This window comes from Barbus barbus (genome assembly GCF_936440315.1).
Source record: "Barbus barbus genome assembly, chromosome: 4".
Taxonomy (NCBI): Eukaryota; Metazoa; Chordata; class Actinopteri; order Cypriniformes; family Cyprinidae; genus Barbus; species Barbus barbus.
This window is the reverse complement of record NC_136732.1, coordinates 39,932,912-40,005,000: the sequence shown is the minus strand read 5'-3', so window position 1 is coordinate 40,005,000 and position 72,089 is coordinate 39,932,912. Positions and strand designations below refer to the sequence as shown.

Here is a 72,089-nt window from a genome sequence, read left to right as displayed (position 1 = left end):
AGCCCAAAATAATGAGTGGTATAGATGGGAAACCTTTACTGCTAGAGAAACGGGGAAAGAAAATTGCTTGCTGTACTCCAAATCTCCATTAAACAAAGTGATAGCCATACCAAATCCATATGATTATCAAAAATGTGCAGAATTTGGGAGAAACTTTTGTCATTTAACCGATTTTACCAGACCATATGGTTTAGCTGAATGTTTAGGGTTGTTGGGAAATTCCAAATTAACAGATTATTTTGTTAGACCACTCTGGGGATCTTGGTGTCAGTATTCAGATGTCAGCCAAAATATGAAAATTGAAAAACAGAAAGTAGAGATTCCTAAATGGTATAGCATAGATTATAAACAAGAATATGAGTGTTTCCATAAACCAAAAGGACCACAAGATGTGGGCAAGTTCAAAGGAAAATGTGCTGTTAGTTGGTATATAGATAAGAAAAATTCTTGGAAATCAGGAATTCCTTCTAGGGCTCCAGAACTTTTAGCACATGGAATAAATAAAGGAAGTAAAATAGTGACAGAAAAATGTGAAACTATTGCTTTACCTTCTATAGAAATGTATGAAGACCAATCATTAATAATAGGATATTTATTTTGGATCTGTGGAGGTGAGCTATTATTGCCTTCTTTACCAATTGGATGGAAAGGTATATGCGTAAGAGTACGATTACTTCAAGAAATTAACATGGCCCAATGGGGAACAGAACAAAGCACAAACAAAGAAGACAACAGAATTAGAAGAGGTTATGAGCCAGACCCCAATGTATATTTAGACTCAATTGGACAACCGCGAGGCATACCCAATGAATTTAAGGCAAGAGATAAAATAATTCCTACACGAACCATAAAACCATACAGCCTATTCTCAGCCCCCAGCACTGGGCCACCCTGAAAAAAAAAAAAAAACATGGACATCACCTTGAAAATGTGGCCTGAAACAAGGTTGGGGGAGTGCCATTGAGCCACTGAGGTTTCAGGCAGCAGCGGAGAGAGAGGCACTGATAGAGGTTAGGGATCAAACCAAACGCCCTGTGATAAAGACTGAGGCCCAATCCTTCTCAGAGGAGCTGGGATCAAACCGTTTCAGGTTTATTCCCTTTCATGAATAAACACCAGCAGCTCAAGCAGGGTTATTGTCCTTGATGGCAAGTCCTTTAATTCCACTGCAAGCTCTTTGCCATTCAAGTCTGAGTGTCCTTTATAGTGCAGGGCATCACATTGTTCTGTCAGCACATCATGTGAGAGTCTTTTAAAGGGCCGAGGTCCACTTTTCATACAAATCATTTGATGAATCTTTAAGTGATGCCCTGAAGAATCTGGAGGTCACATTTTTTCAGTGTTGATGTTGACCTCAGCCCTTCAGGAAAGATTGTCCTCATTGGAAAAAGTGGAAAAGAAGTTTGGAGTCCCTCCCAGTGACTGTAGCTGAAGCAGAGAGGCGCTTCTCAAAGCTGAAGCTCATCGGATCCTACCTGAGGTCCAACATGTCACCAGAACACCTCAGTGGCCTTGCTGTCATCTGTATTAACCATGCAATTGCTGGTTAGATTTGTTATTAGGTGCTCTCACCCAGGGCGCAATAAAAGCTAGAACCACCACTGATTTCATGAAACAAATTGTATTCTGTTGTATATAGTTTTGCTTCTAAATAGTGAACATATTTTAATATGCCTCAACCCATTCAGAAGTACCAGTACTTACATAGAAACCTATACATAGTAGCCATAAAGACAAGCTCATTTTAAAGTAAAACGTCAGAAGTACTTAGGCTTTTGCATCTGAACACAATTATATAACTTCAATTAATGTAACAGTATGGCATTACACAGTACATACATTAGTACAACAGTTAACAATACAAAAGTCAGTAAATTCAGTAAAGTGTAATTGTTATCTGCAGTCAGTACGGTTGTTTTCTCCGTGGCTGTGAAGTGTGCTGAAGTGCAGTCATCTCTGCAGGGCTCTCAAACTCCACTCCTGGAGCTACAACAGTTCAAACTTGGCATCTCGTGTAGAGCTGATGAATGAATGAATTTCTCATGTACAAACTGAGGAGGTTGTGGGTCAGTTTGGAGGACACATGAAAAGGTTTGTTTTTAGTAAACTCCACCAAACTCACACTAAAACATCAGAGTCATGTAAAACCCAGTAAACCTTGAGATTGTCGTTTGTGTCATTAGAATAAAATATTTGGATATAATAATAAAAGTAACTAAATTGAACAATAATGTCTTTTTTCTATTTTTAATTTAACATTTTCATTGCATTGACAGTTTTAATAAACATGGACTTTCATTAAAAAGGCTTATTTCTGCTATTGCAGGCTCATTCTGTAAATGTAAGCTATACATTTAAATTACAAACAAGCACAAACTGGGTGCTTAATCCTAATTTGCAACATCAGGTGATAATGTTGGCCCATCTATGCAAATATGACTTTCTGTATAGAGACAAAAGAATGAGGTTAATCACGTCAGTTTATAGTGATTGTCTCATCAAACGCAAAACAACGTTTTTGCAAACAGTGTTACATCACATCTAAATGAATTCTAATTTTATTCTGACTAGGAGTAATTGTCCTCTAAAACCATCAGGAATCCAGTGAGAAGTTTGCTGGTACAACACTCCAAATATTATACATTATTATATCCATATATTTCATTCTAATGTCACAAATAATAGGCTATTCTTAAGGTTTTTATAGGAATCTTTTACAGTGTGGGTTTGGTGAGGTGTACTAAACACAAACATGTCGTGTTGTTGCAATCAGTGAGTGCTGTTGGAAATGTTCTTCTAGAATGAGCATTTTATCAAGCTCCTGTGTGTAGGTTCAGTTATTTCAATTTAATGGCAAAGAAAATAACTTATTCATTTCCATTAAAGTGAAATTACTGAACCTGCACATAGACGCCTAATAAAAATGCCGATTCTAGAAGAACATTTCAAACAGCATTTAAAGTGTAACCACTGTTTATGCAACAATATCTGAGGTTGTGTCTGCCTTGTTTTCATCGAGTACAGCTTGCCTGCTGTTTTAAGTTCAAGGCTGTAGGATTCATTTTAGTTCATTAAGGCGATTTTGTGTTCTTGTATGTTCGTGTGATAATGTTGCTGTTGCTGATCTGTGAGGGGAATGGATGAGAAACAATAAGTTTTGCTGCTGCAATTTTTATGTATATATTTTTTTTCTTTGACATTTATCTTTATAGATCAAATTTGCTATAGTTACTTCACATGGTTAAAATTAAGAACAGATAATGCTAAATACTTCATATAAAAATGAGCCACATATAACAGTTTAAATGAATATGAAGAGATTTATATGGAAATATTACAATTCTTCTTTGTGGTACTCTTTCTGTTTAAAGAAGATTTTATGATTTCTGTGAGTTTCTGCACATATGAAACTATAACATGTTCACTACATTATTGCTCTGAATGTAGTTATTACAAAATAAGACTATATTTAAATATTGTGTTCTTGTGTAGTTACTTACCTGTAATTGTTTTCGGAAAATCTGCTCCTCCCACAACAATCACGTCATCAGTGAAGCTCCTCCCACAACAATCACGTCATCAGTGAAGCTCCTCCCACAACAATCACACATTCAGCAGTTCAGCAATAAATGCAGGAATATTCCCATCAGTTCAGAAGTGAAGACGAGCAAAGCATCAGGAAGAGCTGAAATCTGCAGAGACTGAGTTTATTAAAGAGGACAGAGAGAAGATGAGAGATCCCTGCAGAATCCAACACACTGAAGATACTCAACAACTAACAGGTTGGTCTTTATCCTTCATTAACGAAGCCATCTGATAAGTTTTAATAAGTTTGTTTTACAATTTGAGTAAATTACTTTAATTTCAATGTTAGAAATTGTTCAAATGCTAATACTTTTGTTCTAATATAAACAATTGTGTATTTGTGTATGACTGTTAAATAAAGTCATTTTCATAATTTAATTTTCTCAGGATTTATTTATACACATGATCAAGGCAAGATTAGGCTGAGTTTTGGGGTTTCTGGTTAAAGGCTGGTGTTGATGTGGTTTGCTTATGGCTGAGAATCTGTATAAAACCTGTTATGGCCACTTCAGGACCAGTTATAAGTAACTTACTGAGACTTGGCCCAGTTATGACCCATGTGTGGCTCCTGTCTTTAATTCAGATTAGGGCCACTCCAGGGCCGCCGTTGCAGTATGTGGGCCAAGGGAAAAGTGGTTGTGTGGACCGGAGCTGGGCAGAAAACAATTGATATGTGGGTGTGTCGTTTAAATTTGACTGGACAAATACATAAATATATCCTATATCAAAATATCCTTCTAAACACTGTCGCTTATGTCTTATGTCCTCACATAGATGGTTGATGCTTATCAAATACCATGTGAGACTAATTTTTAATTACTTTTCGTTTATTTGAGCAGATCGGCTTTTTGTAAAGAAAAACAAAAAAGTGATCACCTTATAGAAGCACAAGTATATGTTCCCCGTATTATTTCCCTCCTCTCGCCGCTTCACACTCCAGTCCAGCGGGTGGCACTAAAACACAAACGTTTGGAGGAAGAAGTAGTTTAGTTTCACCACACTCTCTGTTGTTTTGCTGGGATGCTGTTTTAATGCAAACTGTAAGAAATGTTGTTTCTTTAAATATAAAAATACAGTTTTTGGATCAGGTCAGTAAATATCTGTAATATTCTCATCCTCAGAGTCAAGACTGAGTTTTGAAGCAGGAATATCTGGAGGAGTATCATCTGAACTGAGATCTGCTGTGAAGATGGTGTTTGTTAAAGAAGAGAGTGAGGAGAACACCAGTGAACCAGAAACATGGAGAATAAAACACGAGGAACCAGAAACCTGGAGAATAAAACACGAGGAACCAGAAACCTGGAGAATAAAACACGAGGAACCAGAAACCTGGAGAATAAAACAGGAGGAACCAGAAACCAGGAAAATAAAACAAGAGGAACCAGAAACCAAACATGAGGAACCAGAAACATGTAGAATAAAACACGAGGAACCAGAAACCTGGAGAATAAAACACGAGGAACCAGAAACCTGGAGAATAAAACACGAGGAACCAGAAACCTGGAGAATAAAACACGAGGAACCAGAAACCTGGAGAATAAAACACAAGGAACCAGAAACATGTAGAATAAAACACGAGGAACCAGAAACCCGGAGAATAAAACAGGAGGAACCAGAAACCCGGAGAATAAAACACGAGGAACCAGAAACCCGGAGAATAAAACAGGAGGAACCAGAAACCCGGAGAATAAAACACGAGGAACCAGAAACCCGGAGAATAAAACACGAGGAACCAGAAACATGGAGAATAAAACACGAGGAACCAGAAACCTGGAGAATAAAACACGAGGAACCAGAAACCTGGAGAATAAAACACGAGGAACCAGAAACCTGGAGAATAAAACAGCAGGAACAAGGAGGTTGGTGTTTATTCTTCATTCATATTTAATGACTGTTTGTGGTACATTAGGCTTACAAAGCTTTAACTCTCTGGGGTCTGAGGGGTTTTGGGGCCCTGGAGGAATTTTGACATGCATTTGTGGGTTTTTTTCAGTATTTATAAAAAAATAATAATAATATATATATATATATATATATATATATATATATATATATATATATATATATATATGAATGACCAATAAAGCACCACCATAGTCTTAAGTTCAGTTAAAATGACTAATATGCATTCATACATGGTTACCAAGTTTTAATTCTAATCACTAAAGTAAAGTTATATCATTAAATAATACGTGATTGCTATTTTTGTGTATGTAGTAAGAAAAGTTACATATCACCAAACTTTTCTTCACTTTGCATCTGAATTGCACACTTAAAATTAAAATCATCAATTAAAATCACTGAAGTTGTCTGTCAGTTCAATAAAATGCTATAGAAGAATAATCGTACATTAAATAAGTTGAATATATAAATTTTCTACATGAAAATTTGATTTTGCATGTTACTGATGTTACTAAAAGTAAATTTGCTATGCTTCCCAACTCAAGCTTAGTGCTTTACTGTCAAATGTGTATTACCAAGAATGTAATATTATTAGTAACTGCACTTATTAATGCAAAACAGTAGTAATTTATGATTAAATTATCTTTATTTTTGATACCCCACACACCAGCCCCCCAGCGCTACCAAACCTGCTTCTGGCACCACCATTTGTAAAAGTTAGTGGCGCTGCTCTCAAATGTTAGTCTGGAGCCCTGCACTGTTATATCAGGGTTCACTTATATGTTCACATTTAACCATTTTTACTTTGATTTCAGAGTTGATTGAAGAAAAAGAGAAGAATGAAGAATCAAGTGAAGTTAAGGAGAAAAATGATGTCAAAACTGAAGAAAAATCTTTGAGTTGCCCTCAAAGCAAACTGAAAGATTTAAAGAAAAGAAGAGCCAAGAAATCTTTCACCTGCACTCAGTGTGGAAAGAGTTTGACACGCAAAACAAGTCTTGAGCGTCACATGAGAATTCATACTGGAGAGAAACCTTTCACTTGTGATCAGTGCGGAAAGAGTTTCACACAGTCAGCAAAACTTAGTGATCACATGAACATCCACACTGGAGGGAAGCAGCACGCATGTGATCAGTGCGGTAAAATATTTTTATGGGCTTCAGTTCTTAAGGAACACTTGAAAATTCATGCAAAGGAGAACCCAAATTCATGTAAATTGTGTGGTAACAATTTTGTGCGTCTACAAAATTTGAAAGTAGGTCAGAAAATACACACCGCTGTGGAAGAGTACATGTGCTTTCAATGTGAAAAGACTTTTACTTCAGCGACGTGTACAAAACTGAATGAAAGGATCCACACTGGAGAGAAACCTTATAAGTGTTTACACTGTGACAAGAGATTCAATAGATCAGAAGACCTGAAAACACATAAGACGATCCATATTGGAGAGAAACGTTATAAGTGTTCACACTGTGACAAGAGATTCAGTCAGTCAGGAGACCTGAAAAGACACAATAGAATCCACACTGGAGTGAAATCTTATAAGTGTTTACATTGTGACAAGAGATTCAATCAGTCAGGAGAACTGAACAGACACAATAGAATCCACACTGGAGAGAAACCTTATAAGTGTTCACACTGTGACAAGAGATTCAGTCGTTCAGCACATATGAAAACACATGAGACGATCCACACTGGAGTGAAACCTTATACGTGTTCTCGCTGTGACAAGAGATTCAATAGATCAGAAGACCTGAAAACACATAAGAAGATCCATATTGGAGAGAAACGTTATAAGTGTTCACACTGTGATAAGAGATTCAAAAAGTCCGGAGAATTGAAAACACATGAGAGGATCCACACTGGTGAGAAACCCTATAAGTGTTCACACTGTGACAAGAGATTCAGTCATTTAGCAAATCTGAAAAGACATGAGAGGATTCACACTGGAGAGAAACCTTATAAGTGTTCACACTGTGACAAGAGATTCAGTGATTCAACACATCTGAAAACACATGAGATGATCCACACTGGAGAACAACCTTTTAAATGTTCACACTGTGACAAGAGATTCAATCATTCATCACATCTGAAAAAACATGAGAGGATCCACACTGGAGAGAAACCTTATAAGTGTTCACACTGTGACAAGAGATTCAATCAGTCAGGAATCCTGAAAACACATGAGAGGATCCACACTGGAGAGAAACCACGTGGGAAGCGTTTCATTCAATCTTCTGCTCTACACAGTCATACAAAGAAACAATCACAGTGAGGCCCCGTACACACAGAGACGTATTTAGCTGTACATGTAAAAACAATGGTGGACTATATGCTTGTGTTCTTTCTGCAGAAGCTACTGAGCCTATTAGCTTTACTAATTGCATTAGCTTTTCTTGTTATGTTGGGTTTGTATACAGTGTGCAAGGTTTATGCACATGCTCCAAATCTTATCTGTTTTTAGTGTATCTTTGTGGCAGAATTACAGCGCCACCTACTGGTCTGTCATGAATGCTACATCATTTTGATTCTGTTTCAGTGGTTTTGTATATATGCACACATTTCTTGAGACAACGCTGTGTTTACGGAAGAACAAGACAATAAAAGATGGGATAGGGACTTTGTGTGGATGAGCCCTAAGCAGATCATCTTCAGATCCGATGCGGTCTCCTCATCAAATACGACACAATAATGCATCAAACTGTAAAATTATAATCTATATAAATCTGTTCTAACCAGAAATTACAAGTGACATGACAAAGAAACATCATCTAAAGTTTTCACAGTGAATAACGTTCATCTTCAAAACCAGCAGATTCAACTGTGATTCAGATCAACTCAAAGAGTTCCTCCCCAAAGAACAACGTTAAAAAGTTTTATTCTTGTATATCAGTTTGTTTCATGATAAAAATGATATAATTCTGTTTTCTTCTGAGTTTCATATTATGTTCAGTTGTCTTATAATGCATATGTATCACTTGTAGTTTTCTTAATTGTAGACACTTTACACAAACTGTTCTTGTTCAACACTTTTAAAGAGATTGATTTTTAATTTGTTCTTCACTGTTGTTTTTAAAATGAGTTATTCTTCCATGTAAGATGTATTTAGGAAATGCAAATTCAAAATATACTGTCATTTAGCTTTAGCGTGAGAATTCTGAATAAAATATACATTCTGAAAAAGTATTTGTTGTTGGACATTAAATGTGACACGTAGAATTTTAATCCTACATATAGGTGTATTTTTATGATAGCAGTAACTGTAAATCAGATGTAAGCTGGCTAATACAGCCATACTAGCTCAAATGAGTTAAATGTGTGTTCCTCTTATCAGTTAAAATGTAGTCTGATTTCTATTTGTAATAGATGTTCTGAGAAAGAATTGTTAACGTGAGTGGCGTTTCTCTTGCGTGAGTTTCAGTAAAAGCAAGTAAGCATATAGAGTGTGTGTTCTGTCATTCCCCTTCCCCAATTTCCCTCCCATCAAGATATATTACAGTGGCGACGAGGATTCAAATTACAACCAAATATGGTGAATGACATTGCAAATGAGAAAAAGGTTAGTGTGTTTTTCTCTGTTATCAGAGCAGATACATATGTACTGTTAAAGAATCTCGTCACACCTACGAAGCCCAGCGCAATGTCATATAACGAGCTGAAAGCAGCTTTGCTAGCGCATTACAGACTGCAACCACTAGTGATCGCGGATCGGTTTAAGTTTCAGAAACACAATCAAAAGGAAGGCGAATCCGTGGTGGATTACATTGTGGCATTGAGGCAGCTATCAGTGAGCTGTGAATTTGGACAGTATTTGAGTGATGCGCTCAGAGACAGATTTGTGAGTGGACTAACTTCAGAGTCGATGCAATGCAAATTGCTGAGTCAAAAGGATCTGACATGCCACCAGGCTTGTGAAATTGCCTCATCCATGGAGCTGGCCTCAAGAAACACGCTGGAAATTTTGGGTAAGACAAAGGATTTACAGTGAATGAAGCAAAACTTTTTCAAAGGAGAGGAAAAGGAAAGTTTAAAGGGAGAGATGATTTTGAAAAAGCAAAATACCAGAAGAGAGAACAGAGACAAAAAGAAAGCAATAAATGTTACAGATGTGCTGGGAAACATTCTGCCAGGGACTGCAGGTTCAAGAATGAGAAGTGTCATGTGTGTAACAAAATCAGACACATTTCTAGAGCCTGTAGAAATAAAAGAGCAGCTGGACAGACAGTATGTGGAAGCAGAAAGTTGTAATGAAAGAAACGTGGAGGAATCTGGAGTTATTTGGTGTATATACAATATACACAGCCTCAAATGGAAAAAAAGGAATTGTGGTGAATGTGAAATTGGATGGGAAGTGCATGGACGTGCAGCTGGACACGGGGGCAACTGTGTCGCTGATGTCAGAACCGTCATTCAAGAAGTTCCTTTCACACTTACCATTAAGTAAAACCAGCATGCAGCTAATTACTTATTCAGATGAGATAATTCCATTGCTTGGATCCATAGATGTGCCAGTGCAGTATGAAATGTGACACTGCCGTTGGTCATTGTCAAAGGGGAAAGACCAGCCATGCTGGACCGGAACTGGCTGGAGAAAATTCAGTTAGATTGGCCAAACATTTTCCCTGTGGAGAAAGCTGAAGTGGCCTCTGACCCAGCAGTAAAAGCAGTGTTGAGACGACACGCAGAGGTCTTTTCTGACAAATCGAGTGCAATTAAAGATTTTAAAGCAACTATCTGAGTCCGTCCTGATGCAACACCAATCTTTCAGAAAGCTAGACCTGTTCCTTATGCTTTACGAGAAGCAGTGGAAAAGGAACTGGATAGACTGGAAAAAATAGGCATAATATCCAAAATTGACAGAAGTGACAGGGCAGCGCCAATTGTAGTCGTGCCTAAAAGTGACAAGTCCATCCGCATCTATGGTGACTATAAAATCACTATAAACCAGAATCTGGAAGAGGAAACATATCCACTACCCAACACAGAGGATTTGTTCACTAAGCTGGCAGGCAGAATATTGTTTAGCAAACTGGACTTGGCGCATGCCTATCAGCAATTAAAACTGAACCAGCACTCAGAGAAATACCTCACACCATTAATACTCACCGTGGCTTGTACAAGAACCATCGTCCGAGTTATGGAGTGGCCAGTGCGCCTTCTATTTTACAGGCTGTCATGGATGAATTCCTTCAAGGGCTAGATCATTTCACCTGTTTCCTTGATGACATTCTTGTCACTGTCAGCTCAAAAGAGGAGCATATCAGGAGACTGGACAAAGTGCTTACCAGACTGGAGAGTTATGTAGAGTAAAAAGTGTCAGTTCATGCAAACCAGCGTTGAGTATTTGGCGTACCGCATCGACAAAGAGGGACTTCACCCTACTGACGAAAAGGTAGCAGCGATTGTTAACACCCCCAAAACCAAATAATGTCACGGAGCTACAGTCTTTTGTTGATTGTGGCCTGTAGAATGTTGGTCCACTCCTCTTCAATGGCTGTGCGAAGTTGCTGGATATTGGCAGGAACTGGAACACGCTGTCATATACGCCGATCCAGAGCATCCCAAACATGCTCATTGGGTGAAATGTCTGGTGAGTATGCTGGCCATGCAAGAACTGGGATGTTTTCAGCTTCCAGGAATTGTGTACAGATCCTTGCAAGATGGGGTCGTGCATTATCATGCTGCAACATGAGGTGATGGTCGTGAATGAATGGCACAACAATGAGCCTCAGGATCTCGTCACGGTATCTCTGTGCATTCAAAATGCTATCAATAAAATGCACCTGTGTTTGTTGTCCATAACACAGGCCTTTTGTGTACATAGAAAAAGTCTTCGATCTTTGAGTTCAGCTCATGAAAAATGGAGGCAAAAACAAAAGTGATGCATTTATAATTTTGTTCAGTGTATATTTACGGACGGAAATTCACACTCATAACTGACCACAAGCCTCTGCTGGCGATACTCGGACCAAAGGCAGCAATACCAACTTTGGCAGCTCTTTGAATGCAGCGATGGGCATTAGTTCTGATGGCATATAATTATGACACTGAGTATCGAAAATCAGCTGACCACATAAATGCTGACGCAATGTCCAGACTGCCAACTGTGGTTAAAGATTGCACTGGGGAAGAAGGAAGTGTGTTCTATTTTTCCCAAGTGGATGAACTTCAGGTGTCTGCAAGGGACATAGCCCAAGCAACACAGAAAGACTCTACACTATGCAAAGTGTGGAATTATACAGTGAATGGCTGACCCAACTATGTGTCGGAGGAGAATCTGAAACCGTACTTTACACGTAGACATGAGCTGCTGGAGGACCAAGGCTGTGTGTTGTGGGGAATGCGTGTTATAATTTCACCCAAATACTGATCAAGACTTTTAGACGAGCTACACCATGAGCACTCGGGGATCTGCTGCATGAAGGCCCCTGCTCATAGCTACCTGTGGTGGCCCGGATTAGATGGCTGCATTGAAGAGAGAGTGCGCACCTGTAGCTGCTGTCTGGCAGTTCAGAAGTCACCTGCCGGGGCACCTCTTCATCCGTGGAGATGGCCTGAAAGGTCATGGCGGAGGATCCACATTGATTTTGCATTTACACAGCTATTCTAAATGGTTAGAGGTAGTGCCCATGTCATCAATCACCTCCTCACTAACCACTGATGCACTTCGAGGATTGTTTGCAGCTTATGGAATACCAGAGGAGGTGGATAATGGGACACAGCTCGTGTCTGCCGAGTTCACTGATTTCCTGAAGGGAAATGTAATAAAACATACGATTCCCTGCCTATCACCCAGCCTCAAACGGCGCTGCAGAGAGATCTGTTCAGATACTTAAACACTCACTCCTTAAAAGCGTCTGTGAAAAACAGGGTAAGCAGATGCTTTAATTCAAGCACAAATTGGCAAATTTCTTGGTAATGTCCTGTAATACACCTCATTCAGTAACAGGAAAAACACCATCAGAGCTGTTCCTTAAGCGTCACATCCAAACACGTTTTTCACTGTTGAAGCCTGATCTAGCCAAGTCTGTTCATGGAAAACAGCAGGAACAAAAGAAACTGTATGGGAGATGAGTCTTAAGATCCTTTGTGGAGGAGGAACCAGTGCAAGTCCGAAATTTTAGAGGAGGGCAGGAGAAATGGTTGTGTGCTTCAGTGATCGAGCGGAAGGGTCCTGTAAGTTATCTCGTGCAGGAGGGTCAGAGAAGGCGCACTGTGCAATTGGACCATATGTTGACAAGAAATGCTGCAGAAGGATCCCCCATTTATGGTGTGCTAGGGAACCCAAATTCACATGTAACTGAGGACAACAGTGGACCATTGAATTTTCCTTCTGTCAATGACTGTTCCATGCCAATCACTGAACCTAAGAGCCCTGAAAACACAGAGAACTTGACAGCGCAAGATACAGGAAGTGCAACACCTGAAGCCGGTTTAGCTGGCTACCCAGGTAAGTTTCAGTTTAGTTTGCACCAATCCTGGGTTTTAGGTACCAGTGGCTTGGCTTTTAGCTGCGTTCATTGCCATAATAACTTACACTGCACAGCCAACCTGCTCCGGGGCAGATTATGTTCTGGGTTAGAGATCTCAGACTGAAATTGGACCAATCAGGTGTGAGCAAAGTGACACATGTCTGACACAAAAAAAGTCACTCCCCCATTTTCTCTTCCTACAAATTAAAGGTCACTATGAAGTACCTTAAAAAAAAAAAAAAAAATTGTCTGGCTTTAATGATAATTAGAATTTACATATGATTCATATAATTATAATGATTTTTATTATTATTACTCCATTACACACAAGCACTTTTAGTTTAACAATTATTATAAAGCATTTATTTTAAACAAATATTAATATATACTGATCATATGTAATATAAATGAGTGATAGAATCAATAGATAACCATTTAAAAATGGCTACATGTGACCTTACATGTTTGAGTCTCTATCACTATATATGATCAACTATATAAACTAACTTCACAAGTTTCACTTGTGACTGCACTGATAGAGCAAGATAATTTCCTTTATTTGTCCTCTTTCATGGACAAGTACTTCAGTGGAAATGTGTTTAAATTCATCATATTCCTCATTTAATCTCTCAACCTTTAACAAAAGAGTTTTGAATCTAGCTTATAGGTATAAATGCCCTGTTTTTTTTTTTTTATCTGGTTTTATCTAAACAATTTTTAACAACAGGGGATTGTAAATCACACAATTTTAGTTAAAGTCAATGACCGGGAGATTTGAAGTTTCATTGAAAATCATTTGAAAAACAGTTCTAGTGTTAAGTAAACAGACAGCTTTTTATGCATAATAGGACAGTTTTTTTATGCATAAATAATTATTAGGTTACTTTGACCATCGCCCACTATAGATCAACTAACAATCTATAAACGTGAGAATCAAGATATTTTGTGATAGTTAATGCGTTTGGGAATGTTTCGAATAAAAAGGAAAAAATAAAACATAAGTGCTATTGTGGCTGCTGTGTCACATGACGACCACCCCCCCCCCACACACACACTTGTGCCCCCTCAAAAATAATTAGTGCATGACGCCCCTGGTACCGACAAAGCCAGATTGGAGTGGTTTGGTTTTGTCAACTCAAAACGTATCCTATAATTCTGAATTTGTTCATCTACCATCATGGTACAGGCCCCAGGTGTGCACACATCTCTGGAGGGATTTTGTCCCACTCCTCTTTGCAGATCCTCTCCAAGTCAACTGGTTAGGCCACTCCAGGACCTTAATGTGCTTCTTCTTGAGCCACTCCTTTGTTGCCTTGGCCGTGTGTTTTGGGTCATTGTCATGCTGGAATACCCATCCAAGACCCATATTCAATGCCCTGGCCGCAGTTGTCCTGTCCCCTTAGCAGCAAAACACCCACACAGCATTATGTTTCCACTTACATGTTTGACGGTAGGGATGGTGTTCTTGGGCTCATATGCAACATTCCTCCTCCTCCAAACACATCAAGTTGAGTTGATGCCAAAGAGCTGGATTTTGGTCTCCAAAACCACAACACTTTCACCCAGTTCTCCCCTGAATCATTGGCAAACTTCAGACGGGCCTGGACATGTGCTTTCTTGAGCAGGGGGACCTCAGTTTTCCTGTATACAGTTTAACTTATGATCTCTGATATTGTTTTGAATTACACAATTGTGTGAAAAACATTTGCCTGCTTGTAAGCTAAGAGAGGGTTATATTTTGAAGTTTCTTGATCGGATGACTTGTAATCTTACACCTTAAACCTTTCAACAAAAATATCATTCCATCTCTTCATCCAGTCAACCCAACAGGAAGTGATATACAAAAGGCAAGAAGGGAATCAAATAAAACCAAAAACTCTTAGAAAGAATCAATCTTGCTCACGTAAACAATTCAGTTTATAAATCAAAATAAATATTATAAAATAACCAGAATATACAAATTAAACTAATCAAAAGTCATACTGAAATAAGCGAGTGTCACAAGTACAAAGTACACAAGTGTCATCTAGTGTAAACAAACTCAGAAAGGCTTATTTCAGTAGAAAGGACAAATTGACCTAAAAGTTGTGACAATTGACTTAACTTATACTTTTTTATTATTAGTAATTTAAGTCAACTTATCACTTTTTAGTGTATGTACAGAAATGAGCCTATAAAACGCTGCAAAAACTGTAAAATGTGTTTGATGCTTGTGTAAATATGTAAAATACTGCATAATTATTTTTTTGAAAAATTATTTAACATTACAAAAATTAACATGTAAATCCAAATTCACAAAATATAATAGCAATCTTAAACTGTTTTAGAGGAGAAAAATAAATAATCACTTAGTAAAAACAAAATAAAAATAAATAAAACAAATAATAATAATAAAAAAAAAACATAGAAAGAACCAAATAGATCAAATTTTACCTTTGGACATATTTAAAGATTGCAGCGGGGGGGATATACCAGAAATACATTTCTCCATGAAATCCAACAATATGTAATTCTTTTAGTTATTCATTTGCATTAGTCTTTTTCAAAGCTTCCATTACTGATAAAAATATACATTTTGGTATAATTTCTGTTTATGAATGCAAAATGTAAAAGTTAACGACAATCATTTTACTTTTGTGTGAATAAGTACAAATAACGTCTTTTATAGATAGCATATAATTAACAATTCTTTGCAGAAATACAAAGGCACTATCAGACCAAAATCTAAGAAACAAATCACAATTATAAAACAAATGACTAGTCTTCCTCGTGCGTGTTACAGAAACTACAAGTGTTGTCAATGTCCATGAATGTAGACAGAGCTACTTTACATAGGAACATTTTTGTGAAGTATTTTGAAATGCACCTCTTTAACTTTATTCAAAATATGTAAGGATTTGACCAGGTCGTTTTCCAATTAATACCAGATTTATTTATTTTTTCCCCTCTAGAGGAGATTTTATGTTTTGATTGCAAAATAAGTCTATGTTTATTACAAGACGAAGAAAATAGTTCAATACAATCACCTTTTAATTCTGGAAATATCCTTTCATGCCTCACCTCAGAAGACTGAGTGAAGGCGCACTACAGATGAAGCCGTCGGCACGAGGCGAGCTCAACAAACGTAAAACGTCAGAACAGCTATTAAACAACCAAACATCAAACACAAACATGGGTTACTGTCTGTCAAACAGCCGCCTAATTCAGTCTCAGGTGTGGTGTAAAATATCTCATTACCATTGAGAAACTGAAAACATAATACTTCATTGCTTTTAGATATTAAAACCAAAATTATAAAATTACTAAATACAATTAACAAATGCCGTTTAGTACATTTAAAAAGTATAACAATGTATTAATAAAGAGGTAACCTTTTAATAATTATTCAAAGCGAATACAAATATTAGTCTAGAAGTAGGAATGGAGATACTACTCTTACAATACCTGAAACTGAATAAATGAACCAAATGTAAATAACCTTTAATGCAAATTAAAACTACTAAAGTCGTTCATAGAGTTTTTCATTTTATTTTACAGTTTGATGATCAGTAATGACATTATATAAAACTCATAAGCACAATGATATGTTATATAAAGAAGCAAAAAGATAGACAAGAATACAACTTTGTGACATTGTTATTTGGAGAGGAACTATAATGTTTCTTTGTCTTGTCACTTGTAATGACAGATTGATCCAGATGATACTTTATTGCTTAATACATTATTGTGTGACATTAGGTGAAGACACAGCATCAGACGGGAAGGGCTGGATCTGAAGATGATCTACTTGCTGTGAATGTTTTTTTGTATGACTGCAAAGAGAAACTGAATGATTGAAACGCTTCCCACATGCAGTGCAGTGATACGGTTTCTCTCCAGTGTGGATCCTCTTGTGTGTTTTCAGGTTTCCCGACTGACTGAATCTCTTGTCACAGTATAAACACTTGTACGGCTTCTCTCCAGTATGAACTCTCACATGTGCCGTAAAGTGTTGTTTTAGAGCAAAACTCTTCCCGCATTGATCACATGTGTATGGTTTCTCTCCTGTGTGGACTACCTGGTGTTTTTTCAAGTCTTTTGACCGACTGAATCTCTTGTCACAGTGTGAACACTTGTATGGTTTCTCTCCAGTGTGGATGTTCATGTGGTCCTTAAGGTTTGCTGATTGCGTGAAACTCTTCCCGCATTGATCACAAGTGAACGGTTTCTCTCCAGTGTGAACTCTTATGTGAACTTTAAGTTTATATTTGTATGTGAAACTCTTTCCACACTGAGTGCAGCTGAAAGATTTCTTGGCTCTTCCTTTCTTTAAATCTTTCTGTTTGGTTTGAGAGCAACTCAAATGTTGTTCTCCAGTTTCGACATGATTTTTCTGATCAATTTCACTCAATTCTTCATTCTCTTCGTTTTCTTCAATCGACTCTAAAATAAAAGTAAAAATTATTGATTTTCAGTAACTCTCAGTAACCCCGATGAACCTAGATGTTAAAAAAAAAAAAAAGACAATTCCTATACAAAATTTTGGTCATTACTACAATTTACATTGTATATAGTTTATTTTTATTTTTATAAACCTCTGTAACTTTCCATGAAGGTAGTACATTGGTCTTCAAATGATCATTTTTAAAACATTATAAACACAAATCCCATGTTTCTTTAGGGAAAAATAGTAAATATGTTTGATCAGCTACACTATTATCTAACAGAAATATTGATGAATGAAGCAGCAAGAATAAACACCAACCTGTTAGTTGTTGAGTATCTTCAGTGTGTTTGATTCTGCAAGGCTCTGGTTCTCTCATCTTCTCTCTGTCCTCTTTAATAAACCCAGTCTCTGCAGATTTCAGCTCTTCCTGATGCTCGTCTTCACTTATTCCTGCATTTATTGCCGAGTTGCTGAAAGTGTGATTGTTGTGGGAGGAGCTTCACTGAACATGAATTTCTGTGTGGAAGAAGCAGATTTAGCTAAATCAATACATCAGTTAACTTAGTTATTTTTAAGCAATCTACACATTTAAGCATTTATGGAAGTGAAGCAGATGTCCTCAAATTCTACCTTTGAAGAGATCAGAGTCTTACAAAAACAAAGTTTTGACTCTTTGTAAATCATAATATCACTATACTAAAATGAACAGCATTGACACAAAAAGCGGTTTAAAATGCTCATTCAATAACACTTTCATGTGTTCATTCAATGCATTTCTGTGGGCTGTCTTTCTAGTGTCAACAGGAAATGTGTAGAAAGTGAACTGTAGCCTACCACAAAACAGAATTTGATTTAGTGATTTATTTTTAATTTTCCTGTGTCTATAGGCTATTATAAATCTCTTAATATAGACTTAACGTCCCACGTGACACAATATGAAATATTAAGCAGTATCCATAGTTATTTTTAACCATGTAAAGCCTGGTAAGTTTAGGGTCAATATTCATCGGTTATTATTTCCATAGAGTTAACAGTCTTACTAAGATATCAATACCACTATTAGTTTTATGCAGTTGTTTTATATTGACATGAAACATTAAATCAAAACCGTTCAGGCGCATTATCTGCATATAATAACGTGTTACATTTATATAGCGCTTTTCTGGGTACTCAAAATCAAACTAAAACTAAATGTAACGCAAAACAACTCATTTGAAAGAGTAGAGTACTGATATCAGTTCTTCCGAGACATTCAATAACAGCAGCAATCATTCAGACGATCATACAAACAGAGCTGTAGTCGATGGAAACAAGGCACAACGACCTCAGATATTGTTGCATTCATGCAAACTGTGTTTCATGTTTCTGTAAATATACGTGAATTGCTCACCTCTCCTCATTAAACTCGACGCTGAGTCCGACAGCTTTGATGATGTATTTCGAGATTGGACGGTGCTCCACCACCAGATCCTTCTTCTTCTTAGTGTTTTAACGGTGGATGAACACAACTTTTAGGTGCATTACTGCCACCTACTTATTAGGAGTGTGCTTCAGGATCATAATCTACCCTTGAATTCTCCATCTCCTGTCCTTTAAAGACATATTACACGTTTAAAGTTTTTATCCCCTGATTTTCCCCCAAAATGTTCATCAATCAGTATCTTTCCTTCCTCGCCATTGGACATCACATTTAGACATTTAGCAGACGCTTTTATCCAAAGTGACTTACAAATGAGGACAATAGAGGCAATCAAAACAGCAACAACATACAAGTCTCAGTTAGCCTAATATAGAAAAAAAATCTTCTTCATTTTCCTCTTGATTACAATATTCACATTTTCCATTTTCATGTCTCCATATTCCCAGTGTGACCAAATCTAAGCCTTGAGATGATAGTTTCATCATGTCTATTTCTTCCTGTTATCAGTTCTTTGAATACTATCAAACCATCTCCCTGTTCTTTCTTCTTCACAATATTTCTGCCATCTATCGTTCACATGTTGTCTGATTAAACACTTCATTTCACTCTTACCATACTTTATCTGCACATCTATGTCTATCCTCCTTTGTTGCTTCCTTTGCATATTCATCCGCCAACTAATGTCCTTTTACTCCAACATGCGCTGGTATCCAACAGAAAGCTACATAAATTCCCATCATCTGGATCCTGTGTATTATTTGAAGAATCTCAATCATTACATCTGCTCTGCCCTCTGAATGACTTGTTTTAATTGTCATTAAAGATGAACTTGAGATAGTGCATATGAGTGTCCGCATTGGCTTATTTTCCTCCTCCCATTCCAATGCAATGGCATATGTTATTTGAGCATTTGACTTTAACTCATCCTTATTTTCCTCACTTAACAATGTCAAGTCTGTTGGGCTTATTGGAGTTTCACCAATTTCCATTTCTTTTATCACTCTTCCCATCCAAAGCTTGTGATTGCTTTCTTTTCTTTTTCCCCAGAAAGGTTTTAAAACTACCTTATCTGGGTGTTTTTGATTTTACCCAAATATATTGACCCAATATTTTAGTGACAGCTCAGTTCTTCTAAGACCTAAAGGCATTTCTCCCATCTCAATTTGCAAGGCTGCATCAATCTGTAGATCTCATCGCCCACGTGCATAATCTTTGTGCCTTGGACTGAACTTTGTCCACCTCCTCAGTATTAGCAGCAGATTGATACACTATACTCCCATAATCAATTACAGATCATATCAGACACGTATATACTTCTCAAAGCCATCCTCTCAGCCCCACATTATTTTCCCACTAAACATTCATTCATCGTTTTACATTTATCAACAATGTGTATTTTAAATGTTTTTCATCAAAACCATATACCCAATTCCACTACCAGCTGGTTCGATTTTTTTGGGAAATGAAAGGGATTCCCTACAGTGGCCGACAGAGATCAACCCGCTGCAACTTAAACACATTAAATAGACAAAGCACCAAGAGTCTGTGCTTTGAATTTGATATTTTAATAGCACTATCTTACCACATTAAGTGTTTATGGTTTTCTGCGGGAGGAAAACACTTAACGAGAAACTTTGCGCATTGTGTTTATATTCTGCTGTTCTGCCACGGATTTGCGGGACTTTTCTTTTTCTCCTACAGATGAATTGCAGGACCCTGTTCGTTATTGTACTAAATTAGTTTTAATCGTTTAACCACCACAGCGTATTGTCTCCATTGGCAACACACACGATTTGTGTTGAACGCAAGAGACGTCGCAGGTAGCGGAGAGTACAAGTGACATTGTAATTTAGTTTATTTTTTCTTGTCTTAACTACCTGGTTACTGTTGTAAAATGTTGAGCGACTGTTGTAAAATGTTGAGTGGATGTCTGAGAGTGCAAGTCTGCAGCCAGACCCTTCTCAGAATGTTCCCTGCAGGTTATTTTTAGTTGTCATAATCATGTAAACTAATTAAAACTTTGCAGATTTTTCTGATTATTCTAATGCTGAAATGTGTATTTTTTAATCATAAACAAACAATTTCTGCAGAATTTAATGTCTGAAATAAGCTTTTAATAAAGTGTAGACATCAAAGTAGTCAAATCGGATTATAATGATGATATAATTCCAATTGTATAGCTGAAATTAAGCCGAGGTTAAGTGTAGTCTGAAAAGCATACCATACTATTTTTATGTTTCTTTACAGCGCGCCTCTGGTCTGCACGCTCTTTTCTGTTCCATATAAAGCCGCACACTCGCATAATTTAAAAAATTAATAGTCATTTTGTTTTACTGACTGACTAACACTGGTTTATTGATCTCTTTATTGAATAATTACTTATAATTAATAAATATTCGAGAGTAAATATTGTGATTTCAGAGAGATTTGACAAGTAATTGAAGAGAACATGATATTAACTGACACGTTTTTTGTTTACGGACCAAAAGAGAGAAGCACATCATCGTTAACTCAGTGGTAAGAAAATAATGTTATATTAAAGTCAAATAAATCTTATTCATTTTTAATGTCTGGAAAAATAAAATTCACATTTTTAAAACCTAATATTTTGTTGAAGTCATTGTTATTTGGTGCTTAAGAAACAAAATATATTTACATTTACATTTATGCATTTAGCAGAGGCTTTTATCCAAAGCGACTTACATTGCATTCAAGTTACAGTTTTTACATTTTATCAGCTCTTGCTTTCCCTGGGAATCGAACCCATGACCTTGGCGTTGCTAGCGCCATGCTCTACTATTTGAGCTACAGGAAAACCTATATCTGGGTTATTATATCCCAGCCAACATTCTATCACGGGTCCCATGTGGGCCCCATATGGGCTGTAAATATGGGCCCTACATGGGTTTGTCCATGGGTTCCATGTGGGCCCCATCTGAAGTAGCCCATATGAATCTCATATGGGGCCTGACTGGGACTAATGTGGGGCCCAACTGGGCAACACATATAAGACCCATATTGGTCCCACTTATGACCCAGCTAACAATCCAAGGAGGGGCCAATATGGGGCCTAGATGGGTTTGTCCGCGGGTTCCACTTGGGCCCTATATGAATTAGCCCTCATAAATCTCATATAGAACCTGAATGGGGCCCAACTGGGCAACATACATAAGACCCATATTGATCTCGTTTTGAAACCCATATGGCATACACCCATATGGTACATGGTAGTTATAATAAAGAAATCTTATATTAACGGATAATTCAATCTCATTCTCAGAACGTTGTAATTGTTAGCTGAGATGCCCCCGGCCAGGTGGGGTAAAACGCCCCCAGGGGGTAATGGGTAATTACTGTAGTTATTCTGTTTTGAACATCGAAATTAATGTTTTACATCAAATAATTCCAACTAGTTGGTTGAATAAACATATTTTGACTTTAAAAATTACCTCAAGTAATTTAAAACAGGTAGCTAATTAGCTAGCCAGTTATCATCAGCTAACATTTTTATTTTTTGTTCCAAATAGACTATTATAATTTTGTAATTCATAATTATTGATTTAAATTTTAATAGCTAATAATGCCTGTACTTTGATTTTGCTGTAAATGTTTAAAGTAAATTGCTTTGTCAGACTGGGGAGCATTTTACACATTTTACTTTTGTTTAACTGAAAACTGGTGTTTTCCCCTTAAATTAAACTTATTATTATTTGTCATGAGTTGAATTTAACTTTTTAAAAAGACACTGCAGAGCATGACGTCATATCACGACCGACTTTGTAGACGCACTATTGGTTGTTGTTTTTTGTTGTTATTGTTTTATTTTTTGAAGCATTAAAAAAAAAAAAAAAAATTCCTGTATTATTTCCCTCCTCTCTCCGCTTCACTCCAGTCCAGCAGGTGGCGCTAAAACACATTCGTTTGCTTCCCAAACACCATAAAACCTCAGAGGAAGAAGATTAGTTTCACCGCGCTCTCTGTTGTTTTGTTGTGATGCTGACTTAACACAAACTGTTAGAAATGTTTCTATAAACAGAAAAATATGGTTTTTGAATTAGGACAATGAATAACTGTAATATTTTAGTCCTCAGAGTCGTGACTAAGTTTTGAAGCAAGCAGGAATATCTGGAGGAGTATCATCTGAACTGAGATCTGCTGTGAAGATGGTGTTTGTTAAAGAAGAGAGAGAGCAGAACATGATTGAACCAGAAACCTGGAGAATAAAACACGAGGAACCAGAAACATGGAGAATAAAACACGAGGAACCAGAAACCTGGAGAATAAAACACGAGGAACCAGAAACCTGGAGAATAAAACACGAGGAACCAGAAACATGGAGAATAAAACACGAGGAACCAGAAACCTGGAGAATAAAACACGAGGAACAAGGAGGTTGGTGATTATTCTTCATTTATCTTTAATGACTGTTTGTGGTACATCCACAGATCCTTTATATAAAAATAAGACCTAACTGTTATTAAAATGTCTTAAATCCATGTTTCAAAGTTTTTATGGAAATGTGACTGAACCGATCCCGGGGAGATTTAATTATTAGACTATACCTTATTTGTGCTTTTTGGAATCATGTTTAACTCAGAGCGTGCGAGACTTCATTTGTATTTAGTAGAAGCCACATTTGAAGTAAAGTTGCTATAGGACTGTGGTTTCAATCATGTGAATGTGTCAGTAGAGCATTATTTGTTTGTTTGGTACATTTCACTGTAAATTAGTAACAGTTTTGCAGCAGGTTTGCAAACAGACTTTTACTGTAAGATATATACCTTACAGCACTGCCACATCATGGAAGTAACCTTGTTTAATCTAATGTCTGATCTGTAATCAGTGATTTCTGATGTGTGATTATTCAAGTTCAGGCAGATTTTATTTGTCTCAAAATTGTTTGTTGTTGTTGTGTAAATCAAGCCAGTGACCAATCTAAACATTGTTTCTCCTAATAGCATGAATATAATCAGTTCTTTAAATTACAGAAGCGATCAAAGAACAAGCTGTCAATCACACAACACAATTTTATCTATGGCTTCAAAAGTGGGACAAAACAGCGCAAGCGCATAAACACAGCGTGCAAGCGAATAACACTACTGCGCGCACAGTGAGAAAGCTTGCATGTAAAATGTAAATCTGAAAAAATGGCAAATTCCAAACTCGAGCTCAAAAAATATGATTGTGTGCACAAATATATGTGATGTGAGGACAAATAACAAAACCGTGAGCAGAACCCTTCAGGCAGTGCCCATCCTAGACTTCTGGGGGCCCTACGTAAAACCGTCTGGAATCGCACTCACGGAGAGCGCTCGAGAAACAGTATCTCTTCCGCGGCTCGATACGCTTTCAGCTCATTGCTTTTAGTCTCGAGCAAGAGACTGTATGACATTCACGTTACATGATTTGGCTGATTTTTACATAGAGAGGGTGACAGCGCACTGCATTAAAAGAAATTATCATTTTTCATAACCGCTGGCCAAACTAAAAAAAAACGAAACTAAAATTAAACATCTTTGAGAGCAAGGGGGCCCCCTGGCGTATTCTGTGTATAGGGAGGATCGGCTCTGCCTTCAGGCACAGGAAGATTTGACAGTCAGGGGCACTGTTGCCAACTCTCGTGAGACAAATAAGCAACCGCAGCTTCAAAAACAAGCCCAATATTGTTTTTGATGATTTATTATTATCAATATTATTTATTATCAATAAATGAGCCTGCAACATTAAACTGAAACCACTCTTTTACCTGAAAAGCAAAAACAGAACAGGTCTTTCGAGTCTTCTTTGCAAGACTGCTACTGCTAGTTGTAGTAGGGAGACTTTCCTGTGAAGGACAAATTATGTTTATTTAATCACAGTTTAGTCATGGTAAAACAATTTAAACAATTCTGTACATTGTAATACACAGGAAATATATAGCTAGATTTACCTCAACTGTTGTTAACTTTGACATCTCATCTTGTAGTTTGTTTTGGACAGCAGTTTTGTTATCTTCATTGACGTAAGTCATCTTAAACCTGGGGTTGAGGGTTGTGGCAATGTCAAGGAGGTCCTGTGTTTTTTGGTCATTATATTTTTCCTCCAGATACCCCACAATCTTTGATTTGATTGTGCGAATAAGGTCAGAGTCATCTTCCTTAACAGCCAAAACAAAAGACTGGAAAGAGCATCTGTGAAGTCTGCTAGTGGGGTAAGAGTCTTGTCCACAGCCTCCAGGACCTCCAGGTCTTGCCATGTTGGCAAGAGGTGCCTAGCCTTGCGGTCAGAAGACAGGACATGGGTGATGGCAGCTTGCTGCTCAAGTATTCTCTTCACCATAGCCTGCCTAGATCCCCACCTTGTCGAACACTCCGTCTTGAGCTTGAGGTCTGGTAAACAGAGTTGTTTTTGAGCTCCCTCTTCCTCCTCCAACTGTAGCTGAAACACCCGACAAGCTTTTTGCACAAACCCATAGCACGTTCAATTCGTGGGTCCTTCATTGCATTCTCTAGAACAAAAAAATAAGTTAACAAGTCTGAAGTCTTAAACACACAATTATAAATGGTATACATTTGGTGATGTAAATAAGGAACCCACTAGTATTTAGGGATGCAACGATACCATTTTTCCGATCCGATCCAGAAAATTCTGGGTATCGACCGATTCCGATCTGATACCAGCGCAGTTTTTTTATTATTTGTTTAAATCAATGTAGAATTTCTATACCTCTGTATCACTCTTTTGTGTGTTAAACACAATCTATTAGACAATTTCATTTTAATGAAAAATAACATGAAAAAATATATAGGAGCTGTTTACACCTGGTCACTTCATGCGTTTTGTAATATAAATCTGATCGCTCAAACCACTTCAGGAGGTGGTCTGGGCTGCATTCCAAACGAAACTGGACATGTGTAAACGCATTGTTATACACTGTAAAAAGTGATAAGTTGACTTAGAAATTGTAAGGCAACGGGTTTCCTCAATTTAAGTAAATAATTAAAAAAATAAAGTGAACTTGACAATTCACTTAACTTATTTTTTTTAATGATTATTTACTTAATAATTAATGACTTAAATATTCATCTGTACCTCACATTAAACGATGGAAGGGCTTCAGAACACTTTGACTTTATGGTGCTTTCTAATGTTTTTGTGCTTTCCTGGGGCTTAATAACCGAATAGTATACGCACAATGTCGGATTTGGATCGGTCTTGTCTGACCGATACCCGATCCGGCAGAAATTCCAGTACCGGAGCCGATACCGATCCTGAGTATCGGATCGATGCATCCCTACTAGTATTGGGGCTATTTGCTAGATTAGATATAAAATTATAGTTAACAGACTTTACTACATAAACTTTTAAACTTAGCTGGAGAAATACTATAATTTTGTTGTAGCTTACTTCTGTTAGTTTCACATTCAAGTATTTTGAATCTACTCAGCAAAGGCTCCTATTAAAAATGCCACTAGGTGGCGTACAATTTACATTTTATTAATTAAGAATGTTAATATGAGACTTCAAAGTTAAAAACAAAGCGGACCAAAAATGTTGCTTTGTTTCTTTTTTGCTAACTCTCAGTAAGACTTTGAAAAAAAATGACAATATTAATAGTGCAACACTGATTTTAAGTTAATAGTTTTTTTTTAAATAAGTATTTTTTGGCAACCCACCTGCTGGCGGTTTCAGTTTCATTTTTAGCGTATAATTTCAGTTATTTAAATAATTTTATATTTCTGTAGGCTAAATGTTATATTTAAAACCGTAATCTGCACATGAATTTATGAATTTAATCATATTCTACTTATTATATTGTTTTAAATAGAAATTTTAAAAAGCTTATAAACATACATTTTTAAATTTGAAATGGATGAAAATGATGCCATTAAAAGAAAAAACAACAACCAGTAAATCACTTTAAGGAGTCAAATATCTCATCATATTAGGAAGGCTAATTTTTCATCAGCATTTTTGATTATTGATCAGAAGGTGGTCCTATTGTTTTTTTTTTTTAATTAGGAGGACAAGGCTCCTAAACAGAAAAGTAATCATAGAGCTATGCGTAACAGTATATTAGATCCGCGCATGAGGTCTTAAAGTGACAGCAGCCTAAATAAACAAAAAAAATTAAAGGAAAGGCCATGCATTGAGAGCCGGGGCGTGAAAACTTTTTGAATTTGAAGAGCAAGGTAAATTTAACTTCATTTGTCTTCTAGAAAACATGTAAGTATCTTCTGTAGCTTCTGAAGGGCAGTACTAAATTTAAAAATATGATATTTAGGCAAAACAAGAAAAATGTACTCTTTTTCACTCAAGTTTGCTCTTAATGCATGGTTTTTCCTTCTGGAGCATCAGTGAGTGTTTGAACCTTCTGTAATAGTTGCTTATGAGTCCCTCAGTTGTCCTCAGTGTGGAAAGATGGATCTCAAAATCATAGTCATTGTTGGAAAGGGTTAAAATACACAAAAATGATGGAAAACCAAATAATTTGTGGGACCTGAAGGATTTTTCTGAAGAACAGCAGACAGTTTAACTGTTCAGGACACACAAGGGACTCATGAACAACTATCACTAAACAAACAAAACAAACACAGCTTTGGATCATTCAGGTAACAACACAGTATTAAGAATCAAGTGTATGTAAACTTTTGAACGGGGTCATTTTTATAAATTCAACTATTTTCTCTTGTGGACTATATGTAAACATTTTATGTGAAATATAATGGGCTAACCCTAACCTGACAAAATGGCATCAAAATGTCAAGCTTCATCATAGAATTTAGCCTACTTTCTTTTTCTGCTCTTTGGATGACGGTACACTACACGGGTGAAGACACACTCTGGGCAGCGGGGACTCTTCTCGGAGTGACTCAGATAACGAAAGTTTTTGAAGAGTCACTAATATAGTTCTTGACAGTAGCCTTTTATTCTTAATTTCATGAGTTAAAATGTTACTCGGCTATATATAAAAAGCCACATATTTTTTAGGGGTGTAAGAAAATATCAATACACGTGAGTATCGCGATATTTTGTTTGGCGATACTGTATCGATTCTCCGGAACGGAATATCGATATTTTAAAAAAAAATTTAAAATCATACAAGATTCATGGCAGTTGTTTCGTTTTGAGTGGGCGCCATTTGGGCTTTTGTGGTAATGTCCGGCCCGGGACTGCGGCGCGAGCACAACCTCGGTTCTGCCGCTTGCCGCGTCCCGTGTTGGCGGGCGGTAGAGTCGCCGCGCAGCTGCAGCTTTCTCTCGTAATTCGGGGGTGTTTTGTGCAGGTGGGGCGGTGCTCGCGTCGCGGTCTCAACGATTCCACGCGGAACATAAACACAAACTGAAAAACCTGTGAAATCAAGTTGAAAGGTTCTGAGAATGTTTAACATCTGTATTTATTTGATTGTTTTACAATTGTTTTGTTTTCTTTAGGAATCCTGCAAGCACTTTATTTTTCATTGATATTAAGCAATGTATATTTTTGTCCAGATCAAATGTTATGACATTGCATGTCACGATTGTAAACTTAAACTGTGAACCTTCAAAGTAGAGTCTATAAATATATATTTTTATCTTTTTATAAAATATATTTATACATACATTTAACTAAAGAATCATGCAAGCACTTGAATATTTCTCCCTTTACTCATACTGCACAAAAAGTGGTTCAATAATGTTGAATGTTATAGGGACTGATTATTGCAAATTCTGATCCCAGTGTGTTCTGGTTAAACTATTGTTATTTTTTTTTTTTGCTAAGGTTTGCATATGGTGGTGTGTTCTTAATGACAGCTTTCCTAAAAATATATATATATATCCTATTCCTAAAATAAGAAATATCCCAATATATCGCCTTGCTTACAGTATCGCAAAATATCGTATTGCAACCCCTGTATCGTGATACGTATCGTATCGCCAGATTCTTGCCAATACACAGCCCTAATATTTTTAGTTGGACTTTTCCAAACAGGCTATTGTCAGACTAAAATCTCCTTACAGGCCACTTTTAGTTTTAAATGTCATACAAGGTGTGTATATAAACTAATGTATGCTATATAAATATGAAAATATACTATGATATCCCTTACGAAAATAATTGGTTTTACTATAGTAAAAGTGTGGTGTAAGGTAATATGTAATGTAAGGGAAACAGGTCAATTTAGCTCAAAGGGAATATTTATAATTTTGGACTTTGCAGCAAACTTAACTTTTGAACACGAAACTCAACGGAAAGAAAAGAACTAAAGTAAAATAATAAAATGATGTAACGAGACTAGGTGTTTTTTCTTCTCATCGTAGTGTTAAGTAGCAGCTGGCATGTAGGCCAGAGCACGCTCAAAGAGCTCAAAGAGCGCTGAAAAGCAGCGTCAAAACGCGGTGGCAAAAGTTGAAGCAAAAAGAGAAGAGAGAAAAGATTTGATGGTGTCCTGAGTTTTTAAACTCGGCTTTTGGACCCCTCCCAACTGGTGTGTTGACCAATTAGATATTATCTTAGCTAGGGGTGTTGCTCTGTTTCTTCCCCCCGTCATAAATCATGCATCAGTCACATGACATGGTCCGAATTTTTCACGCTCTTGCAAAGTATACTTTTGGATGTGATTTCTATAACCAGAATATGATACATTTGACAAAGAATGGATTGGAAGAAACGTTTAAAGCACGTTTTCTTTTGTCTTCATGTTGCAAGCTGTTTTGTGAGAGAGGCTTGCTGGTTAGGCTTTCTTCAGACAGGCTGGAGCTAGGGATCTGATTTATGATGTCCTGTTACAGCCTTGGGGCCTCTCTGGAATTTCAGCTTCTCATGTTTCAATGTTCTGATCGAACCTTAAATTTGTCTGATTCGGTCTCTGATATCCTACAGTGGTAACCATGTTTTTTGGGTTTTTTTTGCAGGTTACCATTTCTGTAATGGCAGCTTTACTGCAAATACCATGGTATTTATTTAGTAAAACCATGGTTAATTTTTCAGTTGTACAATACATCTGCGATGCTACCATACACCCATTTCTAATGGATGAAGCCTTGGCCTGGAAGAGAGGTCGTCAGGTGGTCCTCAACGTTCTCTGGGTGTTTCGACCCTTAACCACAACACCCTCCAGTTGGCGGGTCAGCAGTGACTGGCCAGGTCACTGCCCCTCTCCTCCAGGCTTCCAGCTTATACCCTCTCTCTTGTGCCAGAGCCAACAGGAGGCTCTCTCTGACGCTTCTCCCAGCCTACGGATGGCTGCTTTCTTCAAGTGGCCTCTCAGTCCAACCTTTGTCAATAGATTCCACACAGATTGAGCTGGGAATCCTCGACATCCGACTTCTACTGTCATTAGCCATGTTGTCCACCCCTTGTCCCGGCAATCTTGGACAAGTTGCTGGTATTTGCCTTTGGCCATCGATATGCCTTTTTTGAAGGGATATCGATGTTTAGATTATATTTTGGTACATTTATATAGCTGAATAGCAATAAAGCTCATCTGAACATAAACTAGTTTGATTATAGTAGCCTATTTGCATAATTAGATTAGCCTACTCCTTTCAGTAGGTTGTCTACGTGTAGTTTTATACTTGTTTAAACTTTTACTGCAGAGGTAGCCGACAACATTTCTCTCCACTGTAGGCTATGTCTCAACATATAGCAGAATGACAATAAATCTTACTTGCCCTAACGTAAAAATAAAATTCATTTTTGGTACACAGTTGTCGCTATCCAAAATACAAATGCATTTTAGTATTACAATATATTGTGATAATTTATTGTTATACCCCTGCATTTTTTTTTATGTTGAACAATTGTATCAACATATGTAGCCTACATTATATATTCTATATTCTGCAATCCAACAGAGGATAAGAGATACAGAGAATGGCTCAGTAGATTGTTTATTTGCAAACGCTGGATTTGATTGATGAATACCGGCACAAAATTCGCTCCATAGTATGTGCGCTAAATGGAAACTTCCGAGCTATAATACGTTCATACGGTCATGAAAACTGGAAACGTCCTCCAACGTCATGGAATTTTAAAACCGCAATTTCCAGGCCTGAAACATACCTGCAAACTTTTATCGCTTTTATTGTCAATTGGGTCATTCACGTGAATCGTGTAGAACCGGAGAGTTTTTTTTAGGGGGGGGGTCTTGCGTTAATTGACATCTGGGCCGATCGGAATCTCTACTGAGCTCGCGCCTGTCAAGAGAGGGAGGTGGGGGTGGGCTTGCGTTATTGGACAATTCTTATAAATGACATTTTTTCTGGACCAATCGGAATCTCAGCGCTTGGTTCAGGATCTTGAAACACACTGCCATCTGTGTTCGCGCCTGTCAAGAGACTCTGATGGAAATTGAATTCAAGGTAAATCAGTCTTTTTGGAGCTAAACAACAGATATTTGTTTGCTTAAGTCAAATAACGTCAGCTAAGTTAGCGGTTTTTTTTCATACAGTTAGCCTATGCTTCGAGCAAAATGCTTAATAGCAAGCAATACAAGCGGATCCAATGCTGGAATTTCCGTTAGCAAGATAGCAAATTTTCTAGCCATCTAACATTGTTAGCTAGTTGTAATGTTAATTCCTGCATTGTCTGACCGCTTTGCTAACTAAAGTTAACCATTTAGCTTGCTACGTAAGTATATAGTATTTCAGATAGCCAACTTAGGTTGCAACCTTATCATTAGCCCCTAACTTAAGCCAGGTGCTCTGCCCTGAGTTCTGGCTACTACTCCAATTCTGAGCTACCCTGATTAACGACACGTTATGGAGGTTGTCGTGTGTGCAGCAGTCATTCAAGTCAGCTGGATGTAGCCCAAGCGTAGCCCTAGTTTTAAAGCGTTTTTGATGTGTTGATGTGGGTAGATGTGACTGTTTAGACAACAGCTGATGCGAGAGTAATACAGTGTAACAAAGCAATTTGACGTCTTGTTGCATTGGATGCCGCATTACCGCATTACTTGTAAACAATGTCTATTTAGAATCTGGCGAACGTGCAAGGCTAATGCGTTCACAGTGTCGGCGTCGCCCATTCTGCACCATCCCCCCCCCAACACTGTCACCTTTTTTTTCTGATGAGTTTGCAGGTCTGCTGGAAAGTTTTGGAAAAGTCATGTTTCACAATTCTCTGTACAATAGAATTATTTTAATCAGGTCCTGAATTTCGGTGTGGGATTGTGCAGATCACATTACTCATTACCGCAGCTTTCGACTTTAAAATGAGGAAAATTTCTGAAAAATATTTATTCAATATAGCGTGTAGGTTAGATGAGTAAATAGTCACACAAACCATCAGATCAAATCAGTCATGTGAAAACAGCGTGAGTGATTCAACTGTACCGCGTCTTCTCTCTTTGACCTTCTCTTCACATCGGCACATCTAGAGCTGAATTGGATTGGATTGGATTCAATTTATTGTCATTGCACATGTAGGTACAAGGCAACGAAATGCAATAAAGAAGAAGAATACAGCACAACATGAGGAAAGAGAGGAGAAAAAAATAGTCCTCACACTACGCTCCTGAACGGGAGTGCAGTGTGAGAACAGACAAAAACCTCAGCATAGAGCACAGTCAACACAGGAACATAACTTGCATAGTAATCCAATTCAGACGAACAGCCATCCGGCCTGCAGCCATTACAGCGCGAACACAAACCCGTTATCAAACTGACGGGATGAAGCGACAAAGGCGTGGGATGGGGGTAGGAAGGTGGATGACAATCTGTATATATGAGCGTATATGTGTGAGTTTGTGTGAGTTCGTATGCCTTGAAATCCGTTGCGCCAGTACTCCAAACCAGTTGTCTCAGTTCGCAGGTTGTGGTGCGACATAGCAATTGCCATGGAAACGACCTTGGCCAGAGCCCAAGCGCCCGACAATAACAAGGTTTTTGATGGGGGAGGGAAGAAAGAGCGTCTCCCTGCAGTATTCACAGGAGAGTTGATACCAGAGCGGCCTTGCCAAGCCGTTCTGTTTTGGGAAGCCGGAAAGAGATAAGATTGTTTTGTCTTTGGGCGAACAGCCATCTTCTGGTTTCACAGCTATTCTCATTGTCCATTCTGATCTCCTTGTCCATCAATTTTCCTTTCCAAAGCCGAGAGCTTAGCCGTGATCGAATCCATATTGCGGTTAATCGTCTCTGTTTCAGAGCCGACCGCTCTGCCAACAGCCTCAATCATGACGGGCAGCCTTGAGAGGTTTTGGATAGCCAATCCCGTCTCCTTAATTTTCCGATAGTTTAGGGCAACACCTAATCCAAACAGCAGAAACCCAGTTATCATGGTTCCGAATAAGAAGATGTCTTCAATGTCCTCCACGGAGAGAGCCGCCAGACACACGACCCGCCATCTCTCCCATGCGTCCATCGTGTAGCCAGCAGCAAACGTCCCAGCAGGACATTCCGGTTCTCCAGATCCCGAACTTCTAGTCGAGAAGATGGTGTCAATTGCGTTAAGAGACCAGTTGATCAGATCCATAATTTCGGTTTTGTAAAATAGTGCAGCGAGAGTCTCTTAAGAAGGACAAGACAATACGAGAGAGCAAGCAGGGAAGATCAGGATAGGGAGGGTAGAAATGCTGCGATACAAAACTTCAGCTCGCGCATCGGTACAGTTGACAGGATTGTCAGTTGCCTAATTGGTTATTGTTGCATTGTCACAAAAATTTATTATTTGCACGTCTTTTTAAGCCTTTCGGTACTCGCGTGCTCCAGAGGCGCTTTTCTGTGCGTTCGCAGTCACATCCAAAGTGCGCGCTTGTTGTGCTTTAGTGGCCAGATACACACAAAATGACGTCAAAATGGTCATCCTGGCGAGTATCCTCATAAGCACTGTCGGTTTTGTCTTAAGTTACTGTAAACAGTTGCGAATGAAAACGCATGTGTATCAGTATTGGATCTGTGAAATGGGTCTTGTGACAGCAGCCTAATAAAGTTGTGCCGTTTGTCATTAATGTTAATCAAACAACAAAAGGGAGAAAATCCCTCACTGCTCTTGACTAAATAATGTTTTGTTGGATAACTTTAATTTAGTTTAATCAATTTAACACACGTTCATATTTTAGAAAATGTAGTTCATATTTGCATCATTGATTTATCTTATCCACCCGTGACCCACCTGCAAATAATCAGAATGTAATTTTGTATTACCTGACCCGCAGATATCATATTGTTTGTGCTTGAGTTTGGAATTTGACATTTCTTCAGGTTTACATTTTATGTGCAAGCTTTGTAACTGTGTGCGCAGTACTGTAATTCGCTTATGTGCTGTGTCATGCGCTTGCGCTGTTTTGTCCCACTTTTGATGCCATATGGTTCTCTTACACAACACAAGGAACCTTTTTTTTGCTGTTATGATGTAAGCATTTCATGAGAGTGCAGAAAAAGAGATGTAATAAGATCAAACAGACTGTAATTTGCTCACAGTGAAGTCTTACAGCATATTTTAAATATTTTATCCTTTTGTTTTCCAAATGTTCCCATTGATTTTCATATTTTTAATGATTCAATTTTAGGCCTGATGAAAGTGAAAGAGGAAAGACCAGATCTGAATGAAGTGGAGAAACATCAGGATCAGAAAGATCATGACGTCAATGAAGAAAAATCAGCAAGTTGCAGCATTCAAACAACAGACGTCAAAAGGCTTTTCCGCTGCTCTCAGTGTGGAAACACTTTCAAACAGAAAGGAAGCCTTAAGAAACACATGAAAATTCATACTGAGGAAAAGTCTTTCCGCTGCTCTCAGTGCGGAAACACTTTCACGTGTAACAAAAACCTTAAGGATCACATGTTAATTCATGCTGGAATAAAGCCTTTTACCTGCTCTCAGTGTGGAAAGAGTTTTACACAGAAAGTACACCTTGAGAATCATTTGGTAACTCATTCTTCAGAAAAGCCCTTCACCTGCTCTCAGTGTGGAAAATCTTTCACACGGAAAGCAAGCCTTGAAAAGCACATGTTAATTCATACTGGGATTAAGTCTTTTACCTGCTCTCAGTGTGGAAAGAGTTTTACCCAGAAAGGACACCTTGAGAATCATCTGCTAACTCACTCTTCAGAAAAGCCTTTCATCTGCTCTCAGTGTGGAAAGTCTTTCACACGTAAAGCAAGCCTTAAGAAACACATGTTAATTCATGCTGGAATAAAGCCTTTCACCTGCTCTCAGTGTGGAAAGAGTTTCATATGTAAAGGAGTCCTGAGGAATCACATGTTAACTCATACTGGGTTAAGGCCTTTCAGCTGCTCTCAGTGTGGAAAGACTTTTACACAGAAAGGACACCTTAAGGTTCACACTGCCAAAACACATTTATGCTCAAACAACATGTAAAAGTGATTTTTGCATCTGATGACTGAAACTTGTGTGCTGTGTAGAGATGGATATTGTTAAGGTTTTAAATGCATTCCTGCTCATACTGATACTACTGATCCACCTGGTATTTTAAGTGTTCTTATTGGTTATTTTTGTCATTTAAAAAGATTAACAAAACAGACATTTTAAAGGCGTGATTGATTGCGATTTCACTTTTTTAGTTGGTGTCTAATGTTGCTGCTTGAGCATAAACAATATCTGCAGAGTTACGATGCTGAAAGTTCAATGCAAACGGAGATAAAATTATTTTAAAATTCTGGCAGTTTAATGCCTACAAAAACAACTGGTAAGGGACTACAAGTTACTTCCCGGGTTTTGTGACATACAAACCCAGATAAACTCCGCCCCCGGGAACACGCAATGAAGGGGGTGAGACCATGCTGCACTGCTTTAGAGAAGAGAGAGTAAACTAGGGGTGCATGTAAAAATCTATTCATTTATGATTCGCAATTCTGTCTTTAACGCTTCTAATGGATTCACAAATTTTCAAATTAATGTTCTAAAGCAGCGGTTCTTACTCGTGTACACTCTGCATCTCTCTCTCGCTCTCGCTCTCATTCAGATTGTCAGATCAGCTCCAACAAACTGTTCCAATTATACACTTATTTTCACACAGCTATGAGAATCGTTATACATGGACGCACGTACAGTTACCGTGCTGTATTAAAGCTTTAATCAGGATAAAACCTTATATTAAAAGCTAACAGAAGTAACACAAATAACAGCATATCTAAAAGTAAGTACCAACAACAAACAAAAAAAAAAAAACATGCCCATAAGAGCCGTGCTTGCACAGGTTCTGCGCAATCCTCTTCACTAATATCCTCTGCGTCTCAATCGGGCTCAAATTGATAAGCAATATAGACGACGGCATTGTTTACAATACAACCGGAGCCATTGAGGTGAGAGGCGGGATGCGCAGTAGAGGCGGTTTAGCTAATCACAACACACTGGGCCACCTAACCAATCAGAGCCTATCATGTATTTCTGAGGGAGGGGCTTCATAAAACCAGGAAATGATCAGTGCGTTTATCAGAGGAGGGACCGAGAGGTGTGGAATAAAGTTAAATTATGTGAAAAATGTGTTTTTTTTTTCAAACAAAGCATGAACACACATTAGACTGCACCCCATAAACACAATCAAGCCTAGAAAAGAAAAAAAGTCAACCACCCCTTTGAAGAAATTAAAAAACAAATACAGAACATTGCTGAAATTTTACAATTTCTCAGTCCCTTTGGCCCATTTTTTTAGGATGTGAACTTTGTTTTTCTCAAAACTAATAAACTATTAAATATGGTAATCTCTTTGAACAGTTAGGTTCTTGTTCACACCAGATTTTAATTCTTATTAATATAAGCAAACTGCAGGGGTTTTAGCACATGTGCAAAAAGATAAGTATGGTCTACAGTTTGCACAACAACTAAATGAATATGGCTTTCTGATTCGCAGACAAATTATATATTTTTTTCTCATCATCATGTCTTCACAAACAAAATGATCCAAAATCTGTCAAACGTACTTGTATGTGTCCAGAAGATACTTGCAGCAATAGTATTTTTTCCCTCTCTCTGTCTGATTGATGTCATTTTGTGGTAATTTTATGTTCACTCTGTCTCTTCATGAAAAAAATGCGTAAAAATAGACACAAATCAGTCATTCTTGAGACATGGGACAAAACATGTCCTGATCTGACACTTATTGTCTTCTCACTACATCTAAAACAGTGTGTCTACAGAGAGGGGTTCAATCATTCATATGCTATAACATGGACGAAAATTTGTTTTTTTAATGATAAAAAGAGCTTGTTTTATCAAAAGCAACACTTAATATCAGTAGTTTTTCAGTGTCACATGCATATTTCATAAGGTTTCAAAGTTGTGTCCCCACTTTGTGTCAACACCGTCAGACTCATTAAACTGTAATAAAATCAGGGAATATTAGGAGCAGCTGTTACTGTGAACGACACCCCTGCCACAGTCCTTCTCTGCAGAGTACATCACTGTCAGACAGGCTCTGGTCAGTTTTATAGTTTCAGAATATTTGAAATCCTAAAGTTAAGATTTCCTGGTCACAACCTTGATATGTCAACACCATCTTTTTTGATGGAAATTATTTGAAATATTTAGATAATTTTATTCTAGCATCAACAGAAAAAAACTAAATGGCTAATACATGAACTCCATTTGTTTTGTGAAAGAAATACCAAATTTGTCACCACCGTCAGATTTTGTGTTCCAATAATATATCAAAATACTTAAATGTGAATCTTAAATAAAAGCTTTATAAAATAACACTCACTGTTTGTTGTGTTTGTTTTAATACAATAATTGATTCAATGTATTTGATAGTTCAAATGACTACAAATTCAGGTTTTCGTAACCACCGTCAGATGTGTCAACTCTGTCAGGTACATATTTTGATTACATTTCATTATGATATTTTATATTTGTTGAGGAATTGTTGGTCACATGTGAAAGTGTAATCTGTCTGCTAACATTAGAATGTTTTTAAATGTTAAGTTACAGTTAAAATGATATTGCACAGTCCAAAGTAAAAAACACATTTTGTTAAAAAAAAAAAAGTTGGGAGGTTGAATCAAAGCGTAGCTCAGTAGCTTAGTACATATAAGATACATAAATGTAGTTTCATTACAATAGTCCAGTCTAGAGGTCATGAATGCATGAACTAGCTTTTCTGCATCAGAAACAGGTAGCATGTTTCGAAGCTTGGCAATGTTTCTAAGATGGAAGAATGCTGTTTTTGTAACATGGGAATATGATTTTCAAAGTACAAGTTGCTGTCTAATATAACACCCAGATTTTTTACTTTAGAGGACGTAACAGTGTATCCGTCTGTTTTTTGGTCCAATAAGTAATATCTCTGTCTTATCTGAATTTAATAGGAGGAAATGATTGGTCATCCAATCTTTTACATTTTTTACACAATCTATTAGCTTAGATAGTTTAGAAGTTTCATCTGATCTTGTTCAGATATATAGTTGAGTATCATCAGCATAACAATGAAAACTAATCCTGTATTTTCTAATAATATTACCAAGGGGCAACATGTATATTGGAAATAGCAGAGGACCTAGGACAGATCCTTGTGGTACTCCATACTTTACTGGTGATAATTGAGATGACTCCCCATTTAAATGAACAAAGTGGTAGCGATCGGACAGATAGGATCTAAACCATCTTAAAGCCTGCCCTTGAATACCAGTATAGTTTTGTAATCGATCTATGAGTATATTATGGTCTATAGTGTCGAACGCAGCACTAAGATCAAGTAATACTAGCAATGAGATGCAGCCTTGATCTGAAGCAAGTAGTAAGTCATTTGTAATTTTAACAAGTGCAGTTTCTGTACTATGGTGAGGCCTGAAACCTGACTGAAATTCTTCATAGAGATAATTTTTTTGCAAGAAGGAGCACAATTGAGCAGACACAACTTTTTCTAAAATTTTAGACATAAACGGAAGATTTGAAATGGGTCTGTAATTTGCCAGTTCACTAGAATCTAGTTGTGGTTTCTTAATAAGAGGCTTAATAACCGCCAACTTGAATGGTTTTGGGACGTGACCTAAAGATAACAATGAGTTAATAATATTGAGAAGCGGTTCTTCTGCTACAGGTAACAGCTCTTTCAGTAGTTTAGTGGGTACAGGATCTTATAAACACGTTGTTGGTTTAGATGCACTGATAAGTTTATTTAGCTCTTCCTGTCCTATAGTTGTAAAGCACTGCAGTTTTTCTTTGGGTGCGATGAATGAAGCTGAAATACTAGACGCAGTAGAATCTACATTTGATATTGTATTTCTGATGTTATCTATTTTATCAGTAAAGAAATTCATAAAGTCATGACTATTAAACTGTGAGGGAATATTTAGATCGGGTGGCGTGTGTTTATTTGTTAGTCTAGCCATTGTGCTAAATAAAAACCTTGGATTGTTTTGGTTATTATCTATGAGTTTGCGGATATGCTCTGCCCTGGCAGCTTTTAGAGCCTGTCTATAGCTGGACATACTGTTTTTCCACGCAATTCTAAAAACTTCCAAGTTAGTTTTTCTCCATTTGCGCTCAAGATTACGAGTTTCTTTCTTGAGAGAATGGGTATAACTGTTGTACCATGGGAGTACGTTTTTCTTTAACCTTTTTCAATTTGAGGGGGGCAACAGCTTCTAATGTATTAGAGAAGATAGTGCCCATGTTGCTAGTCATTTCGTCTAGTTCATGCGTATTTATGGGTACACAGAGCAGTTGAGATAAATCAGGCAGGTTATTTGTGAATCTGTCTTTGGTGGCTGGAACAATAGTTCTGCCCGGACGATAACGCGGAGCCATATAATTAATATCAGTAATACGCAGCATGCATGATACAAGGAAATGATCAGTAACATCATCACTTTCAGGTACGATATCTATATCGGTAAGATCAATTCCATGCGATATAATTCAATCTAGCGTATGATTAAAACGATGAGTGGGCCCGGTGACGTTTTGCTTGACTCCAAAAGAGTTTATTAGGTCAGTAAACGCAAGTCCTAACGCATCATTTGTATTATCAACGTGAATGTTAAAATCTCCGACAATTAGCAGTTTATCAACATTAACTAATAGATCTGAGAGGAAATCTGCAAATTCTTTTAGGAAATCTGTATATGGCCCTGGCGGTCTATACACAGTAGCCAGAGCAAGAGATAGGAGAGATTTCTTTTGGATATCTAACAGTGTAACATTAAGCAGAAGTATTTTGAATGAGTTAAACCTCCTGTATCCTGTTTTCTGAGTAACATTGAGAATCTCACTATATATTGTTGCCACACCGCCGCCACGACCAGTCTGACGGGGCTCATGTTTATAACAGTAGCTTGGTGGAGTAGACTAATTTAGACCAAGATATTCATTTGGTTTAAGCCAGGTTTCAGTCAGGCAGAGTACATCAACATTATTATCTGTGATCATTTCATTTACAATAACTGCTTTGGGTGCGAGTGATCTAATGTTTAAGAGCCCAAGCCTTAAAAATGGTTTTTGTTCATTTATTTTGTGTTTTTCTGGTTTAATCACGATCAGATTTTTTCTAGATCCTGCATTAAATTTATATTTTGACCTCGCTATTCGGGGAACAGACACAGTCTGTATAGATTGGACAACGCAAGTACTTCTATCATTTAAGTGGGTAGAACAAAAGTCGTCATAGCAGTTATTTGAGAATTGGCTTACTACTCAGATGGAGCGTAGCGTCCTGGAGATGTTGTCCGACAGGAGTTCCGCTCCGACTCTGCTGGGGTGCAGGCCATCAGCACGGAAAAGCCTAGGACGCTCCCAGAAAAGATTCCAATTATTAACAAAGAGCAGTTTCTGTTCTTTACACCATGACAATAACCATTCGTTTAAAGCAAACAGTCTACTGAACCTTTCGTGTCCTCGTCGATACGTGGGAAGAGGTCCTGACGCGATGATAAAAAGTAAAGTCGTGACGTATTGTCAAGTGACCCATACTCGAAATTGGTGCTCTGCGTTTAACCCATCCAAGTGCACACACACAGCAGTGAGTAGTGAACAAATGCACACACACACACACACACCGTGAACACACACCCGGAGCAGTGGGCAGCCATGCTGCGGCGCCCGGGGAGCAGTTGGGGGTTCGGTGCCTTGCTCAAGGGCACCTCAGTCGTGGTATTGAGGGTGGAGAGAGCGCTGGACATTCCCTCCCCCCACCTACAATTCCTGCCGGCCGGGGGCTCGAACTCGCAACCTTTAGATTACGAGTCCGACTCTCTAACCATTAGGCCACGACTTCCCCCATAAAGTAGCAGTGGTTGGGACAAATTTTACATATCAATTCTGCTTAAAAAGATGTGATCTAATCCTGTTTACATGAAATGAGCTGCTCCTGAGCAGGTTTAGGTTAAGGACCTGTTGCTATGACAGCAAGTCTAGGATGAGCTTTATTTACACTGCTAATTGGGCAGTGTGCGCATGCCAATAAATAAAAAACAATTCAGTTTTGAAGCTTGTGACATAAATGCGCACATAAACTCGATCACTTTATTTAGCGTTCATGTAAACACTACAATCAGATTCATCAATCGAAATGAATTCAGTCCGAATTAACCAAAAATTCCAATAGGGTCTAGCTGCAGACTTGCACTTGCACTCAAAGACACTTGCGCTTCCGCGAGGGATGTCACTTGCACTCTTTTTATTTTTGTTTTGTTCTATTTATTAATAATTTTTAGTTTGAATCATTCAACATTTTACAACAGTAGCTAGGTGGTGAAGACAAGAAAAAATAAACTAAATTTACAATGTCACTTGCAATCGCTGCTTGCACTTTCTGCTACCTGCGACTTCACTTGCATTCGAAACGAATCGTGTGTGTTGCCAATGGAGACAAGACGCTGTGGTGGTTAAACGATTAAAACTAATTTAGTACAACAACGAACAGGGTCCTGCAAGTCATCTGTAGGAGAAAAAGAAAAGACCCACAAATCCGTGGCTACAGAACAGCAGAATATGAACGCAGTTCAAAATTGTGCATGTAAATATATCACAACTTGATTTTGCATTAGTAATATGCATTGCTAAGAACTTCATTTGGGCAATTTTAAAGGCAACTTTCTCTATATACATATATACAGATTCCAGATTTTCAAATAGCCGTATCTTGGCCAAATATTATCCAATTGTAACCATATCCATTTTCCATATATTAATGGAAAGCTTATTTATTCAGCTTTAAGATGATGGATACATCTCAATTTAAAAAAATAAATAAAAATTGACCTTTATGACTGGTTTTATGATCCAGGGTCACATATAAGATTTTACTCCAGTGTGAATCCTCTCATGTGTTTTCAGGTGCTCTGACTGACTGAATCTCTTGTCACAGTGTGAACACTTGTAAGGTTTTTCTCCAGTTTGAATCCTCTGGTGCTGTTTTAAACTGCTTACTGAAGTAAAAGTTTTTTACTAAAAAAATTTTCTCTCAAAATATGAAATATATTAAAGCTCTCTGAACAATTAGTTTCTTGTTATGTTTACATGTAACACAGTGCTCCACAAATAAACGTACCTTATGAATTCAGATGTGCGTATTCTTTTTCTGTGCACTATAATACAGATTTTTCCCAGTAAACCTTTAATGATTCTGTGGTATAGTGCAGGGGTTTCCAAACTTTTGCATTCCACGACCCACCTAGACAAGTATAATCTATTTCAAGACCCACCAAAATATTTGAGATAAAAAAAACAATTGACATTACTATAAGCTTAAAACCTTGTCCATAAAACCTCAAAACGTGCTCACTCCGGTGCGGCGATGAACTGTAATCCACGCTGCGAGTGTTGTTAAACTCGTCGTGGGGTTCAGTGCAGAAAATACCTTCACAACCCAACACTTTTTTTTTTTTTTTTTTAGAAAAGCATAAGAAGCAAAGCAGAATTATCTCAACTTTGAAATTGTAAAAATAATAAACCAATGTGTCTCATTTTAAATAAGCATTAAAAATCGAGATGACAAATTTACTTCACCCAGAAATTTACTTTTGCAATGGTTAAACAAATGTTCAGCTATATCTTCAAAATATTTTTTAACTTTGGCACATTTTTTTCTCTATATAGTGATGATATGGCAAGGAAAATAGGACATTTGGTAAATTCTGTTATGCTAGCATGTGGAAATGTTTGTATAGTGTTACAATTAACCCAGCATTTGTGCCCTGCAATAATGGGGCACAGGGATGTCCGTCAATCATTGTCCTAATTTATATACAGGTGCATCTCAAAAAATTAGAATATAGTGAAAAGGTAAATTATTTTCTAGTAATTTATTTCAAAAAGTTAAACTTTCATATATTTTACATTCATTACATCTAAAGTAAAACATTTCAAAAGTTGTTTTGTTTTAATTGAAGCCTTGAGACGAAGAACCATACAAGTCCATATTTTCAAATTTTGAGTAATAAGATTTTTTTCATTTGGATTGTGAACATTATATTATATATTTTTATTTTACTTGAAAATAGACAACAAAAGCTTCTCAATTCTAAGGAGATAAAAATTTTCAGTGTCAGTATTAAAAATCAAAAGTTATTGTGATTTATATTTCTGAAATGTGGAAGAACGGTATATGTCCAGTTAGTGTGGAATAACAGTATAACTCCAGTTCATCATATCACTTTAAACCACTAAAGATCTGATTCCTTTATCTTAGTTTTAATACAGTAACAGAAACTTCAGGTTAATATTAAGCATTTCTTTCAAGTTTATTATTTTAAAAACAGAAAATACAGTATGAACAATGGACAATACATAGACCTTCTTACAGTACAGGCAATAACAATGAATTATTAACAAAAAACAATATATATATATATATATATATAAATAAATAAATAAGAGGACAGTTTTCCGTTGTTTATCATGATGGGAATAGTCTCTGAACTTTGATCACTTCTTGTATGTTTAGATAGCTCCAATAGTGCACCTTGTCGTTTATTTAGAAAAGCTGGCGCAGCGCACCTGTGTATACTACTTTAAACTGTTCTCGCGCTCCGCCATCTCACGATATAAATAAATATATAAACAAATAAACTCTGCTTGCCGTACTTTACACAGGACTGGTGGGAAATATGAATGAATACAGCTTTATTATATATGGTATGTGGTTTATTTTGATAGGTTAACTGTTTATGCGGTGTTTAGCGCTCCTCAGCGCGTTCAGAGAGAGAGAGCGATCACATCACATATACGGTTCTTCCACTCACCTCTTTCGGTGGATTTTTCCCTGGTTTTTGTTCTCCTCTTCAAGTCAAATATGGTTTTCCAGCATCCCTCAAAGCCTTCCTTACTCTGTCCTTCCATTTGGTCATGTCGGCTCTCTTTTTTTTGCCGAGGTTTTCCCTTTTAATGTCCGAAGCGGACATGACAGCAAGCGGCATCTCCATTCTTCTTTGTGGACAAAAACGTTTTTTCCGCGTGATGCTATTTTAACGTTTAAAATGCGGACTCTTGGTCACGCAAAAATATCCCCAAACTGTTTCTGTATACAAAGTTCACACATACAATTAATGTCACATGGTTATCTCATTTTTTGTTTTTTTGGACTTATACGGTTGTTCGTCGCACACACTCAATTAATGATTAGCGCTTACAGCTAATGAAAGTCAAAAAATCAGTATTTCAAATTTACGTTTGAGTTTCAATAAATGACCATCCCTACAGTATAAATTCCGGGTATCTCTTGTTCTTTGAAACCACAATAATGGAGAAGACTGCTGACTTGGCAATGATCCAGAAGACAATCACTGATACCCTCCACAAAGAGGGTAAGTCACAGAGGGTCATTACTGAAAGGTGTGGCTGTTTACAGAGTGCTGTATCAAAGCATATTAAATGCAAAGTTGACTGGAAGGAAGAATTTGGGTAGGAAAAGGTGCACATGCAACAGGGATGACTGCAAGCTTGAGAATACTGTCAAGCAAAGCTGATTCAAACACTTGGGAGAGCTTCACAAGGAGTGGACTGAAGCTGGAGTCAGTGCATCAAGAGTCTCCACGCTCAGACGTCTTCAGGAAAAGGGCTACCAAGCCACTTCTGAAACAGAAACAACGTCAGAAGCATCTTACCTGGGCTGTGGAGAAAAAGATCTGGACTGTTGCTCAGTGGTCCCAAGTCCTCTTTTCAGATAAAAGTAAATTTCTGAAGTCAGTGATGATTTGGGGTGTCGTCAGCCGTCTACCAGGAGATTTTGTAGCACTTTATGCTTCCATCTGCTGACAAGCTTTATGGAGATGCTGATTTCCTTTTCCAGCAGGGCTTTTGTACCTGCACACAGTGCCAAAACCACTTCCAAGTGTTTTGCTGACCATGATATTACTGTGCTTGATTGGCCAGACAACATGCCTGACCTGAATCTGGAATCTATGGGATATTTTCAAGAGAAAGATGAGAAACAGTCAATCGGCTCAATAGTGCCTCAGCAGTGCCACGGGCTGATTGCTTCCATGCCACACCTCACTGATGCTGGAATTTGTGCTAAAGGAGCCCTGACCAAGTATTGAGTGCATAAATAAACATACTTCAAATAACTTGAACTTTTCTGTTTTGCAAATCCATTTTTGATTGATCTTAGGAAATATTCTAATATTTTGACATACTGATTTTTGACTTTCATGAGCTCTAAGCTCCAATCATCAAAATTAAAACAAAAAAACGTTTGAAGTGTTTTACTTTACATTAGGGGTGTAACGGTTCACAAAATTCACGGTTCGGTTCGATACAACACAGTGGTGTCACAGTTCTGTACGTTTTCGATACGGGGGCGGGGCAATTGGTTACGTCGCAATGTTGGAAATGTTTCTGTTTTAAAAGAAGGTGAGCCAATGGATATCACACAAGCACGCGTTTGCACCAGGTTTGCGGGGCAAATTAATTGTACTTTTAATTTAATAATAAAAGTAACTTCATAATAATAATAATAATAGGCCTAATAAAAATAAGAATGTAACAGGCCTACAGTAATTGGAAATGCCAAATCCTCTTAATATTGCCAATAATTGATGTTTTTGACAATATCTCTGGCTATCATCGATACAAGATTATCTCTTTCGACGCACCCCAGCAAGGGGAGGTTATCGCAGGGTAGACAGCACATTGCCTGTTACGTCGTTTGGGCTGCGTTGTTGAGCTCAGTAGCACTGATATTTCACACACTTTAAGCTTTTATTTTCCAAACGTATTGGGATTAGTCCAACGAATCGTTCGGTTTGTAATCCATACCGAACCGAAAGCCTCGTACCGAACGGTTCAATACGAATACGCATATTGTTACACCCCTACTTTACATGTAATGAATCTAAAATATATGAAAGTTTCACTTTCTGAAATAAGTTGCAAGAAAAAATGAACTTTCACCATATTCTAATTTTTTGAGATGCACCTGTAATTTGCAGTTTCATCACGCAGAAGCCAAGTGCTATTGATAAGATTGCCGCCTCAGCCTCTATATAATATATATACACTGAACAAAATTATAAACGTAACACTTTTGTTTTTGTCCCCATTTTTCATGAGCTGAACTCAAAGATCTAAGACTTTTTCTATGTACACAAAAGGCCTATTTCTCTCAAATATTGTTCACACATCTGTCTAAATCTGTGTTAGTGAGCACTTCTCCTTTGCCGAGATAATCCATCCACCTCACAGGTGTGGCATATCAGCATGCTTATTAGACAGCATGATTATTGCACAGGTGTGCCTTAGGCTGGCCACAATAAAAGGCCACTCTAAAATGTGCAGTTATACTGTATTGGGAGGGGGGGGTCCGAAAACCAGTCAGTATCTGGTGTGACCACCATTTTCCTCACGCAGTGCAACACATCTCCTTCGCATAGAGTTGATCAGGTTGTCCACTCCTCTTCGATGGCTGGAGTTGCTGGAGATTAGCAGGAACTGGAACACGCTGTCGTATACGCCGATCCAGAGCATCCCAAACATGCTCCATGGGTGAAATGTCTGGTGAGTATGCTGGCCATGCAAGAGCTGGGATGTTTTCAGCTTCCAGGAATTGTGTACAGATCCTTGCAACATGGGGCCGTGCATTATCATGCTGCAACATGAGGTGATGGTAGTGGATGAATGGCACGACAATGGGCCTCAGGATATCGTCACGGTATATCTGTGCATTCAAAATGCCATCAATAAAATGCACCTGTGTTCATTGTCCATAACATACGCCTGCCCATACCATAACCCCACCGCCACAATGGGCCACTCGATCCACAACGTTGACATCAGCAAACCACTCACCCACACAACACCATACACGCTGTCTGTCATCTGCCCTGTACAGTGAAAACCGGGATTCATCCATGAAGAGAACACCTCTCCAAAGAGCTAGACGCCATCGAATGTGAGCATTTGCCCACTCAAGTCGGTTACGACGACAAACTGCAGTCAGGTCGAGACCCTGATGAGGATGACGAGCATGCAGATTAGCTTCCCTGAGACGGTTTCTGACAGTTTGTGCAGAAATTCTTTGGTTGTGCAAACCGATTGTTGCAACAGTTGTCCAGGTGGCTGGTCTCAGACGATCTTGGAGGTGAAGATGCTGGATGTGGAGGTCCTGGGCTGGTGTGGTTACACGTGGTCTGCGGTTGGATGTACTGCCAAATTCTCTGAAACGCCTTTGGAGACGGCTTATGGTAGAGAAATGAACATTCAATTCACGGGCAACAGCTCTGGTGGACATTCCTGCAGTCAGCATGCCAATTGCACGCTCCCTTAAAACTTACCAGGCAACGTTTTTCCAATTTTCTATTGTCCAATTTTGGTGAGCCTGTGCAAATTGTAGCCTCAGTTTTCTATTCTTAGCTGACAGCAGTGGCACCCGGTGTGGTGGTCTGCTGCTGTAGCCCATCTGCTTCAGGGTTCGATGTGTTGTGTGTTCAGAGATTGTATTCCACATACCTTCATTGTAACGAGTGGTTATTTGAGTTACTGTTGCCTTTCTATCATCTCTAACCAGTCTGCCTATTCTCCTCTGACATCAACAAGGCATTTTTATCCACACAACTGCTGCTCACTGGATATTTTCTCTTTTTCTGACCATTCTCTGTAAACCCTAGAGATGGTTGTGCGTGAAAATCCCAGTAGATCAGCAGTTTTTGAAATACTCAGACAAGCCCGTCTGGCACCAACAACCATTCCATGTTCAAAGTCACTTAAATCCCCTTTCTTCCCCATTCTGATGCTCGGTTTGAACTTCAGCAAGTCGTCTTCACCACATCTAGATGCCTAAATGCATTGAGTTGCTGCCATGTGATTGGCTGAATAGCAATTTGTGTTACCAAGCAATTGAACAGGTGTACCTAATAAAGTGCCCGATGAGTATGTATGTATGTGTGTGTGTGTGTGTATTTATTTATTTATATATATATATATATATATATATATATATATATGCATAGTTTTTACAAATATTATTCTTTTAACACTTTTGGTTATTCTGTTCACTAACCAACTAATCTGATCGATAAGCTCGGTGCGCCCTGTCTGAGACCGAAGGAATGGAGAGTTGGTTGAGCGATTTACGACTAAAACCCCCCTTCTAGCGTTTTACACAAATAACGAGAAATGCTCCAGGGCGCACAAATGGAAATATTTCATCTGACATATCATTTATAAAAAATCATCAAAATGACCAAAATTGTGTATAACAATTATCTACTTCACTCTGTTATCAGGGTTCCTTTTTTTATGTCCACATCTCTTTGCTTTTTTATGAGTTACTAAAACAGTACCATTTTTACTTTTATTTCAGAGTTGATTGAAGTAAACAAGGAGGATGAAGAATTGAGTGAAGTTGAGGAGAAAAATGTCAAAGGTGGAGAAAAACCTTTGAGTTGGTCTCAAACAAAACAGAAAGATTTAAAGAAAAAAAGAGCCAATAAATCATTCACCTGCACTCAGTGTGGAAAGATTTTGACAGAAAAATATGGTCGATGTTCACATGAGAGTTCATACTGGAGAGAAACCATTCACATGTGAGCAGTGCGGGAAGAATTTCACACAATCATCAAGCTTTAAGAAACACATGAATATTCACACTAGAGAGAAACTGCACACGTGATCAATGCGGCAAAACATTTTTGAGGGCTTCATGCATGAAGAAACACCTGACAGTTCATACAACAGAGAAGCCACATTCATTTAATTTGTGTGGAAAGAGTTTTTCACTTCTACAACACTTGAAAGTACATCAGAAAATACATACTGATGTGAGAGAGTACGTGTGCTTTGAGTGTGAAAATACTTTTATTTCAGCTGAACATTTGAAACTGCACCAGAGGATCCACACTGGAGAGAAACCTTACAAGTGTTTACACTGTGACAAGAGATTCAGTGATTCAGCAAATCTGAAAATACATGAGAGGATCCACACTGGAGAGAATTCACGAGTACACACTTACATATAATTTGAAGGGGTTATAATGCGTATTTGGCGTGCTGTCCGGGGGGAGGGCTCTGAGCTCGGAGTTCGGCCCGAACCCAGAGTACTCCCCCCCTATGTAAGTGCTTAGGACTAGAAGCGTGGAGAAGGGGTGGTGGAGGGATGCTGCAAACTGTCAATGGAATGAGGTGAGACTGCTGAGTGTATATATACCTCTTACCATTGATTGCTGAGTGCTCTCCACTTGTGTTAATTATCTGAACGAGCTCCTCCTGAACTTTGTTAATAAAACATCATTTCACAAGTTCACACTTACATATAATTTGAAGGGGTAAGTTTAATGCGTATTTGGCGTGCTGTCCGGGGGGAGGGCTCCGAGCTCGGAGTTCGGCCCGAACCCAGAGTACTCCCCCCAAAAGGCTAAACAGCAGAGGACAGCCACCGAACAAAAACCCCCCCCAAATGAGTGCCGAGTTTGGCGGGCTGGTATCTCGAGAAAGGGTCTGGATGTTTGCCCAGGGGGGCCCATGATGGTGGCTCACTGTGCCTGGACTGACGGGCCCTGCTGGCCTGCAACGGGGAGCAGTTGTAATTTGGAGCGACCGTTCGGGAGAGTTTGCGCCTTCTTTCTCCGCTGTGAGACCAATGCTCGCTGGACAGAAAGAGGAAACAGGAAAGAGTAAAATGAGAGCTTGACCGGGAGATTTTCTCACACTGCGTCCGCTGTGAGACCAAATGCTTGCTGGACGAAAGAGAAAACGTAACTGCTCTACCGGGAAAGTTCTCACTACGTCCACTGTGAGACCAAATGCTCATTGGACAGTAAGAGAAAACAGGAAAGAGGAAAATGAGAGCTTGACCGGGAGATTTCTCACACTGCGTCCACTGTGAGACCAAATGCTCGCTGGACGAAAGAGAAAATGTAACTGCTCTACCGAGAAAGTTCTCACTACGTCAACTGTGAGACCAAATGCTCGCTGGACAGAAAGAGGAAACAGGGAATAGGAAAAAATGGGAGCTTGACCGGGAGATTTTCTCACACTGCGTCCGCTGTGAGACCAAATGCTCGCTGGACGAAAGAGAAAACGTAACTGCTCTACCGGGAAAGTTCTCACTACGTCCACTGTGAGACCAAATGCTCGCTGGACAGAAAGAGGAAACAGGGAATAGGAAAAAATGGGAGCTTGACCGGGAGATTTTCTCACACTGCGTCCGCTGTGAGACCAAATGCTCGCTGGACGAAAGAGAAAACGTAACTGCTCTACCGGGAAAGTTCTCACTGCGTCCGCTGTGAGACCAAATGCTCGCTGGACAAAAGAGAAAACGTAACTGCTCTACCGGGAAAGTTCTCACTGCGTCCGCTGTGAGACCAAATGTTCGCTGGACAGAAAGTAAACAAAATTACTTTCACGATATTCAAATTTTTTGAGATGTGTAAGGAATAATTGACAAAGGTCCGTTGAATTATTAGAAAAATAATGCACACCTGAGGTGGTGATGCGGCCATGACATGAAGCAGAGTTACAATTCAATTCAAGTTCATTTGTATAGCGCTTTTCATAATACAAATCGTTGCAAAGCAACTTTACAGGTGTAACGGGGTGAACAAGACATGAGACGTGCAGATCCAAGTGCAAGCTTTTATTTATAAACAGTCAATAAACAGGCAGGGTCAAACAACGGAACACAGGTATGGTTCGGGCAAGACACAGAGCAATCCTAGGGCTAGCGAGAGTCGACGATCTACGAACAATATCCAAAAGGGCAAGGCAGAGAGATAATCCAGGTATACGAGCAGTAGTCCAAGAGAGGTGAAAACAGAGTCCAAACGGCCAGCCAAAGGGTAAATCCAGGAAACACAGGCAAGAATCAAAACACTAGAAAAACACACAAGGCAAGACTATGACAACAAAGTGGGTTCCGTATCGCAGCTAAAACTAGGAGAGTTATAAATGCAGAACAATACTGGAACTAAACACAAAAACACAGAATGGCTCGGTAAGGCAGCTAACACTAGGGGAGTGCTATACGCAGAACAATACTCGGCAGAGAGGAAGAGGAAGTCCATGGTTTATGTAGGGTGTGTGATCAGTGCAATGGATGATGGGATTTGTAGTCTGAGGTGGCGTGCAACAGTTAGTGTGGTGCAAGAGTCCATGTGGTGAGGAGTGACCTCTGGTGGTGAGTTAACGGAAGTTCATAGACCAGATTCATGACATAGACCCCCCCAAGGAGCGGCTTCCAGGCGCTCCTATACAATCCAGGAGGGCGGTGGAGCGGAGGTGGAACAGGGGGAGGGACGGAGGGCCAGGTCCACGTGGAAGTGGAGTAGCCGGGGACCGAGGCAGAGTCGCTACAGCAGGAAGCCAGGACGGATTCAACGGGACTGGAGCCCACCAGGGCAGAGCAGGAGGAGCAGAAGACCACCAGACCGGAGCAGAAGACCACCATGGCAGAGCAGATGACCACCAGACCTGAGCAGACGAAGCAGAAGACCACCACGGTGGAGCAGATGACCACCAGAGCCAGACAGCAGACCTCCACGGCGGAGCAGACAGAGCAGGATCCCACCAGTGCAGAGCAGACAGGGCAGGAGAGCACCACGACGGATCAGGAGAACGCCACGACGGATCAGGAAACCACAGCAGAGATTGGAGCCTAGGGAAAACTGAGACACACGAGACAGACATAGCATTTTCAGTCTCAAGGACCGAGGTAGGGAGTTCATAACCAGGTTCGTAGACTGTAACTGGTCTGACATAGTTCAAAATCTGGTGCACCAACAGAAACTGACTCAGACAATTTAGTGACAGAATCTGCCAAAACAAACAATTCAAAAACAGACTCATTGAATGAAACTGGACTGATAGACGTCTCAGTGACTGAACCTGGACTAGCAGTATACATTAGATAACACTAGACAAATGAACAATTCAAAATCAGCCACCAAGGCTGATTCAGCACAGGACGAGAGTTCAGAGATGGCCTCCTCGGCCGGTTCAGAACAGGACAAACATTCATAAGTGGCCTCTGTAGCCACGACAAGACAGGACGAGAATTCACAGATGGCCTCCATAGCCGTGACAGGGCAGGACGAGGATTCACAGACGCCTCCACAGCCGTGACAGGGCAGGATGCGGATTCACAGACGGCCTCCATAGCTGTAATGGGGCAGGACGAGGATTCATAGGAGGGTACCACTTACACCTCTGGAGGTTCTACAGTAGCAACATAAGGAAACAGCTAGAGTTCAGTAACAGGACAGGTACAGTGCTCATCAACGGCTCCTTTGACCGTGACATGACAGGCTTAGAGTACATTGCTGGGCGCTACCACCATCCAATGAGCTGAAGTGAGCACCGCCACTTCAGGAGGTTCTGCAGCATTCTGGTGTACACAGCCCAAACGCAACATAAAGCGATCCCCATCATGGGAAGCGCTTCGGATAGGGAAATTAGTGCAGGAACAGGAGGGTTGAAGTGAGCTGGTTTGGGAATACCAGCTGCACGTGCAGACACCAGTGGTCATCCCTCACACTGCATACCAGATTAAGATACTGAAGGACTGACCTTGAATATCTGGGTGTGACAGACAGGACATGACAAGACTCTGGCTGCTCAGCTGTGACATGACGTGGTTCTGGCAGATCAGCGGAGACGTGGTGAGACTGGCAGATCAGCGGAGACGTGGTGAGACTCTGGCAGATCTTCTGTGACTTGGTTGGACTCATGAATGGCAGCTGTGACATGACGGAGTGTCGTTGTGGCCATCATCTTGTGAACAGGTTCCGCTGTCGTCGCCATTATGCGAGTGTGCTCGGGTACGGCCACCATTTCACGAGCTGGTTTAATCACCAGAGTTGCGGTCAATAAACTCGAATGTCCCAGAGCTGGCGATTGACTAAACACCACGGCCACCATTATCGGCACGGATGCAATGGCACATTCCTCCTCCGCGACACCCACGGCGAATGAGGAACTGACTGATAACAGAGCATAGTCCAGAAACTGACTGAGTGACGAACGCGGACCCTTAGACTTAAGAGGTGGGTTTATGCCATTGCAGAAAATCTCTATGAAAAAAATGTCCGGTAATTCTGAATAGTCAGCAATGGCTAAACTCTCGAATATGGTTCTCCAGTGATCGTGGACCTTGTTTAAGGGCAAATAATATTTTAGTTGTGTCCATACCTGGCCAATGTCCACCTGAAAAGCTGCTGGATCCTAGTGTGGCCGAGTATTCTGTAACGGGGCGAACAAGATGTGAGACGTGTGGATCCAAGTGCAAGCTTTTATTTATAAACATAGTCAATAAACAGGCAAGGTCAAACAACGGCAAACAGGTATGGTACGGGCAAGACACAGAGCAATCTTAGGGCTAGCGAGAGTCGACAATCTGCAAACAATATCCAACAGGGCAAGGCAAAGGTTAAATCCAGGAAACACAGGCAAGAATCAAAACACTAGAAAAACACACAAGGCAAGACTATGACGACAAAGTGGGTTCCGTATCGCAGCTAAAACTAGGAAAGTTATAAATGCAGAATAATACTGGAACTAAACAGAAAAACACAGAATGTTTAGCGCAAACAACAATTAGCGTGTATGTTTCCATGTGTGTAAACTGTGTGTGGTTTCGAAAGTCCTGAAATGTTTCCAGATAAGTCTGCCATATGCATCAAACCAATGTTCCGCCATACCCCAGCCTAATCCTGCCCAGATCATGTGTATAAATAAGTCACAATACACAATTGTTTATATTAGAACAAAAGTATTAGCATTTGAACACTTTCTAACATTGAAATTAAACTTACTGAAATGTAGCTTCTGATAAATTTTATACAGAAATTATTACTCACTGATTACTTATAAGACTATTGAGTGCTTGGTCTGACAGAAAGTACTTGAACAAAAACCTGAAAAATGTTGAGATGTGTAAACCATGGTGTAAACCACTTATGGCATTATTTAATTAATAATCACGTTCAACTCGAGCAGCGGTCTAAAAATGTTTATTTAATCAGCAAACGGACATCAGTTTACTTCAAGATTGAACAATGAGGCATAGTTGAGTTATGTACATTAACAACGATTCGGAACAAATTTAATGTAATTTAATCGAAATCTATGTGAATGTGGTGCGGTAAAATGTTATATACATATATAGATTATTAATTTAACCAACCCTTTAAATCATTAAATGCTTCAAAATGTAGACCGTTAATTAAATCATTGTTGAAACATTTGCAGTTACAAATAAAAACAATATAACACCTTAATTGCATAAACAGAGAATACTTGTGAATTAAGGTGTGTGCATACAAAGTATAAAATTATATTCAGATACTGCACATATAAAAATGCTGACTCGTTATGTTTTCTCATTGAAATAATGATTTACTCTTAATTCAATAGAATGGATGGGAACACTAGGGAATAGCAATGTGGCAGCACGGTGGCTTCACTTTTATAACATCATGAGCAATCCAGTTCTCTATTATAGATCAGTGATGTTAACTCATAATAATGTATGACTACGGTCACATGGACTTAACGGCCATAAAGTCCTCAAGACATCATATTTTCTCTAAAATTTTCATAATCCTCGGAAGTCAAACTCAATCAAAAATAAAATTAGATTAATCACACAGCCCTAAAGTACAAGAGAGCTCTCACTTCTGGATTGCAAAATATGGACAATGCCTTGGTGAAAAATGTCTTAATTTTATCGCATGGAGAAATGGTTGGCAATATACAGTTAGCTTGATATGTATATACCAATGATAAATTGTAAATGTATTTCCTTAATTTCTCCAGCACCAAAAGCAGAACAGCTAACATTAGAGCTTATCTTTCATAATTTAGCCACACTTACAAGAGAAGAGAATAAGGATCAATTACAAAGCTACATGACAGTATATCTTGCATTTGATTTACTAAATACATTATAAGTGGAAGAATAACTCAGTCATTTTAAAAACAACAATAAAGAACACATTAAAATTAAAGCTCAAGTGTTAGTCACTTCATCAGCTTCCTGAACAAGAACAGTTTGGAAAAAGCTTCTACATTCCCTCATGAAAGAAAACTGAACATTATATGAAACACATAAGTCGTCATAATATCAATTTATATTTTGAAGCAAAATGATATACAATAATAAAATGTTTTGACATTGTTCTTTGGGGAGGAACTCCATGTCCATGAACTTCATGACGATCTGAATCTCACAGTTGAATCTGCTGGTTTTGAAGATTACGATGAACTTTATTCACTGTGAAAATGTTAGATAAAGTTTCTTTGTCATGTCGCTTGTAATGTCTGATTTGGACAGATTTATCCATATGATATTTTAATGCATTATTGTGTTGCATTTGTTGAGGATGCAGCATCAGATCTGAAAGAGCGGGATCTGAAGATGATCTATTTACTGTGATTGTTCTTTGTATGACTCTGCAGGGAAGATAATTGATTGAAACGCTTCTCACATGCAGTGATATGGTTTCTCTCCAGTGTGGATCCTCTGGTGTCTTTTCAGATGTATTGACTGAATGAACTTCTTGTCACAGTGTGAACACTTATAAGGTTTTTCTCCAGTGTGAATCCTCTGATGCTGTTTTAAACTGCTTATTGAAGTAAAAGTCTTTTCACACTCAAAGCATGTGTACTCTCTCATAACAGTATGCAATTTCTGATGTGCTTTTAAACTTTGTAGTAATGAATAACTCTTTCCACACAAATGACATGAATGTGGCTTCTCCTTTGTATGAACTGCCAGGTGTTTCTTCAGGTATGAAGCCCACAAAAATGTTTTTCCACATTGATCACATGTGTGAATCTTCTCTCTAGTGTGGACGTTCATGTGTATCTTAAGGTTTGCTGAGTGGGTGAAACACTTCCCACAATGCTCACAAGTGAACTGTTTCTCTCCAGTATGAACTCTCATGTGCGTCGTAAGATTTACATTTTGTGTGAAACTCTTCCCGCACTGATCGCATGTGTATGGTTTCTCTCCAGTGTGGATCCTCTCATGTTTTTTCAGGTATCCAGACCAACTGAATCTTTTGTCACAGTGTGAACACTTGTACGGTTTCTCTCCAGTGTGAATCCTCTCGTGTGTTTTCAGGTATCCAGACCAACTGAATCTTTTGTCACAGTGTGAACACTTGTATGGTTTCTCTCCAGTGTGAATCCTCTCATGTGCTTTCAGGTCTCGAGACTTACTGAATCTTTTGTCACAGTGTGAACACTTATGAGGTTTCTCTCCAGTGTGGATCCTCTCATGTTTTTCCAGTTGTCCTGATGAACTGAATCTCTTGTCACAGTGTGAACACTTGTATGTTTTTTCTCTAGTGTGGATGTTCATGTGTACCTTAAGGTTTGCTGATTGTGTGAAACTCCTCCCACATTGACCACATGTGTACGGTTTCTCTCCTGAATGAATTCTCATGTGACGGTCAAAACTTGTTTTGTGTGTGAAACTCTTTCCACACTGAGTGCAGGTAAAAGATTTCTTGGCTCTCCTTTTCTTTATATCTTTCTGTTTGGTTTGAGAGCAACTCAAATGTTTTTCTCTAGTTTTGACATGATTTTTCTCCTCAATTTCACTTGATTCTTCATTCTCCTCATTTTCTTCTATAAACTCTATAAAAAAAAAAAAAAAGCAGAAACAGTTAATTTGTCAGTAACTTGAAGAACAAACAAATAATAATAAAAATAATACACACAAATGTGAAAGGACATAAAAGTAGACCCTGGTCTAACAGTTTAAAGAATTTATAAACAAATTTGTGTTCCTTTTGATGCAGTTTTAAAAGTTATACATCCCTGAAACTTTTCATAAATCATTTTTAAAATATTATAGACACAAGTCCCATGTTTCTATAGGGAGAAATATATATAAAAAAAAAATATAGCTGCAAGCAGCAATTACGGGGCCAAGCACTCCAGTGGCAAAATGAGAAGCTAAGCATAGCATGGAGCATCAGACCAAATGCAACAACGAGTACTAAAAGCAATTTTAGGATAATTTCAATTGAAATGGCTGAAAAAAATCATAAATAAAACCTCTGTAAACAGTCACCTACATTTCACTGCTGGTTATACTCTGTATAATTACTTTTACTTTACTTACTTTTGTCATTTAGCAGACGCGTTTGTCCAAAGCGACTTACAAATAAGAAAAAGTAACTAAAACTAAAAGTTACAACTCTATAAATACTATATACCCACATATTTAAGAAAACAAGGAAATTAAATACAATTGACACATGCATATAACAACATTTCCATAATAAACATATAAATGAAAAAAACTAAAATAAAAAGCGATACTTCTATCCCTTGCCGGTGTCCCTGCCCGGTGGAGTCGCACGGTAGAGTTGATGGTCTCTTTACTCTTTACTTTTGTTATTTAGCAGTCGCTTTTGTCCAAAGCGACTTACAAATAAGAAAAAGTAACTAAAACTAAAAGTTACAACTCTATAAATACTATATACATAAATTGTGTACGTGACAAATAAAGATCTTAAATCTTGATTAAATGGCTGATCACTTTTGACCAACAGGTGGCGCTACAATCAAATCATTTTGGTGTGTTCTGTGTGAGGTGACAATGGCAAACACAAAGCTTGTCTTTGTCAAAGCTTTGCAAAGATATATCCTCTGAGTCATTTTGGCACCATGCCTAAAATCTGAAGTGGCGCTGTATGAAAACGGTTTTGTCTATCGACACAAAATCCATAACTTTTTGTCAGCACGGTCTGAAGATGATCTCATTCAATTTTGGTGAAAATCAGACAAACGGTTGAGGAGGAGTTTGAAAAAATTAGGTTTTCAAAATAAATCAAAATGACAGACAGAAAGTTTGGCTGACTATGACAACATTGGTATCAATGTTCTCAGCATGACCCAAGGAATATATTAATACCAGTCTCATTACAATAGGCAAAATTCACAGAAAGCTATTAGCATTTAATTGAAATCACATAACTTTTTACCACAAGGTGGCACTGTCTGTAAACTTTTTGAGTACTTTCAGGTAATTTTCTCGATGGCACATACAAAGTTTCAGAATGGTACACCAATGCATTCAAAAAATATATAACATTTTATATCATAATACTCTATTGTAGTCAATGGCAATTTAATGTTTTGTTCAATTATAGCACCACCAAGAGACACAATCCCACCAAATTTGTATGTGTCCTTAGAGTGTGCCCATACATATGTGTGTAAAATTTGGTGAAAATATCTCATTTTGTTTTGGAGTTATAGACATATTTGTGTACGAGTAGATGAAAAATGACTGAGTGCTGACTTTGTTTGCATTTTTGTGCCACTTACTATCAAAATTGACAATTGGGCATTAGTACATAACCGGGACGCTATGTTTATGAATTTCCTACGGTGGTTTCGTGTCGATCGGAGTAACGGTTTTTAAGATATTGGCAAATGTTTTTTTTAAGCACTAAAATGCAACGTTGCACACACCATGAGGCAAAGTCAGGCAAGTTTGGTATCGTGGACTTGGCAAGGATTCAGGAGTCTAAAAAGGTGACTCTGGTGAAAAGAAGTCGACCACACACAAAGTTATAAGCAAGTGAATATTTGATTTTAACACTAGGTGGCGCTGGCTCGAAACTTCTCAGGCTCCTTCAGGGCATCGTGCTGATGACCCATACCAAGTTTCGTAACGATACGTCAATGCGTTCGTAAAATATAGCATTTTACTAAAAAATTTTAAATGGCTGACATGGGAAAATTGGATATGGTTTGACTCGGCATGATGCACCGAATATGCATTTTTCGTATTTCCTGACCACTAGCGCCAAAACACTACAGATAGTCTCAGGTCATGCTTGTTATAACACACACCAAGTTTGGTCTCAATACGCTAAACTGTTGTGGCGATATAGCCTCAGAACCATTTTTGCGTGCTTTTCATAAAATTTGTTCACACGTTATTCGAGTACGGTTTGACTAATCAACTTGAATTCCATACATTTTTGCTAGCATGTTCTGTAGATGATCTGAGCCAATTTTGGTGAAAATCGGACGAACCGTCTAGGACAAGTTCGAAAAAGTAAGTTTTACGAACAATTAAAAGAATTAAGAATTTGTATTTTGAGATTTATGGTTCAAAAGTTATTAGCATAAACATGAGTGAAAATTTGGACAAGTGGTGGCGCTAGAGAGTTTGAGTTAGAAACACCAAATTCGCTGTGGTTAGTATTGAGACTATCCTCTATCAGTGTGCCAAATTTTACAACTTTCCCGCAAGCAGTTCTATGGGCTGCCGAAGAAGATGAACGCCAACTAAAACAATAGGTGCCATCATGCATTTTGTTGAAAAAAGTGTCCCTTATTATTTGCTCCATCAATATTATTCAGCAGCTCTAATGATTGCTTCAATTACAACAAACTAAATCTAAAACTTCTTGAAATTTTATAGCTGTTTTATAGAAATTGTTTTCCAATTATTATCAAAGCTTTGTAAGTAGGGCTGCACAATATATCGTTTCAGCATTGCAGGATGTGTGATGTTTTGTATACTGATCGTTATATTTATACTGATTGTTTTCTTTTCTCACACACAGACACCTCGTCTACACCAGACACGACAGCTGTACAGAGATTTTAAATAAGTTTAGTAGCAGAGCTACTGCAAGTGATTTTCAGTGCTGGAAAACCATTTAACCTTTGAAAGTTCCGCGTTGTTGTGGAGAGCGCGGGTCACGGTTGCTTAGCAAAGGCAGATGCCACGAAAACGCAAGCTCCCGAGCGCTTTGGAAAGAAGAAAGCGGCGTGGCGGTAGTTTTCCACACCTTTTTAGGCATGCCAAACGACCCCAAAGTCTGTCTACACTGGACGAGACAAAGCGATCATTGCCAATCATTTGAACTTTGTGTCAGGATGTCATAAATAGAACGAGGCAGCAGTTTACTGGCGGGGATTTGTCATCTCGCATCGCGTCGCATCCAGTGCAGACAGCATTATTGAATGGGTTCTATTGCATTTTGTCGCATTGCACTGCTCGTGTCCGATGTAGACACGGTGAGAGCCAAGCAGATGCACGTGAACACTAATTCCATTCAGTTGCAAGTCTATTTGTGCCCGAAATGACACATACGTGCTAAATTATGCAAAATGCAAAAAACACAGTTGCTTATGGCTTCAGTGCAGGTAAACAATTGAGAAAGAAAATGTATGTGTAACAGTATATTGCTTCACAGCAGTTTAATGTTCTTGAGGCTTTCGGTGTTATAATGTTAATCAAACAATAAAATACAAAGAGAAAAAAAACACTTTTGTAGTTGTAACAGATTTACTAGATTTAATTTATACAGTGAAAACTATGCAATGCTATTTTACATTTGATTATTCAATTTCTGTACTGAATACTGTTAGACTTGCCTGAAAAATATAAAGCACTGTTTATTTCATTTTTATCTTTGTTGTTATATTTATATGTTTGTAAGTTGTTTATTTGCTGATTTACTCACCTTAATAATCATCCACTATTTTTTTCCAATTAGAGCTATTCCAGTCATTTTGGTGATTTCTCTCTTTTTTTCATATCGCAATATATATTGCAGAAAAACAAAATATTGCAATGTGAGTTTTTTTCAATATCGTGCAGCCTTATTTGTAAGCCTAATGTACCACAAACAGTCATTAAAGATGAATGAAGAATAAAATCCAACCTCCTTGTTCCTCTTGTTTTATTCCCAAGGTTTCTGGTTGCTCGTGTTTTATTCTCCATGTTTCTGGTTCCTCGTGTTTTATTCTCCATGTTTCTGGTTCCTCGTGTTTTATTCTCCAGGTTTCTGGTTCACTGGTGTTCTCCTCACTCTCTTCTTTAACAAACACCATCTTCACAGCAGATCTCAGTTCAGATGATACTCCTCCAGAAATTCCTGCTTGCTTCAACACTTAGTCACGACTCTGAGGATGAGAATATTAAAGGTATTTATTAACGTGATTCAAAAACAATTTTTATATTTACAGAAACAACATTTCTAACCGTTTGTTTTAAACCAGCATCACCACAAAACAACAGAGAGCGTGGTAAACTAATCTTCTTCCTCTGAGGTTTAATGGTGTTTGGCAAACACAAACGTGATTTAGCGCCCCCCGCTGGACTGAAGCGGAGAGAGGAGGGAATAATACGGCGAAATTACGTAGTGCGTCCATAAAGTGCACTGATTTTTTCTTTTAAAAAAGCCGATCTGCACAAAAAATTTAAAGTAATTAAGATTATAGACTCGCTTGGTAGCTGATCAATTTCAACAGTCTTCGTGAGTGAGGATTAGAGCAGAGAAACGATCAAAATATTAGTCAAATATTTCATGTTGCAGCATTTAAAGATGGAAATTAAGATAAATGAAAACATGCGACAATGATAAGATGTATCCTAATTAAAAACAACAAGAATAATAAATAAATAAATAAAAATAATTACAAAATATTGCTCAGGTTTAGCATGAAACACAACACCTTTGGGTTAAGTGTCTGTCTGAATATCTAGGACTTAAGACATACCTGACTGTGTTTACAAGGATATTTTGATAAAGGATATTTGTCCTTTCAAATTCAAAAAGACAAACCCACATAGAAATAGTTTTCTGGCCCAGCTCTAGTACACAACCGCTAGAAAGCCCTGAATCCCCCGAGGCTATATCCCGCACCACCCGCTCCTGCGGTATATTCACTCTTTGTTCCGCTGTCCGCTTTCAATAATGTTCTTCCCGACCCGACCGTTCCGCTACATTTAGATCTCGTTCACAGAATCACACATTTAAATTTCCTCTACTGAAAGAAAGCGAGATGATAAATAAAAGTGTAGTCTGCACAAAATTGTATTTCTTATTCGTCTTGTCAAGAGTCTTTTATTGACAGCAAAATGTTAAATGAATTTTGTGTCAAGTCAAGTCAAGTCAAGTCTGCTTTATTGTCAATTCTTCCACATGTACAGTACATACATACAGAGAATTGAAATTGTGTTACTCTCAGACCCTTGGTGCATACAGTTAACATTTAAGACACTGACAGTAGACGTTCAAATACAGATAAATACAGTTTAAACATATGTACATACAACTATACAGATATACAAATGAGGACATTGTAGAATAATAAAGAAAGAGATGGATAAAGTGGCATAAGGCACATGCAGATAGAGTGCAAACCAGTTAAATAAAACTAAACTGTGCAGATATATGTGTAGTGTAGTACAAGACGAGCTTATCAGTCTGTTAAAGTGACAAAGAACAGTCTTTTTATCAGACTATCCGAAGATTGTAGTCAATGCTGGATTAGGTAGTGATCAGTCCAATGCTGCACAAATGACAGGTGCTGGTCACAGTTTTTAAGTGGGTGGGGGTGGTGGGATGTCCTGGGGGGGGGGGGGGGGGGGGGGGTTGCAGTATCAGTGTTCAGTGTTCCATGGGGTAAAAGAGGGGAGGGGGGGCAAGGACGGGAGGGAGTTCAGCAGGAGGGGAGAGAGACACCAACTATCTTCTCAGCTGCTCTCGCTATGCGTTGAAGTGACTTGCGGCAGGATGCGTTGCAAGCGCCATACCACACAGTGATGCAGCTAGTCAGGATGCTCTCGATGGTGCCTCTGTAGAAGGTGCACATGATGGGGGCCGGGGCTCTGGCTCTTCTCAATTTGCGGAGGAAGTAGAGATGCTGCTGTGCTTTCTTGGCCAGTGCTACAGTGTTGTTAGTCCAGGAGAGGTCCTCTGTGATGTGCACACCCAGGAACTTGGTGCTGCTCACTCTCTCCACAGTCGCACCGCAGACTTGATGTGGTGCATGACTAGCTGTTCGAAGCACTTCATGAGAATAGGAGTGAGTGCTATTGGACGGTAGTCATTGAAGCAGGATGGAGATGATTTCTTTGGGACTGGAATCATCGTGGTAGCTTTGAAGCATGTGGGGACAACGGCCTGATTTAGCGAGATGTTGAAGATGTCTGTGAAGACATCAGTGAGTTTCACTGCACAGTCTCTCAGTGCACGCCCAGGAATGTTGTCAGGACCCGGAGCTTTGCGTGCATTGATCCTGCTGAGGGACCTCCTCACGCTGTCCGGGGACAGCGTCATCACCTGGTCGCCGGGAGGAGGTGGAGTCTTCTGTGCAGTGGTGCTGTTTTGTGCCTCAAAGCGAGCAAAGAAGGCATTCAGCTCGTTCAGCAGGGGGATGGTGCTGTCACAGGTCTGTGGTGGGGGCTTGTAGTCCGTGATGGTCTGTATCCCCTGCCACAGGCTCCGAGTGTCTCTGCTGTCGCTGAAACGATGAGCTATCCTCCTGGAGTACTGTCCCTTGGCCTCTCTGATGCCGCGGGAAAAGTTGGCCCTAGCTGTCTTCAGGCCCTCCTCATCTCCAGCTCTAAAGGCAGCGTTCCGAGCCTTCAGAAGTCTGTAGACCTCCCCTGTCATCCACGACTTCTGGTTGGCCCTGACAGTGATGGACTTTGTGACCGTTACATCATCAATGCACTTGGTGATGTAGGCAGTGACAGTCTCCGAGTACTCTTGGAGGTCTGTAGTGTTGTTGTATGTGGCAGCCTGTTTAAACATATTCCAGTCAGTGGTGTCAAAAGTGGGGAAGTCGTGGCCTAATGGTTAGAGAGTTGGACTCGTAATCCAAAGGTTGCGGGTTCGAGTCTCGGGCCGGCAGGAATTGTAGGTGGGGGGAGTGAATGTCCAGCGCTCTCTCCACCCTCAATACCACGACTGAGGTGCCCTTGAGCAAGACACCGAACCCCCAACTGCTCCCCGGGCGCTGCAGCATAAAATGGCTGCCCACTGCTCCGGGTGTATGTTCACGGTGTGTGTGTGTTCACTGCTGTGTGTGTTCACGGTGTGTGTGTGTGTTCACTGCTGTGTGTGTGCACGTTGGATGGGTTAAATGCAGAGCACGAATTCCGAGTATGGGTCACCATACTTGGCTGAATGTCACTTCACACATACTGGAAAGAAGCCATTCTCTTGTGATCATTGTGGTAAGAGTTTCACACGATCATCAAACCTTAACGAACACATGAACATTCACACTAGAGAGAAACTGCACGCATGTGATCAATGCAGCAAAACATTTTTGAGAGCTTCAGTCCTAAAGACACCTGAAAGTGCATACAAAGGAGAAGTCACATTCATGTTATTAGTGTGGAAAGAGATTTTCATGTCTACAGAATTTAAAAGTACATCAGAAAATACATACCGCTGTGAGAGATAATGTGCTTTGAGTGTGAAAAGAGTTTCACTTCAGCAAACTGTTTAAAACTTCATGAGAGGATCCACACTGGAGAGAATCTGTAACACTGCACTGCATGTGGGAAGTGTTTCATTCAATCTTCTGCGGTACACAATCATACAAAAAACAATCACAGTAAGTAGATCATCTTCAGATCTAGCACTTTCATGTCTGATTCTGCCATAATGCATCAAGCAATAAAATATAATCTGGATAAATCTGTCCTAACCATAACAAGCGACATGACAAAGAAACAGTATCTAAAGTTGTCACAGTGAATAAAGTTCATCTTCATCTTCAAAGCCAGGAGATTCAACTGTGAGATTCAGATCAACTCAAAAATGGAGTTCCTCCCCCAAAGAACAATGCCGAAAAGTTTTAATTCTTGCATATTATTTTGCTTCATGATATAGATGATATCATTTTGCTTATTTATGGGTTTCATATTATGCTCAGCTGTTTCCTTTAATGTCCAATATGTTTAATAAGCAAGATTGTAAGAATAGTAATACCATTAAAACCTTACCGATACCTAATCTTACTTGTAAGTCAGTAGGAGATAGAGGGCCTTTAACATTTAGTTGACAATCAATAAAAAATAAATCACAATCAAGCAGATCTGCATTTATGGATAATTCAGTTCAGATTTATTTATACAGCACTAAATCATAAATATTATTTCATAGCACTTTTAATACCCAACTCAAAACACAACATTTCAACCATTAATATATATATATATATATATATATACTGTATATAGATGTAACAAACATATACTACCAAAAGAAATACCATCTGACCCATTTAAAAACATTTAACAATCTTTCAGTCTGGGTATCACACTAATGTGTTGTTAAAGTGTGTTAAATGGTGAAGGCTGTGCTAGATATACACCAACAGCTTCATCATGTTGATCCTCTGACTGGATGGATCTGGAGAGAGGAGCAGGTGTAGTGGACATGACTGGAGGGATCTGGAGAGAGGAGCAGGTGTAGTGGACATGACTGGAGGGATCTGGAGAGAGGAGCAGGTGTAGTGGAGATGACTGGAGGGATCTGGAGAGAGGAGCAGGTGTAGTGGACATGACTGGATGGATCTGGAGAGAGGAGCAGGTGTAGTGGACATGACTGGATGGATCTGGAGAGAGGAGCAGGTGTAGTGGACATGACTGGATGGATCTGGAGAGAGGAGCAGGTGTAGTGGACATGACTGGAGAGATCTGGAGAGAGGAGCAGGTGTAGTGGACATGACTGGAGGGATCTGGAGAGAGGAGCAGGTGTAGTGGACATGACTGGATGGATCTGGAGAGAGGAGCAGGTGTAGTGGACATGACTGGATGGATCTGGAGAGAGGAGCAGGTGTAGTGGACATGATTGGAGGGATCTGGAGAGAGGAGCAGGTGTAGTGGACATGACTGGAGGGATCTGGAGAGAGGAGCAGGTGTAGTGGACATGACTGGAGAGATCTGGAGAGAGGAGCAGGTGTAGTGGACATGACTGGAGGGATCTGGAGAGAGGAGCAGGTGTAGTGGACATGACTGGATGGATCTGGAGAGAGGAGCAGGTGTAGTGGACATGACTGGATGGATCTGGAGAGAGGAGCAGGTGTAGTGGACATGATTGGAGGGATCTGGAGAGAGGAGCAGGTGTAGTGGACATGACTGGAGGGATCTGGAGAGAGGAGCAGGTGTAGTGGACATGACTGGATGGATCTGGAGAGAGGAGCAGGTGTAGTGGACATGACTGGAGGGATCTGGAGAGAGGAGCAGGTGTAGTGGACATGACTGGAGGGATCTGGAGAGAGGAGCAGGTGTAGTGGACATGACTGGAGGGATCTGGAGAGAGGAGCAGGTGTAGTGGACATGACTGGATGGATCTGGAGAGAGGAGCAGGTGTAGTGGACATGACTGGAGGGATCTGGAGAGAGGAGCAGGTGTAGTGGGCATGACTGGAGGGATCTGGAGAGAGGAGCAGGTGTAGTGGACATGACTGGATGGATCTGGAGAGAGGAGCAGGTGTAGTGGACATGACAGTGTGTTCTCCTGGAGCCTGTGGTGACCTGCAGTATTCCTCTCTCAGACTGATGCATGCTGGGAGAAGCAAACACAAGTTTAGATCACATTCACTGCTGACCATGCTTTTCCACTTGGCCTCCATCACATCTGTTAAGTTACACACCACCGAGGTGTTTGAAGCAGATGCATTAGTGAAGTCCAGTCTCTTCAGCTGCACTAATGCACCGAGGCCCGGAAGATACCAGACTATTTCTTGTTAGGAAACCTGTGGACTCGATGTCCTGACAGGATGGAGTTTGTGCAACCTCCACAAACACAATTTACCATGACAATGATAAATTGAAATAAAAATTATTACCGAAAACACACTGCTCTGCTCAAAGCAGAGTGCAGCACACGACTCCCTTATATGATGTAATATGGCGCGATGTTTTCATCTAAATTTGTGCCCTCGTGTCTTGTAAAACATTTTCAAATCCTGCATTAACGGTGCATGTGGTATTTTCGTACAAGGTTATATAATCATTTGAAAAAAAAAAAAATTACCTGCAATATGCACTTTAAGACGCATCTAATTTTCCCGTATTATTTCCCTCCTGTCGCTGCTTCACTCCAGTCCAGCGGGTGGCGCTAAAACACACGCTTGTTTGCCAAACACCATTAATCCTCAGATGAAGAAGATTAGTTTCACCGCGCTCTCTGTTGTTTTGTTGTGGTGCTGTTTTAATACAAACTGTTAGAAATGTTTTTGTGAATAGAAAAATACTGTTTTTGAATCAGTCCAATAAATATTCTCATCCCCAGAGTCGTGACTAAGTGTTGAAGCAGGAATATCTGGAGGAGTATCATCTGAACTGAGATCTGCTGTGAAGATGGTGTTTGTTAAAGAAGAGAGTGAGGAGAACATGATTGAACCAGAAACCAGGAGAATAAAACACGAGGAACCAGAAACATGGAGAATAAAACACGAGGAACCAGAAACATGGAGAATAAAACACGAGGAACCAGAAACATGGAGAATAAAACACGAGGAACCAGAAACCTGGAGAATAAAACACGAGGAACCAGAAACATGGAGAATAAAACACGAGGAACAAGAAGGTTGGTGTTTATTCTTCATTCATCTGTAATGACTGTTTGTGGTACATCCACAGATCCTTTTTGTAAAAATAAGACCTTAACTGTCATTAAAAATCAGTTTGAAACATTTGTTTTTTAAATGTTTCAAAGTTCTTATGGTAATGTGACTGAACTAACACAGAGGAGATTTAATTATTAGACATTATGTTTGCTTTTTGGAATCATAAAACTGTGACTGATTTTTATTTTTTAAATTTATTATTATTATTAATAATAATTTTTGTATGCTAGTAGAAGCCAAATTTTAAGTAAAGTCACTCTAGGACTGTGGTTATATTTGAACCATGTGAATATCTTAGTAGGGCGTTATTTGCTTGTTCGGTACATTTCACTGTAAATTAGTAACAGTTTTGCAGCAGGCTTTGCAAACAGACTTTTGCTGTAAGATATATACCTGACCGCATTGTCACAACATGGAAGTAAACTTGTGTTTTTTTTCTAGGCTTGATTGTGTTTATGGGGTGCACTCTAACGTGTGTCAAAGGAGTAGTTCACTTTCAAAACAACAATTTACAGAATTTACTCACCCCCTTGTCATCCAATATGTTTGTCTTTCTTTCTTCAGTCGTCAAGAAATTGTTTTTGAGGGAAACATTTCAGGAATTATCTCAATACAATGGACTTCAATGGTGCCCCCGAGTTTGAACTTCCAAAATGAAGTTTAAATGCGGCTTCAAAGGACTCTAAACGGTCCCAGCCGAGGAAGAAAATAAGACCCTTCTTCCTTGGCTGGGACCATTTAGAGCCCTTTGAGAATTTTCGCATATAGACAACAGCATTGTGAAAGGGATCCCCGGTTGTAAAAACAGTAACATCATGACCACGACTATTGCTTGTTCGGCCTATAGATGAGTAGGTTTTTGTTTTTTACACAAAATGACATCGCCATCTACTGGCCTGTCAGCATAATGCAGTGTTTTTAATCATTTTCATGGATTTGTGTGAAAAGGGACAGTTTTCATATTGTTTTCATCTGTACACATAATTTATCCTTTTATTTTCCAAATGCTCCCATTGATTTGCATCTTTTTAATGATTTCATTTTAGGCCTGATGAAAGTGAAAGAAGAAAGACAAGATCTGGATGAGGTGGAGGAGAAATATCAGGATCAGAACGATTGTGATGTCAATGGAGAAAAATCAGTGAGTTGCAGCATTCAAATAACAGAAGTCAAAAAGCCTTTCAGCTGCTCTCAGTGTGGAAAGTCATTCACACGTAAAACAAACCTTGAGAAGCACATTTTATTTCATGCTGGAATAAGGCCTTTCAGCTGCTCTCAGTGTGGAAACGCTTTCAAACAGAAAGAACACCTTAGGAAACACATGAGAATTCATACTGGGGAAAAGCATTTCAGCTGTTGTCAATGTGGAAACACTTTCATGTGCAGCAAAAGCCTTAAGGATCACATGTTAATTCATGCTGGAATAAAGCCTTTTACCTGCTCTCAATGTGGAAAGAGTTTTACCCAGAAAGGACAACTTCAGAATCATTTGCTAACTCACTCTTCAGAAAAGCCTTTCAGCTGCTCTCAGTGTGGAAAGTCTTTCACACGTAAAGCAAGCCTTGAGAATCACATGTTAATTCATACTGGAATAAAGCCTTTTACCTGCGCTCAGTGTGGAAAGAGTTTTACCCAGAAAGTACACCTTGAGAATCATCTGGTAACTCACTCTTCAGGAAAGCCTTTCATCTGCTCTCAGTGTGGAAATGCTTTCACCCGTAAAACAAACCTTAAGAAGCACATGTTAATTCATGCTGGAATAAAGCCTTTCACCTGCTCTCAGTGTGGAAAGAGTTTTATATGTAAAGGAAACCTAAGGAATCACATGCTAATTCATACTGAAATAAAACCTTTCAGCTGCTCTCAGTGTGGAAACACTTTCAAACATAAAGGAAGCCTTACGAAACACATGAAAATTCATACTGGGGAAAAGCCTTTCCGCTGCTCTCAGTGTGGAAACACTTTCACGTGTAACAAAAACCTTAAGAATCACATGTTAATTCATGCTGGAATAAAGCCTTTCAGCTGCTCTCAGTGTGGAAAGAGTTTTAGAGAGAAAGGACACCTTGAGAATCATTTGGTAACTCATTCTTCAGAAAAGCCTTTCAGCTGCTCTCAGTGTGGAAACACTTTCACACGTAAAGCAATCCTTAAGAAACACATTTTAATTCATACTGGGATAAAGCCTTAGCTGCTCTCAGTGCGGAAAGACTTTTACACAAGCACACCTTAAGGTTCGCGCTGCCAACATACATTTATGCTCAAACAACATGTAAAAGTAAATTTTTCCATCTGATGACTGAAACTTGTGTGCTGTGTAGGGGTGGATATTGTTAAGGTTTTGAAGGTATCACCGCTCTTCCTGATAGGCCTACTGCTGATCCATCTGGTATTTTAAGTGTTCTTGGTTCTTTGTATTTAAAAAGAAAAACAAAACAGACATTTTAAAGAAATTAAAAACAAATTCAGAACATTGTTGACATCTTAAAATGCATCAGTCCCTTTGGCCCAATTTGTATTCTTTTGTTTTCGTCATGTGAGTCTTCATCTACAAAATGATCCAAAATCTGTCAAATGTACTCGAATAGCTACCAGTGTCCACCAAGAAGGTGGAAACTTGAAGCAGTGGTATTTTTTTCCCCTTTCTCTCTGATTTGTCATTTTGTGGCAGTTTTGTTCACTATATGTCTTCATGAAAGAAATGTGTAAAAGTAGACATGCAATTATGGCTTTTTCTGTTTACATGCAACACACCAGCACACAAATAAATGTACAGTATGAAATCAAATATGCATATTCTTTCTGTGTACTATAATATTTACTTTTCCCTACCATTGACTTTTTACCTACCATTGCAATTAACTAGTCATCTGCTGAGAATCGTTTATTTGCTGACGATTTGAATTCTATTGTGCAAAAAAAGAAAGAAAAAAAACTGAAAAATTAATTAAACACAGCAAAGGTATATAGCGATATAGTAGTAGCACGGTAACGCCTTGAAGATATAAGCGACAGTGACCACTGGCTACAGGATGTAGGCATGTACAGTGCCTACAATTGAGGAAATGGTTGTAGAGCCACAGTATGGCAACAGTACTCCAGCATTTGTGATGTTTCTTTAAGGAATTACTGTGACAGAGTGAACAAAGGTCAAATACAAACATATTTTACCTTTGTTCTCTTTGGGGGATTGACAGTCCATACTGTTCTCATCAGGCAATCTAGGTATGTGTCCAATGTCAGGTTTTATTTCTTTTTTGGGCTTTTCTGATGACATGACAGCCAGAGCAAAACACACCATTATGTCGACATTGTTTGTTTATGCTCAAAGTACCTTCTTTCAGTTGATAGTCCTGTCTTCTTGAAGAAAGCACACACATTGTTAAAGATGGCAAGCAATGAAGGGTCAGGTAGCAAGACATGTTTTCTTGCGTGTAGTTTGACATGTTTTTTGTGTACATAAAGATTTTAAGAGTCAAAATCATATAATCTGATATAGTCATAATCAGACTCATAATCAACAATAATATAGTGCAGTCTGAACCCGGCATTAGAAATACAATCCTGTGTATTGTATCCTGTGACAAGATATACATGTAGTCACAGTAAAACACGCATACAGATTTTCATTAATTTTAATTTTCTAAATGCACATATTTTAACTTCATCTCTCCAGTTTATGCTGTTTTTTGATTAACTACTTTTTGAAATCCTTCATCCCCACAGGTGGTTTTGTCCTGACCAGTTGTTGGTGGATTTCATGAATTGAACGGAGGGAGGCAGGTTTAAAGAAATGGTGTTCACCTCACATTAGCAGTCCATGGTGCACTGATAACTCATTGCTGATTAAGAAGAACGATGACATGATCGTCATCCTTACTGTTGTGTGGCCGCCTCCATGGGCAGAGTAGGTGATCTTGGGACAACTGCAGTGACCATTTCAGGTTTATCAAAGTTAGTCATCAGCCATTACTGTTGAGGGCATTCTTGATAAGCAAACTTGCAGCTGAATTCGGAGCTCCAGCTTGGTACACACCATCTTAAGCAAAACACAGCAGCGGGCTGACCACCTCACCACTCTTATTCCAGCATGTCCAATTCCTAACCGTACCTAGCAATGTGGTTAAAGCTTTGTAGTCCATTTATAGCAAAAAGTGATGCCCCCACATGATGCCAAGTGATGTCTCTATTGTGCTACAGTGAACACGCAGGCTAATGCCTCTTTATCCACTGTGGGGTATTTTCTTTCATCCGCAGTGAGCAAAGCAAAGGCGACAGTGCATTCTGCAGCATCTGCATGGAGTTGTCAAATCCATGCCCAAGACCAAAGTCAGATACATCAGTCAATACGACAATTGAAAGTTTCAAAAGTTCACACTTACAATAAACAGAGTAAAGGTTATGCATATTTGGCATGCTCTCCGAAGGGGAAAAAAAAACAGTCCCGCGCAGACCTCTACACTGAACCGAGAATTGTTTCTTTCGGACACGTCCGATTTGAGAACCGATGATCTGATGATACTGCGCATGCGTGATTCAGCGAACAGTGATTGCCTACTATGACTGACACAGCACGTCTG

General features: G+C 38.9%; 3 protein-coding genes and 1 long non-coding RNA gene across 5 annotated transcripts; 2 read left to right on the top strand and 2 right to left on the bottom strand.

Annotated features, from left to right (window-relative positions):
• Window positions 1-15,927: 15,927 nt before the first annotated feature.
• LOC306864120 lies at window positions 15,928-18,881 on the bottom strand. The gene is made up of 3 exons (XR_013783743.1): window positions 18,776-18,881; window positions 17,704-17,901; window positions 15,928-17,381 (listed from the first exon to the last, which is right to left on the bottom strand). It is a non-coding gene; the product is annotated as an uncharacterized lncRNA (long non-coding RNA).
• Window positions 18,882-22,752: 3,871 nt separating this feature from the next.
• LOC306863707 (uncharacterized protein) lies at window positions 22,753-37,407 on the top strand. The gene is made up of 2 exons (XM_079407215.1): window positions 22,753-23,197; window positions 34,275-37,407. Exons 1-2 carry the CDS (start codon window positions 22,969-22,971, stop codon window positions 35,084-35,086), a joined length of 1,041 nt encoding a protein of 346 aa, XP_079263341.1. The 5' UTR covers window positions 22,753-22,968; the 3' UTR covers window positions 35,087-37,407.
• Window positions 37,408-53,369: 15,962 nt separating this feature from the next.
• On the bottom strand, window positions 53,370-61,193 carry LOC306863564 (uncharacterized protein). Its single transcript, XM_079406980.1, has 3 exons — window positions 61,116-61,193; window positions 60,796-61,036; window positions 53,370-56,734 (listed from the first exon to the last, which is right to left on the bottom strand). Exons 2-3 carry the CDS (start codon window positions 60,962-60,964, stop codon window positions 55,575-55,577), a joined length of 1,329 nt encoding a protein of 442 aa, XP_079263106.1. The 5' UTR covers window positions 60,965-61,036; window positions 61,116-61,193; the 3' UTR covers window positions 53,370-55,574.
• A 5,844-nt stretch (window positions 61,194-67,037) lies between these two features.
• On the top strand, window positions 67,038-70,424 carry LOC306863535 (uncharacterized protein). 2 transcript variants are annotated; one of them, XM_079406931.1, is made up of 2 exons: window positions 67,038-67,469; window positions 68,556-70,424. In XM_079406931.1, exons 1-2 carry the CDS (start codon window positions 67,241-67,243, stop codon window positions 69,698-69,700), a joined length of 1,374 nt encoding a protein of 457 aa, XP_079263057.1. In that variant the 5' UTR covers window positions 67,038-67,240; the 3' UTR covers window positions 69,701-70,424. The 2 variants fall into 2 exon arrangements, with proteins under 2 accessions (XP_079263057.1, XP_079263058.1); XM_079406932.1 differs by having other exon boundaries at window positions 67,038-67,507.
• The last annotated feature ends 1,665 nt before the right edge of the window (window positions 70,425-72,089 follow it).

Coding starts and splice junctions, on each gene's coding strand:
- LOC306863707 (XM_079407215.1), top strand. CDS start 22,969: ATGGTGTTTGTTAAAGAAGAGAGAGAGCAGAACATGATTGAACCAGAA. Junction 23,198..34,274: donor AAAACACGAGGAACAAGGAG/GTTGGTGATTAT, acceptor ATTCAATTTTAG/GCCTGATGAAAGTGAAAGAG.
- LOC306863564 (XM_079406980.1), bottom strand. CDS start 60,964: ATGGTGTTTGTTAAAGAAGAGAGTGAGGAGAACACCAGTGAACCAGAA. Junction 56,735..60,795: donor AAAACAAGAGGAACAAGGAG/GTTGGATTTTAT, acceptor TTTTTTTTATAG/AGTTTATAGAAGAAAATGAG.
- LOC306863535 (XM_079406931.1), top strand. CDS start 67,241: ATGGTGTTTGTTAAAGAAGAGAGTGAGGAGAACATGATTGAACCAGAA. Junction 67,470..68,555: donor AAAACACGAGGAACAAGAAG/GTTGGTGTTTAT, acceptor ATTTCATTTTAG/GCCTGATGAAAGTGAAAGAA.